The sequence below is a fragment of the Tauraco erythrolophus genome, chromosome 18 (assembly GCF_009769465.1).
Source record: "Tauraco erythrolophus isolate bTauEry1 chromosome 18, bTauEry1.pri, whole genome shotgun sequence".
Taxonomy (NCBI): Eukaryota; Metazoa; Chordata; class Aves; order Musophagiformes; family Musophagidae; genus Tauraco; species Tauraco erythrolophus.
Window position 1 is genome coordinate 7,181,961 of NC_141482.1, and position 68,744 is coordinate 7,250,704.

Here is a 68,744-nt window from a genome sequence, read left to right on the forward strand (position 1 = left end):
ATGGGAACACCTTCCCAGGCTGTTGACCTTGATGCTGGGCTGCTGATGTTGGTCTTATTTGTACCTGGGGTGGAAAACTTGGAAAAAATCCCCCTGGGAGAACAAGGTTGCTCTTCACTCCTGTCATTGCCCTTCCCCTCCTCGCTGTTGGTTGCCTTCTCCCCCTGATTTTCTCTTCTTCTCACTCCCTCCATCCTTCCCACACCTTTTCTTTTTTCTCCCTCCCTGTCAGAGAAGGTCAGCGCCTGCCTGGCAATTTACACGTCGCTATGCAAAGTAACAATGTATGACTCCTTTTACTTCCCTATAAACTGACTTTTACAGGGACTGGATGCCCTATAAACAGGTCCCGTTCTGTAGCCATGCCCAAACGGCAAGCGGAGCTGGGGGGTAGCACAGGCACCCTGAGCATCGCTGGGGCTGCCCCTGTCCCACTGCTGGAGCCACCCTGTGCCAGGTACCCCCTCGCCTGGGGTTTTGACTGCTGCGTCTTAAAATTTTCATTAGACGTTTTACAACACAGCAGAACTTTACTCTGCAGCAGGACTTTTCGTTCTGTGGCTGCACCTGCTGCCAGCTCTCTACCTCTGGCACCAACGGTGGTTCTGCCACCTCACCCAGACCTTGGGTCTGACCCAGCTTGTACTGGGCAGGGGGTACCAGGGCGAGCGGCAGAGCTGCCTGTGCTCCTCCTTGCTAACCTGGGTGCTCTCCTCCCCAGCTGGCCCTGGGCACATCACTCTTCTGCTTTAGACAAGATGGAGATGTTCCAGTGTAATTGAAAGATCAGTGAGTGAGAATTTAATCAATCACTGAACGGCATCGTCTGGATGAAGGAGAAGCAGCAGTTAATGGTTCAGTATCAGCTCGCTCTGCTTTGAAAACATCCCCGTGATTTCGCAACCAGCAATGGGTGACTTGAGTTCACACACTGCTGATTTGGGCTCCCATCTGGCTTGTCTTTGTGCTTCCCAGGCACCCCAACACAGCCCTGGTCCTGCTGGTGCCCTGAGCCACTCTGGGCACAGTGGCATCGCTGGCCCAACGTGACACCACGGTCTCTGGCTCCACAGCAGCACATGCCTTTGGGCCATGATGCTGGAGACGATTTGCTGTTCACATTTTAGGAGCACAAGGGATTGTTTAAGCAGCCCTTACCCGCCAAAACTGTAACCCACTTAGCACTTCCAACCAGCTCTTCTACCCTAAGGCTACAGGTCTGCAGGAGTGAAGCTGAGCACGGGGGTGAGCCTCTGCTTTCTCACTTGGGACTGGTGATAAAGGATCCTTTGCTGCAGGGAAAACAGTCATCCGGTCTGTGCTCCCTAGAGAGGCCAGAGCTCTCTGCAGTCACGTGCTGGTGGCTCTTCCCTTCAGCAGGAGCAGTCATGAGCCAAAACTGTTTTAACGGTGTTCACACTGGGATGAGTAGAGCATAGCCCCCTCTGCGGCCCCGTCCCAGGGACCTCCATCCCAATCCCAGCCAGGCCACAATGATCCCTTTGATTAGATAAATGCGACAGACACTAGGTCAAATATGTGCAGGATTTGCCACAACGTCTAGTAAAATATCGTAAAAGCATGGCCCGTTTTGCTCTGCTCAGCAAAACAAACCTTTTGCTTAAATAGCCTGCTGAGCAAGGAAGGCTGCAAAGGCCGTTTGCTCCGTGGGCAGGAAGGATTAAGAGGGCCAGGAATAGCCATCGGAGAGGCAGCGTGTGCGGGAGAGCAGCAGATAAGGAGCGGGGAAGTTTGGAGAGCATTAGGTGGCTCAGGAGGCCGAGGCTGGGACTGTCAATGGGACGTGGCGCTTTCCGCCCAGGGGTCGTGTTGACTGTCGTTTTCTCACTACCAGTGTCCTCTGTCTATCGAAGGTGCCCTCTCCCAAATGCTTTGTCTTGGCCCGGAGGTCAAGGACCAAACCAGACAAGGACACCCTGTGCTTCCTTTGCCCCGGAGATGGGCTTGTGATGGAAACGCATCAGCTGCTCCCAGGCATGGTCAGCTGCGGGAGATGGATGTCTCCCTGGGAGTGTTCTGCCTGGGGCTTCCTTATCTCCCTCCAACATTTCTGCATGGTGGGTTTGGAGACAGCTTCCCAATGTGGTCATGGCCTGGGCTAGCTAACAGGACCCCTGCAGCTGTTTTAGGTTGGAGATGTTCAAGTCAGCAGCTGGTTGTGGGGTGATTCAAACACTTCTGTCCTACAGTAGATGTTTTGTCAGAGAGAGACAAATCGAAGCTGGCAAGCCCCTACTGGTAGGTGAAGGCTGTTCCCAGACCAGATGCTCAGGGGAAGTTCAGCTTTCAGGCTCTTTCTGCTCTCCTCCTCTCCCTGTTTCCTGTGCCCTTCACCCACCGTTTCCTACACCAGGAGATGGCTGCAAGGGAGACCATGACAGCTCTGGGGCTTGAAGTGTTCTGCACAAAGCAATTATTTAATTTTTATCTCTTGAGCAGTAATTCCTTTCCCACACTGACACAACGTGACACTAATTCTACCTTATCTATATATCCCTGACTGGCAAATTCATCCAACGCAAAAGGGGATTCCCTGAAAATAAGATCCATGCTTCTCAGTAAATGAGGATCAGGAATAGGCTATTTAATAGACCGTTTATGATAAGGATGCCAGCAGCTACTGTGCTTGCTAGCTCTTCATGTCAAATGGATTGAACAGGGTTTTGTAGGATCAAAGGATAACTGAGGTTGGAAGGGGTCTCAGGGTCTCTACTCCAACCCCAGCTGTGAGACCAGCATGGGTCGCTCGGGGCTTTATCTTGTCAGATCTTCAACACCTCCAAGGATGGAGACTGCACAGCCTCTCTGCACCTCACAGGTAACTGGTGCTTGACTGTCCTTGTGGTAAGTTTCCCCTTAAACACTGAACCCCTCTCCAGTTTTTATGCCCATTCATCTCCTCCCGCCATGTGCCCCGTGAGGAGCCTGGCCCCATCTTCTCGATGCCCTCTGTGTGGATTTTGCTCCTGTGGTTCTGCTGGCCCATTTCTCCAGCCTGCCGTGGGACAGCAGCCCTGCCCTCCAGTGTATCCGCCAAAACCCCTAGTTTGGGGTCACCTGTGGGCTTTCTGGACATGGAGAGTGGTCGGGCTGCAGCCGGGAGCCTGAGGTCCTCCTGCTCTTTGCTTTTCCCTCTTACAGCTCTGCACTTGCAAGAAAACCCTGGCAGGAATGCCAGTACCCAGAGCCAGCAGGACCAACCTCATCTTACACCAGCGATGCCACTGCTGTCCCTTGCAGCCCCGACTCCAGATCACTCCTACCATGTCACTCACAGCTCCAAGGCCACTGCGGGGCTGGAGTAGCTTTTCCTTGGCATGTGAATGAAGCAGAGATAGGCTCAGCTCTGAAACCTCTCCAGAGCAGGAAAGCCCCGAACAAGGTTGAGGCCCCTGCTCAGCCCGTCACCATGCAGCCAAGTGAGCTGTCGGGGAAGCACGAAGCTGAGTTACAAGACAAAGAACAAAAGTCCCAGGGGAACGTCACCAGTGTAGTCATCTCCACGCATGCAAAGGTCCCTTCTGCTTTTTTTTTTTCCCCCCTTTGAAATTTCAAATTCCAGTTTGTGGACAAAGTCCTGCCTATCTGAGAATATAGATCTCCGACCACTGACCAAACTCCACTCCAAGCAGTCCCGAGCTCTTCCTCTTGCCCACGGAAGCCTCTGCTCAGTCCCCGGATCTGCTGGGATTGCACTGAAACTTTTGCACCAGCAGAGCAAAAGTACTTGCAGAGCCCTCGTACTTGCACAAAGCGGATTTTGCACGTTTCAGCCTCAGCGTCAGCAGGTGCCTTTCTACATGTGGAAAATGAAGGACTGTCAGGAATAACCAGGTAGGAGCTTTATCACCTGCAATTCATTTGGGCAGCCATTGCAGATAGAAGATGAGGAGAAACAAGGGCTTCCATTGTGCTTATACCAGCAATTTTAGCTCATCATTTAAATTAGGGAAGGGGGAAAAAAAAAGGTAGCTTCGGAGGAGATGGAAAACAAGAGGGAACATTAGCTCATGGAGGCAGAGCCGCTCCGTATGGTTAACTGATAACTCCAATTTGCGTCTTCCCTCTCATCTCTTCTGATTCTCCCGATTAAGCTCAACTTATTCTCATGCTAATCATTTCTTGACCTGTTTATTCTGCATTAAAAAATTAACAGAGAGCAGTTTACTGCATGACTTGCTCACACAGAACTGCTGCAGATTAGCAGGCAGGCTTTAAGCCTCTGCACAAGACTTTTGGGTCTAGCAGCCAGTCTGCACAGCTCCAGGATGAGCTTTTTTTCCTGTTTTTAAAGAACAGCTTTTTCTAAAGTCAATATAAATCCCCCTCCCTTCATGCTTTAAGTATATTTGCTCTGTGGCTATTTCCAAATGGGAAAGATAAAGCCAAGGGCTCGTGTTTTGTCAGACTTTTTGTAAACAGGGATATTTAGGCCACACTGTCAAACCTCTCTGCCTTCTGCCTCCGTGTGCCATGACTCCGGAGTGGAGTTGTCAGTGCGTTAATAAGCAGCTCCAAGGAATTTGGCAGAGGCTGGGGGGGCTGCAGGTCAGTGCTGAAACAAGCCCCCAGTTCAAGCAGAGGATCTTTGCCTCTGCTCTGGGCAATCATATGACAGACATGCAGACGAGGGTCTGCTGCCGTGTCCGTCCCCACAACGTCCTCAGCAGCAGCGAGAAGTCTCCTGGAAAACCAGTGATCCAGCAGAAGTTGTTTAGGGTCTGTTTGTCCCTTGCCAGCCACACATAGCATGTCCCTGCCCCAACAACACGCTTTGTGGAGATGAACCAGAAAGATCTATCACCTCCATCCGGGAGGTGGATCAGAAAGATCCAGCCCCAAAAGGCAGGAGGTGACCGCAGCCACCTGTCAGACCCATGCCCGGGGGAAGACGCAGTCACTTTATCATCCTGTTCAACAACAAATAGCTCTTGGTGATTTATTATCTATGGCTGGGACAGATGCTCTTTGGAGCTGGGGATGATGCCCAGGATGGGCGATGCCTGAGCAGACCCGGACACACTGTCACTGGTGAGCTTGTGGCACGCGGTGGCACACCAGGCTCCTCAGCATGGCTAAGAGTGACGGAGGAAGCTGCACCACAACCTCAGGATATTTCTCACTGATGCCAAAGTTATCAAAAAGTGACCAAACCAACCAGAACAGTTCAGGCCTCCAGGCCATAAAATCACCATATGGAGCATCAAGGCAATTTTTGGACGTGGGGAAGAGATGCTTCAAAGGAGGTAGCAGACATTGCTTGAACTCCTCTCCAAAAGCAACATGTGCATTCCAGCCAAAGCTGGGATGAATGTTGGAGCTGGAGGCAATTAATGGAGCTAAAATAAATAGTTGATATGCAAAAGTGCTAGGGAAAGAACTGCAAACATGGGGACAGACAGACCATTTCAGCATATAACTGCTCTGGCGATAGCACTGTGCGTGCCTTTCACCCCAGGACCAGAGCAGGGTTTATTATCCTGCCCAGCAAAGGCTCTGAACACTTGAGGAAGTAATTATTAGTACTCCTGGGAGCTGTTGTTTTGCAAGGACAGTAGGTTTGAGCTGTTCTCAGAAGGGCAGCTGTGCTCCAAAATGCCAGTGTGTTTGCTGGTGTGTCTTTGCAATCACTCTGGCTGCACTGCAGCCCTCGAAAACCGCACCTGTCTTCTGGGACCTGCCAGTCAGCACTTGTGACTGGAAATCTGGTTGCTGTGTTTTTACGCAAAATCATGCAAGGAACCCAAGACCAAGTGAGGAAGAGGAACTGTTAGATTCATCTTCTTCTGTTACACTGTAGGCTGCAACTTGGCTCAAGCTACAGCTCCCGCTCCTGGTCCCGCTTGCCCCATCCAAACCCTACACTGCAAGCACTGCACTCCATACAAACCCCAACCTAATGGAGACCCGAATACTTGCCAGCAAAACACTCTCCTGCCTATTTGTGAAGAAATCTAGAAAAGCTCTGACTTTGCCACGTGCTATTGCAGATTCACTGTCTATGTTGGCAGATTCTCAGCTCGAATCCAGCAGTTTAAGCCTCATTTAAATGGGAGAGCAGTAGCGACGGGGAAGCAGCAGCACTGGGGAGAGGGTTTGCTACTAGCAACAAGCACCTGTTGCTTTCCATACCTCGACAGCTCATGTGTTTAGTGTGGCAGAGATCTCAGCAGCCCACATCTGGACCTAGAGAGAACTTGTTTAGCAGGTGGATATGATCCCTTTGGAACTGAAGTAATCTTACAGCTTCCCAGGAAAAAGATCCCTACTGAGCTCACAGTCTGGCAGGCAAGCAAGTCTCTCCCTTGGCCCCTGCTGACTGTTTGTAGTGCTTTCAGGTCTCATCGACTTTATACGTTCACTATATACACATGAAACAGCCCCTAAATCATTCCAGCTGATGGAGCAATAGGTGGAGGAGAACAGCCAAAATCAACAAAGGTTACAAAGCAAGTTTTCCTTTTTTTAAAATTTATTTTATCTTTTTGCAAAGGCGGCTGCATCAGCATGCCATGGCTGCTGGAAGGGACCCCCAAGTCGCTCCTGGGGCTCTCAGGATCGGCCCTTACTAGAAATTAAGGCAAAGACTGCGAAGTTGCTGGGGATGTGGAGGGAGAGCTGCAGTGGAGCAAGAGCGGTGGGGGGACAGTCTGGATCTGTGTTTCCAGAGGGCAAGTCAAGGGTAAAAAGCATCTACCTGAATCGGGCAGCCATGGGCTGCTGTGGCCACCCTCGTGGCCTGGGCCGGCTGGCAAAGTCAGCCCCGGCCAGGGAACTGAACCTGGGGGAAGCGTCTCGGGAAAGGGCTGACGGGAGGCAGTGCCAGGAAGGGTGGAGACTGTTGAAGGCTGGAGCACTGGTCAGGCCTGAACTGGGGAAGGTAGGCTGGGCAAGGGGAAAAAAGTTGAAAAGGGATGGTAAGTTAGAATTTGACAGATTCTGGAGTCAGAAGGAAACAAGTTAGTGCAAAACGCTTTTTCTCCACAGGAGTGTGCAGAGTTCCGGAATAGCCTGTCTTGTCCCCAATGTCTTCGACTGCCAGTGCACAGCAAGTGCCAGGGGGTAAGTGGGAGCATGACAGTCGTCAGGAGCTCCGTGTCCACAGCAGCTTCACACCCCTGCCGCCCCTGGCCACCACAGCGCTCTCCTGTGCAACACGACCATCCTGTCTGCTGCCACAGAAACAAAAAAACGCAGGAGAAGGCGAGGTACAGGCATGTCAGAGCTTTCTACAGGCAAGGTTTGTTGTGTAGGGGTCGGCAAAGGGAGGGGATCACATGCCTCCACTGCCCCATAAACCCATGACCAGGACACTGCAGTGCCAACTGCCTGGCTCCCGGCTAACAAACAACATGGCAAACTGCTAATTAGCCTTTGAGTATTTGACCTATGTCTCCAAGACAGGATAACGTTATTATTTGTCCCTTTACACTCCTGCAAGGCCCGGTGCCGTTGGCCTCTTGTATCATAAAGAAATTAAAATATATTATGACCATAAACTACATCATTTCAGGAAATGAACCATTTCTAGTAAACGTATCATGGGACGCTGAAGCCATGAACTTTTCTAAATCAAACGCCAGCTGATAAAGAGCGCAGGTATGTGCTGGGAGCAGCTTCCCAGCACATGGCTCCCAGTGTGGCACTGGCGTGGGGAGCTCATCCTGCGGGATGGTGGCTCGGGGTGCAGGCTGCCCCAGGAGGCACTGACCCCACCGACAGCACAAGCCCTTCTTGTGGGGAACTGCTCAAGCCAGAGGAGCTCCAGGATTTTTGCTGTGCCCCGGGGTGGAGCGGAGGCTGGTGGGGTGTTTTGTGGGTGAGGGTCTGTGAGATGCAGCAGTCCAGTGCTCAGAGTGCTCAAAACATGTCTGAGTGCCTGCAAACCCCCCGCAGCACCCAGAGCCCAGCCAGCCTCCTCGCTGCCTCACCTCCGTGCCGGGTTCACCTGGGTGCTGTGGCCGAGGGGCTGAGCACAGAGGTGGGGGACCTGCACTGGAGGGGGCCGCGGAGAGGGACCCAAAAAGCTTTTCCAGTAAGACCTCTGTGCAACTGATAAGGTTTGCATTGGAAGTGTTTTTCTCTTAGTTGTTCTTAAGCTCTCGTTAGGTGAGTGCCGCCGCAGACCTCTCTGGCTAAGGACCAGGCAGCAAACGGGGCAGGACCTGAGGTTGCAGCTGGCAGGATCCATCCCCGGGCCTGTCGAGGCTGCAGCTCAGGGCAGGAATGCCAGACACTGCGAGCTGGGCTGAGAACGACCAATTCATTTCCCAAATGGCACGGGCAGCCACTGGGGCATCCGCAGGATGCCAGCCCGGCTCCACCACCACTTCCCCCAGGGAGTCACAGCACCCGCTCCACCATGCCGCCCACATTGGGTTGCCTCTCTTCAGAGCCCCAGGACCGAGCTTGGGGACATCAGCCATCACCACCCACAGACCTGGCATGTTCGCTCTGTGCGAAGTGAAACAGAAACCAGAGACTTGGGGCTCCCGTCAGATGGGGACTGGCAATGCGTATGCGGGGACGAGCTTATTTTGGCTACTCTGAAACCCCACTGGAGAGCCTGGGGGTTACTAATGCCCTTCGTTCACGTAACCTCCGCAGCATTGGCTACACAGCTACTTCTCTTCCTGCCACAAGTGCCAGGGGGAGCGCGGGGGGTACCTGGTGTTTCCTGGAGCAGGTCGTATCTGCTGCCATTCATCTTCCAGGGGCGCTCAGCTCTGTGGGCAGAGCTAGGGGAGTCTTACCCTCGGATGGGGCCGTCCAGCTGGCGAGCCCCGCATGGGCTGCAAGGCACGAGCCATGCCCAGAGCTGGCTGCGGTGTGGCGGCAGGGACAGGCTAATCCCTTAATGCTGGTCACAATGAGATTTGATGGGGAGCAGGAGTTTGTGGCGCAGAGCTACAGGTTTTAAAGGGTTCTGACCACTGCCTGGGGAGGAATTATAAGGTGGCTCCGGATCTATGCCCCGTTGCCGGTGCCCACAGCAATGCCCGCTGCTCCCTGGGCCACCTTTCCGAGGTGCACTCACTCTGGCTTCTGGCCTGCTGCTGTGTTTCTGCGGGGCATGGGGTGCCCAACCACACATGCAGCTCTGAAGGCTGCTCCGGAAAATGTGCCTGGGTGTGTTTGTCTGACTCCGGCTCCGGGGAGAGGCTGGCTGCCTTCGCTTTAAAATGTTTCTATATAAATAACCAGAACACTGTATCCTTGAGAAACAACCTTTGTCTCACCTCCCAGCTGCCATCACGACATGCAGGGACAGGAGGAGCGAGGACAAGGCAGGGTAGTGGGCAGGGAGCTCCCCATCTTTGGGCAGCCCTGAGCTCTGGGTCCTGGAGAGCATCTCCAATGGTTCAGACCAAACCAGGGGCATCACTGCTGGAGCTCTCCCGCAGCTCCCCGGGTGCCCACCTGCTCCATGCCAGTCCCATCCTCTTCCCATCCTCTCTCAAGGAAACTGGGACCTGGTAAACTCTCAGGGCTGAGATTTCTTAATCGATTGTGCATGTTGGTGCTCTCAACAGGGAATCCAGGAGCCTCCATGTCCTGGGCAGCCCCAGAATTCGGCTAGTGCCTTACACTGCGGCCCGGCCAAGGCAAGCCCAGCCCAGCAGGAAGAAGAGGAATTTTCTGACTGCCAGGCTACAAGAAGCTGCTCTCTGCCACGGCAGTGCTGCACCCTGTTTTCTTTTCTGGAGATGAAGCTGCTGTGACACTGTCATGTTGGCACATTTGGCCCCGGTTCAGAGGGGAGCGCGGAGGCTGCTGAGCACCGAGTTTTCTCCCCTGCAGACAGTGTGTGTTGGCATGTGTGGCTCTGCTTAGCCCAGGGGAGGACAACCAGGTAAGGGATTGCTGGGTTTTCATGGGCGCCGAGCGATGAGTTGAATGCTGGTGGGGAGAGCTGGGGACTTTGCGCTGCAGCCCTGTGCTGCACGGCTGCGGCCCCGAGCAGGGCGGAGAGCGGGCATGGTCTTGCTCAGTCTCTGTGCCCGGAGGAACTGTCTGCAGGGCCAAGCCCATCTGAAACACCCGCTTTCCTGCACTTTCCTTCCTCCTCAGATGGCTTTCCTCCTGCCAAACCCGCCTCTGCTTTCGCTGTGCCAAGGAGGAGAGAGCTCGTTCCTGCCCTCCAGAGACGTTGGACCCTGAGCATCATTTTGAAGGTATGAGTCTAATGGAGCAAAACTGTTTCTAAACATTCCTGTCCTGTCTCGGTGAGCCTTTGTTCCCACCCCAGGCTGCCTGGGGTGCATTCGAGTTAATTTGGAGAGCATGTGGCTGCCAGCTGCTTCCAGAAGGCTCCTGATGAGTCAGGGATGGGGAATGACCAGCTGGTCCTTATCTCGGCTCCGTGCCAGGGCAAGGGGTGCACTGGTGATGGGGACTGATGCCCAGTGTGCCCGTGCGGAGCAGGGACCAGCCTGGAGGGCAGAGCCGGGTGTGAACTGTCCGTAACCCCATGACACCTCCCTTCACTCCTGTTTCCATACAGGTTTTAACAGGGAGACACACCCAGGTCAGCAGAGGTTGCTCCCAGAAGGTGGCAGTCCCCAGGCACACACCCATGGATGAGCGCAGGCAGCACCCAGCTCTGCTTCCACCAGGGTGTCCATGCAGTGGCAAAGCCACCACCTCTGTCCCACCATTGTTTAGTCCTTGAAGGCAGCAGACTGCAGACGGGAGCAGCCAGGGCTGTGGATCTGAAGCCCGGCTGTTTGTCCCCTCGCCTCTCCTGCCGCCCTCTCCCACCCTCCATTTCCTGGTGCTGCCTTTGCCCTTCCCTGGGGCAGCTTGATCAGGCTGAGCCTGCCTGTGCCTGGGGCAAGACCCGATCCTGCCATGGTGGCTGCAAGCAAGAGGCCACGCAGCTTGCTGGATGGGGACCTGCAGCTGGGCAGGGCTCTTTTCCATGGGGTGGTTGCTCTTTTATGCCTTCTGCTGAGCTTCCTAGTGTTGCCCTATCCATTAACCTGACACCCTGCCCAGCCTCACAGCCCATGGCCAAATTTCCTTGGGTGATGTTAGCACCCGTGAATCCTCTTCCCAGGCTGAGCTGCTGCTTTTCACCAGAGTGGTGGGGTGGACCCTGCCATCCTGATGACAGGGTAGGGTGCAGGACTTGCCCAGCTGGCTGGAAACTGGGGCAGGCTGGTGCACTGGAGAGGAGCAGCAGCAGCTTCTTATCATGGGGCATCAAGGCTTTGGGGACCGTGTGGCAAAATGATGAGTCTCCCCAGGGTGCAAAGTGGGAGAGAAGTGGCTGAGCAGGGCAGGAGGAGCCAGGCTCTGTAGCCTCCCTGAACGGTGCTGGGCCATAAACGTGTTGTGGTGGCTCTCGTTTATGTGTCAGCAAACACGTCAAGTGGGCTCGACTATTGATTCTGACCGTATAAAAGAGTGTTGTGGCACTTGTTCAGGTTTGTGCAGGTTTTACAGCTCTTGTTCTGAGAAGTGCCTACGTATTTGGTTTTGCTCCTTCCTTCAGGTCTATCTGTTGACATTGGCTCTCCTAACCAGAGCGTTGGGCCATGCCAGGAAGCTGAGTGTGCGGCTCTCCCTGCGTTTCCCACTTTCCCAGGGGTTATCACCTATAAAATCTCACCCACACCCATGACTGGGACAGGCTTCTGGTGCAGAGGCAGGTGAAAGGTGCCCGCTGGTCCCATGTTGCTGGGTTCAGGTGCCCTGTGCTTGGTGGCAGGAGCTGAGTCACCCACCCTGATGGATGAGTTTTAGGGTTGATGGGCAAAGCCGCAGGGAAGGTGCTGCCCTGGGCGGCCTGGGACAGGATGAGCAAGGTCAGAGATCTGTAGGGCTGTGATGAAAATTGGCGAGTCAAACCCGCTTGGGTGTCCAGAGAGGGGGAAGGTGTCAGGGCCCCCAGATCATCACCACAGAGGAGATGTCCCATGCGTGATGAGCCACGGCAGGAGGCACACGGTATCACCCGTTTCCCACCTCCAGTCGTTTTCCCAAAAGGAAATGCTAGCACTGGCTGAGCCCGCAGGCACGCCTTGGTGCTGGGGACTCAGGGCTTGAGGCCATGATGATGGTCCCCATCTGCCCCTCGTCCCCATCTGCCCCTTGGCACCGGGGCTCCTGGTACTATGGGGAAGCAGCCAGAATCCTTCCAGTGGCTGCGGCATTTTGGGATAGAAAGCTTGGTTCAGCCATGCAGAACCCCGGCTTTTTGAAACCAGCGTCCGTCTGCTTCTTGGCTGCTGGTGCCTTTCCGCAACCGCTCACTCTGCATGGAGCTGCTTCTCTTGCACCTTTGGTGCATCATCCAGAGCTCACCGTTATATTTCAAGGGATGTATTTCCTGAAGGGATTTGCTGGGTAAGTTCTGCTGATGCTCAGGCTGATGTTTGGACAGGAGCCATTCCTGGGAGTAATTGCTTCTGGGACCCGGCTTTGCTCCAAGGCCCCGGTGGGAATGTGGTGCCTCTGCCCAGCGCAGGCAAGCAGAGCCATCAGCCCTGGGTTCACGATACAGCCACTACCTTGAAATTTGCCTTCTGTGAAAATTCTGCAACATTTGCCATTTCCACAAACATTGCTGCCAGGAACCTTGTTAGCTTGAATATTTGAGGAAAGCAAACAGAGAATGAGCCTGAACACAAATGGTCATGGACATTTTTTTGCAGTCTTTGCCCCATTCTAACCCCAAGCCTGCCAGCAAAGACACTTGCAGGCATTTCCCCTGCCCAACGTACCCCTATGTGCTGCCCCATCCCCTGCCACTGGCCCTGGTCCTGCTGCAAATGTTGCTCTGTTTAAAAGAAAATCACCCAGACCTTGCTGTCTGCAGGACCTCCACCACTCACCACCCCTTTGCACTCTAAATAAACATCAGTTTATAATGCCACTTGAGAAATATCAGCAGGAAAATAACCGAGCATGTCCCCTTGAAGGGTGACCCACAGACCTACACCTGCCCCTGGAGCTCAAAAGAGCTCAGACACTCCTGAAACCTTCCCCAGCCTCCTGCTGCTTGCCTCCCAGAGCCGGAGCTGATAGCAGCCCTCTGTGCTCACTCCCCCTTATAAAAATACCATCATGTTTTCAAGCGAAGCCGAAGATGAGGGTGTGCTGCCGGCCCGATAAGCGGCCAGGGTGAGGTGGCTGCCCCGGAGTGCTGGAGGTCGCGCTCCCTGCGGCACTGAGCAGCATCCCTGCAGCCCCCTGCAATGCGGGGAGCATCCCCAGCTCTTCCCCAAAGAAACCTCTACCAAGCAGCAGCAAACAGCACTCAGGGTCGGGCCAAGGCAGCTAAAGCAGCGATTGTCCCTTTTGCATCCTGTCTGAGTACCAGTGCTTGTTGCTGGGTGCAGCAAGACCCCGCTCGGCCGTTTCTTGTCCCAGTAAGCACTGACCCTGCCAGCACCAGTGTTGTAGCCACTTCCAGCAGCCGCGGACAGTGGGAGCGGAGACAGGGAAGGGAGCTGTGCCAGATGTCCTAAAGCCACTGGTCTCTGACAGCCTCCAGGCCGTGGACACTGAGCACAAGGAGTAAACAGAGGAATTAAATAGCAGGTGACATGAGGAATCAATGGGGAAATGCTCAGTTTGGGTCATAACAAGGGCAAACCTGTAAAAAATCACATCTACTTGGCAATGAATAATTGCTTCACAGTGAAAAGTAAAAATGCTCAGAAATTCTGCCTCCTCTTATGTTCTTCAGCTGAAACTATTCACCATGTCTGAACAAAGCGCCTGAGCAGCTCTGACATCTCGCATATTTCGGCAAATTTCCAAAGCTGCTTTACTGAGCTGGCCCTGATCATGCACCGGTCCCCGCTCTAACCACTGGCCCCGCGGATCCCCAGCTCCGAGAGCCGCTCCCAGAATATGACAGAGCCATGCTGCCTGCGCTGGGATTGAGGGCAGTTGCCCGGATTGCACCCAGATCTCATCAGGAGGGTAAAGCTGGAGCTGGGGGCTCGTCGCCTCCTCGCTGCCTGGGAGAGGACTATCCCCTCGCCCCTGCTCCATCCCCTACCTTCTTGCACACCCATTTGCAGCCTCCCCCAGGGTTTTAGCACCAGCGTGCCCAGAAGAACCCTTTCCAGCTCACAACCAGTCCTGAGCAGGTGCTGATGAGGATGCAGGACTTGTCTCCAGCTGCGCGGCTCTCTGGGCACTGCAGCATTGCTCCCTTCTTGCCCAGGGACCCATGCAGGGTCCTGGGAACAGGACACATTTGTGACTTCCCAGCAGGGTGTCCTCCAAGTCCTTTACACAAACCACAGGGAAATTCTTGCCCCAAGGTATGGTTTAGGGGGAATGCCAGCGACGGTTTGGGGCAGGGATGGATAGGGAAGGTTGCAGTAACTGCAGCGAGGAGATGTCCCACTCTCTGCTCTTACTGATGCCATCACTGCAAAGAGTGGGCTAGACATGCTTGCTGTCCCGAGTGCGAGTGCCGGTGCCCAGCTTTCGCCTTGAAATACAGTGCTGGCTTCGAAGGGATTCTGAAATACTGAAGCCCCTGAGGTGGATAGGGATGCAGAAAAATCAGAAACTGAAAATAACTGTATGACCCCTCCAAGGCTGATGGCTTATCTGATTGACCCCAGTGTGTGTCCGCCGGCTGAGCCCCGGCAATGCCAGTGCAATGCCAGGGCAATTCCAGGGCAATGCCAGCTGAGGTGGCCCATCCTGCCAAGGGCCAGGAGCCGGCCAGCCATGCGGGCAGCACTGGCGGGCACGGCTGGGGCTCAGCGCTGACATCACTGTGTGGAGCACCCCGGTTGCTTTGCAAGGGAATAAACTTCCCAATAACCTTGGGAAGGGTTCGGCCACCACCTTCCCATCTGCCCCATGGAGGATCCCAGCTGCTGTGCCCAACCTGCTGCCCAGCCCAGCCCCGACCCCACGGCGCCACAGGCTCTGGGGAAGCCAGGTGCTGCCTGGTCCCTCATCCCTGCCAGCCCTTCCTCACCTCTATTTGGATAACTTTTTCACCCGGTTTATTGATGAGAACTCCCCTCCTTCTGCCAACACTCCGAGTTTCCTCTCGCTTTGGTCTGGGAGGCCCATCTCACTTTTTTATTCCTATTATTTTTCTCTCTCTCCCTTCCAAGGCCCCGGGCTCGGCAGCCCAGCCTCCCAAGGGGCTCACAGGCAGCGGGTGCCGCCGGAACGCACCTTTGTTTGGCTACGGGAGCAGATGGGGAGAGTGGCTGCAGGTGGGATGTGCAGGGATTCTTCCCCAGCCGCCCCACAGCACCCACCTCTGCCTTGGCTCTGCCCACGACTTGGCCACTGACCCTCAGGCTGAAAAATTAGGAGAAAATCAGGATTGGAAAAAAAAAAACAAACACAGGAGAAAATTAGCAACAGAAGGATTTGCCTGCCTATGTTTAAGGTCACCAATATGCTGAGCCAGGCAAGTGGCTGCTCATGTTAGAACCAGCTGCGGGCGGGCAGAATAGCTCAGAGGTAAGTGATTGAACAGCTCATCCAGCTCCTCGGGCTCATCTGTCAGGCAAAGCCTGTTGCTCGCTGCAGAAATGAGGCTGGTTTTGCACCCCAGGGCAAAGCAGGACACAGGCACCCTGGGGTTGGGGACACCCCGCGCTGCCGTGTCTCCCAGGCAGACAGGAAAGTCGCCTGAGCCTCCTCTTCTCCTGCGAGTGAGGTGGGAGTCCATCCCTGCGAGCTTGGTGGCTCAGGAGCTGTGTCCCCAGCAGCGGCAGAGAGCGAGGGGTGTCCCTGCACCACGACTCGCTCAGGGCTTGAGCCTGGAGGATGCTCAGCATCTATCAGATGCATCGGCCTCTGCCAGGCCAGCCCACAGAGGTGCCCTCGCTCCAGGATCTGACCCTCTGCACACCTTGGAGGCGTCTAGCCTGGATTACACCCGCTCACAAGTAGCCTTCATTGCACAGCTCCTTGCATGTTGTCCAAGCAGCACCAGCTGGACGCAAAAACACAACCTGCACGGAACAGACCAAAACCTCGGCATTTTTCTGAGTCTAGCTTCATGGGAGGCCCTGTCCCGCTCCTGGCTCCTCCAGCTCAGAGCCGTGGGTGATGGGAGCTGCTCCAGAGCCTCAGCTACTGCAGGCCTGGGACATACAAATGAGCGACCTGGTGAAAACGGGCTAAAACTCAGCATTTCCAAACTGCTCAACCGTAGCTCCTTGCTCCAGCACAGCCCAGTGACACTGTTGCATGCTATTGTGGTTCTTGCACCTTTCCATTGCAACAGGCCATGGATCCACAGAAATGCTGATGCGCTTTGCGTCCGGCTATGGCTCACCATGGAGCTGTGCACGGGAGCCTTTTGAGCCGAAATTAAAGGGATCTGGAGAGTATAGAAGTGCTGGGGCCGGGGCAAGGAGGCACAGGGCCTCACTGCGGCGTGGACACCCAGTTCAGAGGCAGGTCAGGGCTACAGGCGGTACCCGTCAGGAGGCTGCAGACCTGGAGCAAGAGAAGCGACCACTCAAAACAGGGCCATGAGCAAAGTGTGAGCCCCACAAGCCCTCCTGGAGCCTGGCTGCAGCACGCGCATGGAGCATGGGCTGGTGGGGCTTCCATGTTCATGAGTGGGGCGTGGTAAAGGAGAAGAGGAGCAGGACGTGAAAAATACAGCGACGAGAGGCAAGGTAGCATGATGGAGAGCCGTGAGATGTGATGGAGAGCTGTGGGACATGATGGAGAGCCACAGGCAAGTGATGGAGGGCCACGGGCGAGTGATGGAGAGCCACAAGGAAGTGATGGAGAGCCATGGAGAGTGATTGAGAACCATAAGGATGTGATGGAGAGCCATGGAGAGCCATGGCGGTGTGATGGAGAACCTTGTAATTGTGAGACCTCGCCTTCTGGGGCCTCACTCCACACCCTGGCCATGCCCAGGGAACTGGAGTTCCCAGATCACATGGGACCGAACCAGCCCCAGCCCCTCGCTGCTCAGAGGAGCCGCAGCACGGGCACAGTTGGACTCGTCCCGAAGGTAACACTGGGCTGACGACAGCCTGGGCGGGGGGACCCATCACCCAGTGCCCGTGTGCGTTTGTTGCAGCTGGCATCTGGCACAGCCAGGGAGAGCAGCGGCGTGAGGCTGCCCCAGGTTGGTACCCGCTGTGCCCCTGGGAAGCATGGGCACAGGCCTAGCAGGCACCTGCCTGGCTTCACACCGCAGAGACCGGAGGCTGCCGGTCGCCTGGGCATTACCGTCCTGGCTGGGAAACCTGCCCAGCTGTAACACCAGTGCAGCTCCGGCCCTTGGCGAGCAGCAGTGCTGGTGGGCGCCCGCTGTGCCCACTGCCGCCGCCCGGGCATGCGACGGGCCGCCCACAGCCTTTGCACCAGGGCTGGCTGCATGTCCTACGGCAGCACGTCACCTCCTTCCTAAACTGCTTCCACTTGTGCTGCTGAAGCCTGCAGCAGCCCCTCCGCGAGCGGGTCAGACCCTCTGCTCCCTCAGGCATGTGCCTTCTTCTTCAAGCCAAGCAGAGCGAGAGAGAGAAAATACACATATGTGGACATATATTATATAGAAATTAGTTGGGGACCCTTTTTCTGCCTCCACCTCCAGCCTTTGCAGGTACCTGAGCCAGCAGGGGCCGGGCAGCGCGGCGGGGCCAGGACGTGGGGCCGGGGGCTGCTGCCCGCTCGCAGCCCGGCTTCCCGTGAGCGACGGCGGGGCGGCAGCGCGGGCGATGGAAACGCTGTACTCACCATATGGAGCCTCCATCTTAGCGCTTAGCTGGGTGCTTACATTGACCATGTCTCGCCGGCTACTGCTATGGGGACTTGGGGCGAAAACCGGAGGAAGTAGAGGAATAAAAAGAAATCTAAATAAATAAATAAAAATGTCTTTCACTAAGGAACTAGGTGAAGGCAGGAGGGAGCACAGAGAGGCAGGGCGAGGAAACCTGCCTCTCCTGTTATCTTATTGATTCGCTTAATCAGGGCTAATGTGGGTGGAGATGTTAAATAGTAACCAAGCTCTTATGGAAACCAGTCTGCAAGGTGCCGTTGCTGTAGCTATAGTAACTGCTGTCAAGCTAGAAACTCAAACACGGCTTTTGCTGGACTCTTTTGGGGCTCCCGTTTCCACCTGGTGTCAAGGCTGGGGCAGCCGCCGGGCTAGGGTTCACCCCCGGCCGCGGGAGGGACGGGATGGCCGGATCCGGCTCCGCAGCACCTGGATGGCAGTGGGAAAACCACGGCTGAGCCTGCCCAGAGGCAAGGGGCTAACCCTGCCTGTGGGTAAGGGGGCCATGGGACGAGCCATGGGGGCTGGCACACGCTGGCACAGGCAGAGCTGAGCCCAGTCGAGAGACAAGGGGTGAAATGCCCCGGCTCTGGGTTGGGACTTGTTCCCTCAGTGCAAAACCAGAGGAGTCACCTGGGGATGAGGAGCTGTGGGGATGCGTTCATGGGATGCAGGGTGGTACCCTGAGCACAGGGCTGGGGCACAGAGCATTTGCAGCTCCTTGCTGTCTCCCTCTGCTCCCCAAATCCGGGGGACCCACGAGGTGCCGCAGCTGCTCACGGGGAGGAGCCCTGGGGACCTCATGGTCCAGGCTGTGCAGACATGGTCCTCAAATTTGGGGCAGAGTCTGTGCCACTGGTGGCTCCATGGTAGGAGCAGCCCTGCTCCTGGGGGGGGTGCTGGGGCAAGCAGGGCCACGGGCAAGACATGGCGCTGAGATGGCACCAAAAATATGGGGAATACAGAGCTGGAGCTCAAAAAGTGATTGGCCAGCAGTGCAGGGCTTCCCATACACCTCGGGAAGGGGCTGGGCTGGAGGAGGCACCGAGGGGTCCTTGCCAGTCCTGGCACCCCTGGCACGCCAGGTGTTGAAATCCTGCTGTCCTGAGAGGATGAAATGAGGGCCATCTGCTCCTCTGGATGGGAAAGCAGATCCCAAGGAAGGTGCAGTGGGGCAGGGGCTGCCGGGACGCAGTGGGCTGCGGTGCAGGAATCTGCAGCTGGGGACTCAGACCCGAGGCCTGAGAATTTGGGCACCCCTGAGTTTTCTGAGTGCTGAGAGGTCCTGGGGGGCATGTGGATAACGGGGTGCTCAGCAGTGCCAGGGGTGAGGCAGGGCAGTGGGGTGGGACAGGGAACACGTGGCCCTCCAGTGCCCCTGTCACCCCGTGTCCCCATCACCCGGTGTCCCAGCAGTGCTGGCTTCTCCCACACGATGGAGCAAAGCGCCCGGGCATCTCCCGTAGCTGTGGCCCGTGGCCCCACCGAGGGCTCCTGTGCCCCTTCGCTCTGTACCCCAAAAACCAGCACAAAGGCACTGGCTCGGTGTTACCGCAAGGCTCCAGGCTATGAGTGAGGGAGGACGGACATGTGCACGGGGGTCTCCAGGCTGCTTTATTGGGGGCTTGGCCACGGGTCCTGAGGCCAGAGGGGCTGCTGTAGAGCAGGGCCACGCTGAGAGCTCCCCACTTTTCCTCCAGCCACTCTCCCGAGGGGAATGTCTCGGTGTTCGCTTACACTGGCCTCTGCCCTCGCACAGGCAGGGGGCAGTGGGGAAAGCCCCTGGAGCCCGTGGAGCAGGGACCACGCCAGCCAGCCCTGCTCCCTCTGCACATCCCCAGACTGTCCCTGTTTCAGGTAACAGGGATCTGAACCATCCTGATTTCCCCCAAAGTGGGAAGCAGCTGGGAAATGCAAGCGCTGCTGGAGTGTTCAAAAAGCAGTTTCCTACGCGGCACTAGGGATGAAGCAGGTTGGACAGTTGGGCTGCTGGGGGGGTCAGTGTTATAAATAATTCTGGTTCACCCCGTCCCCCTTCCTGGGGGCTTCCTCGCGGGGCTGCAGCCCTAAAACCAGCTGACTTGGTTGGATTTGAGTCCGGTGAAGCACATGTTGTTGGAGCAGCCCCCGCCGTAAATGGGGGGACAGGCTGAGCACGGCCTCCCCACCTTGTACGGCGCTTCTCCCAGCCAGTTGCCCCTAAGAGAAAAGAAGGCATCACCTCTGAGCGCCATCACCTCACCGCCAACACCGGAGCAGCCGGCGAGGCAGGAGGACGGCGCAGGGGAGCTTCCCTCCACGCACTTACTTGATGGCATAGTTGCAGACGAGGAGGACGGCGTGCCGCCACGTGCTGCCCCACACCTGCACGTTGGCGCAGGTGCCGAGGGCACAGCCCAGGCGGCTGGAGGATGCCCACACCATCTGCACCAGGACAGAGAATACATGTCATTGGCGACCGACCGCCCGGACATCCCGCAGCCAGTCACCCCAGGACCCCAGCACAGGGCTCCATCCCACCAAGGAATTGCATCCCACCCGCCCCGATTTCTCAGGCTGGATGCTGTGCCCACTGTGGGCACTGCTTTGTCACCCGAGGGGGGTTCCTCACTGCCCTTTTCTGCCTGCAGCCCATGCTGTCCTGCAAGGCGCCGCCTGGCCAGCCTCACTTACACAAGCAGCAGAGTCTGGGGCGCTTCTCCAATTCACCCAAATTAATTCCCAAACCTCACCCTGAATCATCACTGGCAGCCTACCCTGCACACAGGGAGGTGAAACAGAACCAGAACTCCTCCTAAAGCCTCTCCAGGCTGAACTTCTTCCTTAAAAAATGTATCTCGCCCATTTGCAACCTGGAGCATCCCCAAGCATCCCCATGGACAAGCTGCACAGGGATGCAGATGCCCAGGTAAAGGTTGGAGCCGTGCAGAGGAGGTAATTGGAGTTGTCAAAGCTTTGTCACTGGGCAGGGGAGCAGAGGGGGGTTTTCCACCTTGTGCCAGCCAGGCTGCTGGTGGATGTGCCAGGGGATGAAGGGGCTGCATCCCTGGGGAACCGGACATGGCTGGGCACTATAGAGCTGTCCTATCACAGAGGAGAGGATTCATGTGTGGCAAAAACACAAAGGGGCTTTTCTTTTTTTCTCTTCACCACCTTTGAGGTGCCAGTGGGGTAATAAGGAGAAAAAGACCAAAAGAGGGAAAAAAAAAGCTTAAAATGAAACCTCCCAGCCAGCTGGCCAGAGGGTCCCAGCTGCACTCCAGCAGGCTGCGAGCACCCAGGACCTCCGTGCAAGCGGCCAGATTCCCGCGGGGGCTCAGGGTGGGAAGACATCCCCGCCGGCTGCCTGCACCCCTGCCAGGCACACTGCCTGCTGCTGGCCCCACTGCCTGATCCCGACACAGGCAGCTGCCAGGAGATGATCCCAGATCCCAGCTGCTGCTGGGAGAAGGGCTACTCACTGCATGGGTGCTGCTGCAGCCCAAGGCACTGTGAGCTGCCCCTTGGTTTGCAGCCGGGTCCCGGGGGTTGCAGGGGACTTCCGGGGGCTACAGGGGATTTTGGGGGGTTGCAGGGGGTTTTGAGGGGCCAGGGAGCTGCAGTGCTCACCTGTGTGTAGTGGCTGCAGACAGAGCCGCTGCATTTGGAAGGGCAGCGGGGGTTGCACTCGCGGGGGTGGGGGAAGGAGTAGTGCTGCTTCTCCTGGTGCCATGATTTCACCATGTCCACAACGGAGCGGTACCTGCAAAAGGTGCCGTGTGCGAGGTGGACCTCTTCCACCTCACGGGTGATGGGCGAGGGAGAGGAGGGGGAGGAAGGTTCCACATAGAGGGGATAGGAGAGAGATGCAGGATGGAGCAGGGGCAATGACATCTGTGTGCCAAGTCCACTTGCGCTCGAGGCCAGAAGACCTGGCCCTCGCTGGAGGCGCGTGGTGGAGGTCCAGGAGCCATGTCTCGCTGATCCGTGTGCGGGGCAGAGAGGGGATTAATGCCGTGGTCCCCAAAGTAGGGGGAATACCTCTGGTTTCCCATGTTTACTCTGCTGCGAGAGCTGGATGCTCCTCCTCCTCCCTGGGGGGGCTTGATGTGCCTCTGGTTGATCTCAGTCCTCTGCAACCGCAGCTCAGAACCTCAGCCGAGGGGCTGCTGCTCCTCCAGCATTGTGGGGTGCAGGGGCGCCCTGAGGAGCTCGCTCTGCCCGTGGGGCACTCACCTGCCCGAGTGGATGGAGAGGTTCTGCCCCACGTATTTCATCAGCTGGGGGGGCCCGTGGTCCCAGAGGCAGCGCGCAGCCCATGCCTCCGCCGCCCTGGCCAGCCGCTCATCCCACACCTGGCCGGGAGGAAAGGAAAAGGGCAGGCAGGGATCTGGGCTGCCCGGAGGAAGGGAGAGGAGAAACCCGCTCCCTTGGACTCAGGAGACATTTCTGAGCAGCCCCAGGTGTCCAAAAAATGTGACTCACACATCGGGCTGGGAAAATCCTGCAGGAAGCAGGACAGTGTGTCCAGGAGTGATGGACCACCCCAACCGCCCACCGCGGCTCCTGGGCATGTACAGTACCCGCCGCCCCGGCAGAGCATGGGTGCCCTCAAGCAGTGCAAGCCCTGTGTGTGTGTGATTCCCTCTAGGAATGAGCCCCTTCTGCAGAAGATGGAGCCGAATCCAGGGGTGAAACTTGCAGCTTTCCCCAGCCCTCCACCACAGCCCTGGCTGCAGACTAACCAGTGAGGACAGCTGGTTCCTTCATGCATTATTTAAAGGTTCCTCACCCATCCTGAACCACTTTGGGGAGATGCCTGGGAGAGCTGTTTTGGAAGGCAGGAATTCAGACCAAGCAAGAAGCAGTGCAGGATGCTCCCGGGCACGTCTGATCTGCTCTGGCACCCAGTAAGCCAGGCTGCCTCCTGGCTCTCCCAAACCAGATCCAGGGACCACCCAGCCACTCCATCGATGCCCCGGTCCCCTCCCTGGGAGAAGAGCAGCACGTGGCACCTCCTGCCCCAAGGGTCCCACTCTGTGCCTGCTGGAAGTCCCTCCTCTTGGTGACTCCCCATTTCTCCTCCCTTTAGGAGCTCCAAGCAGGGTCGAGACAACCTGGGGAAAGCTCAGCCCAGGGTGACCCTCAGCCAGAGGAGTTGCCTGACTTGACGAGGCTGCGCAACCCCTCTCTGTCTCCCTCCTGCACATTTCTTCTCCCAGGGGCTGGTGTCCCTGGGCATGATCCCAGGGGACCCTGGAGCTTGAGATAGGGCTGTCCCTCCTGGCTGCGGTCAGGGAAGAGGCTCCCACCTGGGCTTTGGGCTGGGACCTGAGTTTTTCATGCTTGCAGTCACCTCCCTTTCCCAATGCCACCTCTGCAGCTCTGCTGGATGGATCCTGCCATCCCGCAGCCAGCAAGATCCCAGAGGTCCCAGGCATGGGATCAGGGGTCCTAAATCTGGCCCTGGGTGGAAATATCACCCCGCTGGGACTCCATCCCTCCCACACAGAGGCTGCATGGGTCTGCCCTGCACCAGGGACCTGAAATGTCCCCCAGGACAGATGTTTAGCTGTGAATCCAGAGCAACGCCCTGACATCCCCATGTCTGGGTGCCATGTCCCTACCAGGTTGGGTGCCCACGTCACGGGTGAGCCCCTCCACCCCACCACAGCACCCAAGAGCTGTGGCCCCAAAAATCAGAGCACGACTCACCATATATTCCATGTTGGCGGCAGGGGGGGACACCTGCGCCCGCACTTGGTTGTGATAGTCCAAAATCACGCTCATGTCGCGGGGGGAGAGGTATCGCTTCCGACGGCTCCGGGAGACCCCCATGCCCCACAGCAGGCCCACGGCTCTGCCCTCGGTGGGGGACAGGAGCTCGGTGGCGTTGGGCAGCAGGAAGGAGCTGGACTGCTGGGTCAGCCAGAAGCTCAGGGCGGTGAGGTGCAGGTGCAGGTGGAGCACAGTCATGCTAGCCTGGCCAGCAGGATCAGCCGGCAGCTTTCCGCTCCCGCACGAAGTTAAGCAAGGATAAGGCAGATAGCCGGTCCCCGCTGCCAGAGCGTGGATCTAGGAGAGAAAACAACACAGGCACCGCTCAGGTTTGCAGTTCACATGCAAACGCCACTTCCCAAAATAAGATGGAAATAAATCTTCCTTTCTTTCCTTTTCAAAATAAATTTTTAAAATTAATCTCTTTGATAACCTCATTTATCACAGCAAATTCCCCGGGACTGGCAGGGAGATGACTGGGGAATTGGTTTTCTTATTGTTTCTTTAAAAAAAAAACAAACCAAAATCAGTACTACATTGCCCCCGTTTTTTCACTCATTGCACGTACCTGCCAGGCAGGGGCTAATCAGGAGCATGCTGAGATACTTGCTGCAGCCGCCTGCCTTGTAACTTCCCAGGCATTTGGGGAGCTGAATAAACCCCCAGCCCAAACGGCAACCTCATCCAGATAAACGCACGGCAAGTTTGAAAAACATCAGTGAGAAATCCTAACGGCTCTTTAGCTCAGGGAAAGAAAAATACACCACCGCGAAACCAGAATAATCAAAAAAAAAAAAAGAAAAATGCTGGAATATCTCCTTGCCTGTCAGCCGAGGCACCTCCTCACATCCCTGCCAGCCCTTCCCCGGAGCAGCGGGGAGGATGTTCCCCCGACTACGTACCTTGAGGACTGAGCCAAGAGCAGCTGAGCCGGGCGGGCGGCCGGTGGGATTGACCTTTGCGACCAACCTGCCGGGGCAGCTGCCGGGGAGGCTCAGCCTACCCCCGCCGCACTGCCCGCCGCCACGGCTGACGCAGAAGCTGCATCTTAACTCTTCCCCTAGGGAATGTCCTGAAGTTTGGAAAGAGCCCGGCTACGAGATTTATAGGCTGGTGGACGCATTCGCGCGCACAGGCGTGCACGTGGGAACGCTGAGCTGCGCGCGGTGACGGCGGGAGAAGCGAGCAGAGCCTGGCTCGCTCCTGCAGCGGGCAGAGGGGCTGCTCAGAGGCTGCTGGCTGGGGTTTTGTTATGACCTACCTATGGGGAGAGATTCCCAGAATCGTCTCTCCACCAGTCATCCTCCCCAGCTGGGGTCTTGCTGGGAGCTGTGGATAGGGAAGTGAATCCAGATCGGCGAGGGATGCAGAGGGGGCTTTGCCCCAGCAGGGTGGCAGCAGGGCGGCAGCAGGGCTGATGCTCACCGGGAGCCCCGGGGTCACCCTGCTTTGGTGCAAACTGAGCAGATGGCAGAAATGTTCCTTGCCAGGGATGAGTGGGACATTGCATGTTCCTGGGCCAGCAGCTCTCCTCATTGGAAATGGAGCTGCTCGCTGCGTGGGCTCCCCAAGGACCACGGTTTGCTGCAGCCTGCTGGGGCTCTGCCCGCATCTCTGCATCCCAGGGCTGGTGATACCTGGCCAGGGGTATCTCAGGAGAAAAGAGCCCCTCGTCTGCAGGCTGTGGTCCCCCCAGGTGTCTGTCCCCAGGGAGGGGAGATGGCTGCACAGCTGTGAGAGCTGCAGACAATCCTGCAGCATCGAGTGTTTCCCTGTCACATCCCAGCGGTCATAGTGCCTGGGGCCGCCTGAGTTATTGCAGGTCACGCCAAGGTGGGGAGGGCACTGGGGCTGCATTATGGGGAGGGGTTTTTTTAATGACTTATTGTTTCACAAAAGACAGAGCCCTGAGCGATGAATGCTCATCCAGTACCATGAACTGCGAAGATTTGCATTTAAAATTCTTTTCTGAGTTTTTGTTTCCCTGGGGCATGGGGAGAGCAAACCCACCGCGGATCCCGCTGCCATGCAGAGCCAAGTTGCATCGAGCATCTGCGCGGAGGCGAGGCAAGGGTTTTGTCTTGAGTGCAGGTTGAAAGCACTGCTTAATCAGCACTCCGCGAGACAATCCAAATTCCAGGAACTGGAAGGGGTTTGTGTCCCTGCCAGGCGTAATATCCTGCAGCCCAGACTGGCCCGGCTGCCAAAGCACACGGTATCTGCAGTGAGGACCTTGCTGGAAGCCAAGAAGCACACGCATTCAGCTGGATACGGCTGCAGGGCCGGCAAATTCTCATTTTAATGAGCATTGAGGGGAAAAAAAGAAATAAATCACTGGGTTCACGGGACTCTCTTGGCAGAGATGCCCACCGATGCTTTTAAGACTGATACACACAGCAGCTCACTCCAGAATAAGCCATGACGGGACTTGCAGGATTCCTCCGTCATGTTCGTTTCTCCCATCTGTTGGGTTCAGGCATCACCCATCACCCATGCATCAAGGTGGCAGGTGGTGAGATGAGCCCACAAAGGGCTGAGCAGGGCTTTTCCCCTTTCCGAGGGGTGGAATCTGGTGTGATGCCTGAGCACCCTCAGGCATGGAGGAGGTCGATGTGGCTTTCCATTGCAGGAGCCTCCTCTTCACTAGGGTGAAACAAAACCAAACCAAAGCCCTCTTTGAACAAAACTGTTTTCCCAGGTAATGCACAAACTCTGTTACTCTCGTAAAATACTCCTCTTGTGAACTGGCAGAAAGACTTGTTTTCCACCTTTGCTGAAAATTGTTCATTTCGTAGAATCATAGAATGGGTTGGGTTGGGAGGGACCTTCAAGATCGTCTAGTTCCAACCCCCCTGCCATGGGCAGGGACACTTTCCACTAGATCAGGTTGCTCAAAGCCGCATCCAACCTGTCCTTGAACACCTCCGGGGATAAGGCATCCACAACTTCTCTGGGCAACCTGTTCCAGTGCTTCACCAGTACTGCCCCAAACACCACCAGCAGCTCCAGCTACCCTGGTGCCTATCCTGGCAGGGAAGAAAGGTGAGGCTTTTGATGGCTTTTTGCATTTCTAGAGCCCTGTAGAGGTTCAACACATCCAGAACTTGGTTCTTCCACATGCATCATGAAAGGAGATCTTCCTTCTGACTTAGAGGCCAGAAGATTTGCTCTCCGTGTGTTGTGACATGAGAAAACCCAGACTGAACTTCTGAAAGTTTATTTGTGATCTCCCTGGAGTGAAACATGCTGTTGAGCTGTAACCCAACTGAGATCAGTCCTGAAATCTGAGGACTTCCGAGTCATCTTTCTCACTGTTTAGGACTAGCTCCTTGTAAATGTTGAATCCCTTTCTGAATCAAGTTGAGATTTAGAGGAAGGGGTGCAGAAAAATAAAATCTCATGCTGAAGAGGTGACTTCCCAGGCTGCAGGGATGGGGGGATGAATTCCCAGCTGCCAGCAGAACCCACTGTTTCCACTTCCATATTTGCTAGGACATGAGAAAAACTAAAAATAAAGGTGAAAAAAAAAAACTTTCCCATTTTATATATAGCGATGCTGCAGGGAGTCGGCAGTCGGGAGCGCAGGCAGAATCCCGCACGTGTGGGTCTGACCACCCAGGCTGGGCTCGACAGGGTGGCACAGAGCAGCCTTGCCCACAGCCTGGCTACTGACCCACTCTCCGAAGGCCACCTGGGCACAGCCCCAGCTCTGCAAGCTGCAATTTGCTCCTTTTACTGGTGCAACTGGCCAGGTGGGGATAGGAGCTGACCCTGGGAGCCTTTACCAGCAGCAACTGTGGCTGAGAACACAGCAGGACTAATGCCAGCGTGGTGCAGAGTAAAAACAACTTGTTTCAGGTTATTAACTAAGGTGCCCGTCAGGGCTAACGGGATCCTCTGTGATCTCTTTGGTCACTAGTGGGTGTCAGCGCCCCCCCTCTCGCCCTGTCCCCCAGAACGCTGTCGGAGCTGTGGTCCCCACCAGCAGCCCACGACTGTCTGCGAGGAAGCTGCGAAGGCCACTGGCTCCAGCCACCGCCAAGGTATAATTGGAGCCTTTGAAAGGTGAGAAATTTTTCCGCCAGCTCTAGAAATAAATGTCTCTGAAGCTGAGCGCTGCGGATGGTAGCTTCTCGCAAAGGTGTTTTTTACAGTAACTGGGCTAAGTTTAGGAATCCACTTAACAAGTAGCACGGAAGCTCCTCTCAGCACAATTCAGCAGACAGGTAATTTGCTGTTTGCTGACGATTTACCTTTTAGGCCGGTGCTGCGGGTGCGTGACGGCCTCGCTGCACTCCACCAACATGCGGGGAATGTACTGGTCAATGGAAAGAGGGGCCCATCGCACCACGAGCCACCCAAGACCAAGATAGACCCAAACCTAGGACCCGAACATCAGCTGTGACCTCTCCAGCCGCACCCCAGCTGGGTTCTGGGACCCCCTGCCCCAGAGCAGCGCTGTGCCCGCCACCCCCTCCCCACTGCACACCCACCACTTGCCCACACGGGTGCAGCCCACCCCCAGCTCTGCCCATACACATGGACACACACAGGAGCCAACAGCCCTGGGAACGTGAGGATGGTGGGTTTTTTCTTATTGTGCTTATCGCCTGCTCTCCGTATTATCGGCTCTCAGGCTCAGTGGTGGGAAACCCATCAGTTCCACCCCGGAGTCCCGGTGGGAGCTCCCCATCCCATGGGGCAAAACCAGCCTGCACGAAAGGCATCACCTGGGGCTCACTGAGATCATTTCTTTCCTAGGCATCCGACACTGTAAGCATTACCTGCGTCATGGTCGGGAAATGCTGCAGCTCTGGAAAAGGGCTGGATCAGCTGCTGGTCGAGGGCTACCAGGTCACAGCCCCGAGAGCCCAGCCCCCGCCAAGTGAAGTCAGGACACCCTGGCAGCCTCACTGTGTAATTTTCTCGCTTGGACGGGTGTGTGCCACAGCTTGACTGCAGCCCCTGTGTATTCAGTCCGTTTTCCCTTTTTTCCAAGACCAAAATTAAGATAGAAACTGAGCACCTGGCACTGGTTCACAGGCGGGTTTGTCGTGGCCGCACAGGGCGGTCTTGTTCCTGTTGCTCCTCTTATCGGGGGTGGCCCCAATGCTCATGGGCCTAGGTCCCCACCGAGGCACCAGCAAACACCCTCCAACCATCCCCACCGCTGCACGGGTCAGCACTTGTCTCCAGCTGCAAAATGTTTTTTTTCCGCATAAAAACGTTGCTGCAGTTTGTTTGTTGGTTTGTTTGGCTCAGATTAAATAATGGTGGGGCTAAAAGAGATGCTGCTTTTCCTACCCAGCTCTGAAGGAAGAAGGAGTTGTTTGTAGTGGTTTAACCTTCCTTGGGATGTTGGGACGGGGTCTCCTGAAGTTGTTGCTTCACCCCATGGCCTGTCTGGGGCATGTTGGGCAGGGAGGAGGACATGGCTCAGGTGGGTGGTGACCACTCAAAGCATGGCCAGCTTTAAAAGCAGACGCTGGTGAGAGCAGGAAGGTGGTGCAGAAGGAAAGACATAGCACAGGAGCTCCCAGGGGCATCTGGAGGAGATGGGGAGACTTTGGGCGGGAAAGACATGCCCATACGGGCTCTTGGTGTATTAGGATCTCTTTGCAAGGCTGAGCAACGGCAGCGGCTCAGCGCTCCCAGGGGTCCCCAGGGAGGCCAGCAGTGCTGTAGTGGAGCGAGCACCTGAGCGGCAAGATGGAGGTGTAACCCTGAAGCTTTTGGTCTCCTGAGTGACACTGGGCAAACCACCTTCCGTACATACTTCTCCATCCATACATTCATGCCAGTCACATCTACCAGAGGCCTTTGAGGGTTGCCAAGGGCCAGCACCGCTCCAGAGCTGGTCCTGCCCTTCCAGGCAAGCAGGGCAGGACCATGCAGGACTTCTGCCACACCTGCCTGTCTCTGGCATTGAAGCTGAAAGGAGCCTCAAATACTTTTGCTCACTTTTACAAACTCTTTCTGTACCTGCACATCTCGGGGCTTCCTGGCTTCTGCCTTCTGTTCAGCCTGCACACACTTGACCATCCAAAAAGCAACCTCCTGATTCTTGGATTGCTAACCCGAGGCAGAGCCAAGCACGCATGTAAGGTATAAAGGAATGGACATCAAGAGTACTGACTTCAAAACCATTTGCCAGGTGATATAAAGAAAGGAGCTGCCTGAGCCAGATGCTGCAAGAAGGAGCTGCAGTCCTCAAACTCACTTAGACACCTTGTCTGCCGCAAGTGATGAATTTTGCTGTTCCGAAAATGTGAAAGCCTTTGAGGAACCATGCAGCTGGAGGTCCCAGCCAGACATGTCATGTCAGTGTCACAATGGTCCTGTGGAGCTGCGTTGTGCTGCAGAAGCTGGGAGAGGGTCGAGCTAGGAGATGGATATAGCCATGGTTTTGGGATGGAGAAGCTCAGCAAGAAGAGCCAAAGGTGTTGTGACGAGTGCATCAATGCCTCCTTCCCACGCTGGGCCATCGCGCAGGGTTTTGAAATGGAAAACAAGCAGCAAACAACACAATGTCTTTATGGATAATCTGTGCACAAAGAAAAAGAGAAGAGCACTAGCAGTGCACTTCTAGCACTAGCACTAGCTTGTATCGAATTTTCCCTGTCTTTCAAGTGGAAGAGAATGCCCTCTACCATCAGCCCCTTGCCAATGACCCACCTTGCCCGTGACCTGGTGCAAGCGTTGGTGCTGGCCGGTGTGTATGCCTGGGGGGGTCATTACCCCTCTGCTCTGGGCACTGGGCAGAGTTTGTGTTGTTTCGTGCTGGGATGTGTTTCCCTGCCCTCTGAGAGGTGCTGGAGGCTTTGTCACTGGCCACAACAGCTACAGCAACGGTCACTTGCAGATCCTGCCCTGTGTGAGCTTCGTGTCAACACGGAGCACATGGACTTTCTTAAATTGTGGGCTAATCTGCCCGGCAGTGAATTGTTCCTGCCTGAAGAGCTCGAAGCATGGCTGTAAACCCCAAGAGCTTTCCGCTGCCACCAGCCCAGCCATGGCACAGCTGGGACTCGCAGTGCCGGGCAGGATGAATCATGCTGTGCTCCCAGCCACAGGCGCCGGGGCTGCCTCGGCAGTGCCACCGGCTGATCCCCGCTGCCGGTAGTGGGGGAGCCATCCCAGGGGGCTCACACCAGGAAAGGCTCCCGTGTGGGGAGGTTCCCCTTTGCTGGCCCTGGGGAAGGGGTTGGTATGTCAGAGCATGACCTGGTTTCCTCAGCCAGGACACCCGTGGTGGGTGGCACAGGGGTGACCATCCCAGCAGGACCCGGGTCCCTGATGTGCATGTGCTTTGATCTGCCAGGGATAAATTACAGTATTTAAAATACACTGGGGAAAAACACCACATATCTAGGAAGGTGTAGAAGGGAATCAGATTCCAATCAAAGCCTTACAAGGACCAAACTAGTGATCTGAAGTTTAACTGAACATATCCAAATGGGAGCAATTCTCTCCACGTATCTCCCAGCATGGAGATGTGCTTCCCCCGAGGTCTTTTCTCCCCTGACCAGGGAACACGCTGACATGTGAGTCCCTGAAAACCCTGGAACTGGGACACCTCCTCTGAAGACAACTGTCTGCTCTGAGGGTGCTCTGAGTGCCAGCAGCTCCACTGAGCCCACGCTCCCCAGCGTCTGCCCTTTGAGGTACAGAGGGACCCAGATGGGGGATTCCTGCAGCTCATCGGTGGCTCTGTCCATCACATGAGCTGTGTCCGTGAAGTGACACAAAGGTCTGACCACGGGCTGCACTGGCACATCCGTGCTACTGTGACCTTGCCCACGTGTCATGAGCGATGGGGAGCAAATGGCAACAGAGCTGAGCACACACCAGTCCCTGGAGCACATGCCCCACAGGGACGGTGGTGGCCGGTAAGGACCAGGGCTGATAAGGTTCGTGCTGCCTCGTCCTCCCTACTGCTGCTGGCAAGGTTTAACAAGCCCACGCAGGCAAGCGTGGCACAATCCACCCTTCATTTTGCCAGCAGACATGCTGGTGCCAGCTCCCACAGAGGCACCTGGCAGGTTGGAGGGAGGTGCTCAGTGAAGGAAAGGACAGAGCCCATCTGCCCCGCGGCCCGTCTCACAGGACAGCAAACACTGAGCTCACCAAGACAGCTGTTGCCTTTGGCACGTCCCTCTCCCCGCTCCACTTCTCTGGCAGACATGGAGCGCGGTTTTACCCCAGCGTCCCGTCTGCTGCCCAGGTGTTACTGTCAAACCGAGCCCGCCAGGGCAGTCGGGCCCCCTGCGCCCAGCTTTCCCTGCCTCGAAACCAGGGAAAGTGAGGGCCATGAGGCAACTCCGCACCCTAGGCCCCCCCAGAACTTCCCCCAGCGTCTTCCTGGCACATGTCCCACAGCCATGGGGAAAGACACCCTCAAGAACCACACGCTGTGTCCAGCTGGACCCCGTGTTACAGCCCCAGCACTTCCTTTTGGGCTTGTCAACATCCAGCTGTGGGTTCCTGGATGGGAGAAAGGGAGGGTGGCATTGCCCCAGGGGCCATGTCTGAGCCAGGGGGGTTCTGGGTCAGGTTTGGGCTGGAAGGTGAGGAGCAAGCTTAGCCCCATCCTTCTGCATTTTCCTCATTTGTTGCTCAGCTGTTTTCAGCTTTTCCTTTCCCTTTTTTTCATTGAAGCTGGTATTTTCATGCTGTGCTGATAAGAGAGAAAGCCTGGGAGTGCTGGTGGATGGTTTGGTGCCTGGGGCTAACTGCTGGGTGTCCTTGTAACCGCCCCCTCACTGACTGCTGCAGTACAGACACCAGGGATGGAGGGCCCAGCAAAGCCCTCTTTCCAAAACCAATACCTTGGACCCCTGTAAGTGGGTTGAGGGGATGTCAGAAACTGAAACTGGATAAATTCATGGAAACGTTATGTGATGGTATGTCTCCTGGCATGGATGGCACATGATGCCCACCACTAAACCTGTGAGAGCAGGTGGGAGGTACGCTGAGGTCTCAGCCTCTGTGAACAGCTGATGCCCATCTGGAGTAATGGTTGAATAAAGTGGTTATAAAGCTGCTCTAGCAAAGCTGGGAGCAGCACTGGTCTTCTCCCCAGATGTGAAAAGGACCTTCCTCTGCCTGCTCCAGTGATGGAAAGGATGAGATGTCTCTATGGGTTCATGGACTGTGCTAATGGGAAAACCTCCAGGTCTCCTCACCACAGTGTTTTGTGTCTGCCTGCCTCCTGAAGTGGTTCAGCAAACCAACAAGGCTCCCCTCTGTGCCTGCTGAAACCTCTCCAGCTGTCTCGCACAGATGACCGTTGAGGTGATGAGGAGGTTTAATTGACTCTGACAAATATTTGCCTGTTGCTCTGGGTTTACAGAAACCTCGCTCCAGCCCCAGCTTTGAAGTGAAGTTCAAAGCCCCAGCAGTGCTGACGTCTTGGGGGCAGCGAGCTCTCCCCGGTGTGCTGAAGTGCTGCTCTGCCAGGAGGGGAACTGTGTCCCCCGTCCTCCTCTTAGGGCACCTGATGTAGCATTGGCTTCTTCCATCATCTCATGGAGTCCTGCTCATCTCCCCACACCAGGGTAAGAACTGCTTTGTCATTTTTTTTTGAATGTATACTAAATTAACAGCTGAGAAAAGTCTTTTTCCAGCAAAGTGGCAGAACATGATTCTCATGTGGGCTTTTTTCTGACCTCTGAACAGTGCCAACAGAGATTGGGCTGAGTTGCACATCTAGAGTGGGCTCATATTAAAAAAAAAAATAGCTTGTTTGAACTGTACAAATAAACACTGGTGAAAAGAATCTTGTCTCTTTAAGTGAAGCTGGTGAATGCTCTGATTTAGTTAAAACACTAGGATTTGGCTTTAATCTTATTTTTCACCAAACTTAAAGCTGGGGGGGGTGGAGACATTGTTTATTCTCAGAAGAGGTAGAGTCCAGGCAGCAGGAGCACAACCTTCATCACCCACCTCCTCCTCAAGCTGTAGGTGACCCCTGCCTCCCCATGCACTGTTGACCACTCTTTGTACCTTCCTCCCACCATGGTCAGGAGCAGAGCAGACTGCTGTATTTTGAGAGATGCTCTGTTCCTGGCAGACTGGAGTGTGCTTCATTGGTGAGAGTTGAGAGCAGCCAGTCTGGCTCACTTTGTGTTGGGGAAACTGGGACAGACTGTAATAGACCAGTAAGGGCCCTGCCAACCTCCTGTGCCTGATAGTAAAATCTCATGAGATGCCCTAGAAAGCATCTAGATGCAGAAGCTCTCCAACAAGCATTTCAGGCTTAATTTGCCTTTTGGGTGCATTTAATCCTAATAGCAGATCTCCTTCTACACCTGGTGGGACCCCCAAGGCACACACAGCGAAGCAAGTGCGCCCAAACTCCTGCAGAATCGGAAGGGAATAGTCCTGGCTGGAAAAAATGGAGATAAACCAGAGCCCAAAGCCCAGGCACCAATACAGCTCTGGGCTTCTCCTTGAGGCAAACTCATTTCTCCACTGCCCGGCTCCCAGGGATGGCTGACCTGGGCATTGCTCAGAGCTCTTCATGCTCAAACATCTCCCCACCTCACTGTCTTTCTGCTCATCTTGTCTTTCAGATGCCACCTGTGGCTGCTGACCACACTACAGCTCCACGGCCCTGGGCATCTTTGTTTCTTCTGAGGAAGGCTGAGGTGTGGGGCTGTCCTGTGGTGAAAGAGCATGGTGGGGTGAGCAGGAGGTATTCAGCTCGCTGAACACAGCAAACACAGAGGTAAAAACCTGAACAAATCACTTGCAAAGGAAAAAATATATTTTTCTATTAATTTAAGCATCCAAATTAAGACTGTGACAATCTTGAGTGCACTGGCTATTCAGCATACCTTTTGAACATTGCTTGTAATTATTATTTTTTATCTACAGAGCATTTCAGTAGTCATTATGGTCAGAGCTAATTCGAATCATGTTTCCAGCCAACACTTACGTAGTTAACCAAGCCAGTAAAGCATAGATTAAATATTATGTACGTATATTTTTAATTTTACACTTAATATTTGTAATTATATATTTGACTGAAATAGCCACAGCTCATGTTATGCGGCTTCTGTGTCAGTCATCCAGTCAAGAAACCAGAGCTATTAACTGTGGTCCCTGCAGCTAATCAGCACAAAGTCACTTCCAAACTTTACACCTGAATACATGACTCTGATTCTTTCCTGTAAACACACGAGCTAAAAATGCGCCAGTAAAGTTTGAAAAGTTCATATTTCTGAATTTACATAAATAAGTACAGACCATTTCCTTCCCATATTTGATCAGTTCCAATAAACAGTAGTTTCTTTGTCAAAAAAAAATGCAATATTTTTGTACAGTAGCTCAAGGGCCACCCAGCAAAAGGTTTCGTAGAAACTGTCATTGTGAGTTTTGCGTGATGTTTAATCAGTGATCAATAATCCTTATAGAAAAGGAATAAAAGGAAACAAGTAACATTTTTAGCACATGGCTAACAGAAAGGTTAATCAGACTGGGCAGGAGTGCTCAGAGAGCACTACCTGCTCAGCCTGCAGGGAAAAACTGACCCAGCAGCTACCCCTGAAAGACAACAGAGTGAAAATCAAATTAATTCAAATGTGCAGGTGTTGGGGTTGAAGGCTTTCTTTGGCAAACACAGAAGGTGTGCATTATATGCCGTGTGGAGAAAAAGGAAAAAAAAAAGGAGTATTGCAGCAAGGAGCTGCACACGCAGCCACTGCAGCTGCTCAAGGAAGTCAGGTAATTACAGATAAACATGACTAATTAAGACCATTTTATGCCAAAGTGCATGTACACTCAGTCACATGAATTACATATTTTTTCATGTATAGTCTCATTCCACTTCATCTGCTAATGAGTTTTTTAATTTGTATTGTAGGAGGAGTAGCTATTTTACATCTTTGTGAGCTCTGGTTATTTCTAAGCTCTTCAGACCATTATGGTCTCCATGTGCAACCTCACAATTATCTCTAAAAGAAATTTAGGAAGGAGAACAGAACCTCTCTTGTGTCCCACTAAGGGTATGGGGATACAGAGATTAAGGGACTTGCTGTAGCTGGAGAGGGAGTATGTCAGAGCCACAAATTAAACCCAGCTCCTCAGAGTCCATCCTCATCACAAGACCATTGTCTCCTGTAAATTAAAACCTGTCATTAGTCTGCTCTGCTGCAATCTGGCTGTGTGGAACAAGAAATGTAAATATTTTGTAGCAGTAGGTATTAATTTGTAGCATTAAAGTTCGTGCCACTGAAAACTGAATTGGTTCTTTATTGTGCTTTGCCCTGTATCCCAAAATATTTTGATCTTTGGATATAACCACCAAATATGCTGAAAATTCCCTGTGGCTCAGATCATACCCTTCCTATTCATTAGAGGAGAGTTGGAGGGGAAATGCGTGACCTGCAGAGGTTTTCATGCCAGGTCCAGAGACGGTTCAGTCTGTACAAACTCCTTGGGGTTAATTTTCACACCTTTTTCCAAAGTTCTTGGGGTTTCAGGATTGAGAAAGGCCTTTCCCCTTTATTTGGGCAGCCACACAGGTGGTGAGGTACCATCACCTCTCTTCTGTCTCTCGACTCAACCTCTCTGCTGTAAATAATGCAGCACCCGCTCACAGGAGTGAAACTTCACCTTGGTTCTGCTCAAGTTGATGCCAAGATCCCAACAAAGCTTGTTGGAAGAGCATCCCTCCTCAGCAAAGATCTAGGCCAGGGTGAGGGAAAGGCTGCTAAGCCTCTGCCCTGGGCTGCATTTCAAAGGCATCACTGACACAAGGGAACAAAGTAGAATATTTTTTTATAATTTTTCTGAAGCTGACAGTGAATAGAGAAGGCTGTGGAGCTGAAAGCACTGAAGTTGATAGACAGTGTCTCAGCAAAGGGCCAAAACTATCTTAATCTCCAAGCTCCTATTAGGCAAAGAAAATACAGCACAAGTTATGCTTCTGTAGCACCGCTCATGCAAACATCCCAGGACGCTCCACGATCAAACTCAAACACAATCAACCATGGAGATGTGAGCAGCGCTCACCAAGGAAAACAGAGAGCAGGGCAGGCTCGGCAAGGATGAGCGGCACGGCCACCGCGAGCACCTGGCTTCCAAAGGGAAGGGCTGGGGGGCTGGTGAGGGCCCCCACGCAGGCAGTGGTGGGTAAGCAGATGCCAGCAGGGTGTGGGAATCACTGTGAGGCAGGAGGACAAGCTGGGAAGAGAGGTTTCCCAGGTCTGAATGGGCTACTACTGGTGGGGTTAACTCAGCCTCACCGAGTGTGCTGCCACAGGCCGGTGGCTCTGCCAGGCAGCATGCTGGTGGGGGCACCCACCATTTCCTCCTGGTGTCCCTGGAGAGCACCTCCCTGCGGTTTCAATTGGCTTGTGAGAGCCCACCTTTGCTCAAATCCAGGTTACAAAACAATAGCTGCTCATGGTTTTGTAAAACAAATTTGGGTAGATTTTTTCTCCTCCTCCAGGCAGCGGAGAACAGTTCAGTTCAAACTTCTCAGTCCTGCTCCACAGTGAACCTCCAAACCTTTACCAGTTTATTTTCCAGCGTTGGCCATCTCCCTTGCTGGGGCACTCACGATGGCTGAAGTTCCTGCAGGGCTTTATCAAAGGGCTGAAGACTTAAACTTCAGTGACTCATCCTGCAAATGGCTTTAAGGCACAACCAACTTTTCAGTAACTATCTTGTTGCCTTCTAACATGCAATGTTTTTGAGCGCGTTTTGCAGGACGAACTTGTGAATTGGGGTCTCATGATGCTTATGCGTGAGGCTGTGACACCACTGTAGCATATTAGGACACAGCATCACGAAGATGATAAGAGGGCTGGAGCACCTTTCCTATGAGGACAGGCTGAAAGAGTTGGGGTTGTTCAGCCTGGAGAAGAGGAGGCTCCGGGGTGACCTTATAGCGGTCTTCCAGTACCTCAAGGGGGCCTACAAGAAAGATGGGGAGAGTCTGTTCAGGAGGGCCAGTTGTGATAGGACAAGGGGTAACGGTTTTAAAATAGAGGGAGGTAAGTTCAGGTTGGATATTAGGAAAAAATTTTTTACCATGAGAGTGGTAGAACACTGGAACAGGTTGCCCAGAGAGGTGGTGGATGCTCCATCCCTGGAGACGTTCAAGGCCAGGTTGGACGAGGCCCTGAGCAACCTGATCTAGTTGGAGATATCCCTGTTCCTTGCAGGGGGGTTGGACTAGATGACCTTTGAAGGTCCCTTCCAGCCCTAACCATTCTATGATTCTATGATTCTATCATTTTCTCAGCATTGACGTGACAGCAGATCACAGAGGAGCACCATGAGCCTGAGCAAAATGCCACTGTCTTGTAAGAAGGTCTGAATTTCTCCACAACTATTTAAGCACCCAAATTAGGTGTACAGTTGCCCTAGACTCCTGACAAGGGTTCTAAGGTTGTCTCTCCATTGACCATATGCTGAGACTGGAGTGACTCTGTTTCCTGATGATGATGCTCAGTTCTGCAGAAGATACTCATATACTTTGCAATCAAAGAGGTTAACAGATGATTAACAGAATCATTGGAATGAGATAAATTAATTTTCTAAGCAACTCAATTATTTAAAATAATTAACAACTCAGAGTGGCATTGTTCTTGCTCCAATGAATAGTGAAATACCTGGTATAACATGGAACAATATGACCAGGAAAGATTTCCCCCAAACCTGCTGCAGCTCGGGAGTAGGATGATCTTCCCAGAGAGTTGGATCTTACTTCAAATCTCTGCTTGAGCGGCTGAGATCTCCACATCTCTTGTCCAAATAAGTGCTCTAAGCTGTGGGTGACTGGGCCTGCAGGGACAAGGCTCACCAAGCACTCTTCAGCTCTGAAAGTGTCTCTACATCCCCTAATGAATCTATCTCTGCATCCTTTAAAGGCAAAATGTGATTTCTCAATAAAAGAGAAACAATTTGGTTTGGACCTTGGTTCAAATTGAACCAGAAAAAAAAAAAAAACCTCAAATTTTTAATCAAATGATCTGGAAGATTTCAGCTTGAATCAGGCAGTGGTTTGGTGAGGTTAAGGAAAAAGATATGAAGAAAGGGAAGGACAGTCACATGCCCTGTCAGCCACACCTGCTATACCTGACAAATTAATTCAGTTTAGTATGGTTTATACCTGTTGCAGTTCAATCGGGTGTTTGTGAGAGTTCTTTGGGAACCTTCTGCAATCCCCCTAGAGCAAACTCTACTCCCTGCTTACACGTAAAAGCCTTTTCTGCAGTTTCGAAAGGCCTAAATTTTGCTTCTCTGATTCTTTACGGAAAAGCTGCAGTCAGCTCTTCAAAAGGACTGTTGGCCTTAGCTGGTGCACATGGCAGCAAATACATGGCCTGAAAGTAGAGATTTACTCTAAATCTGCAGGACACCTGGACCCAGCTGAGCTTTGCTCACTGCACTTGCAAGAATCCGCAATTTACAGAGATAATCCTCAGACTTTTCAAGCTGGGCTGAAGATAGACACATTTCCAGCCCATGCCATCAACTCCATTCATCAGGAACAGGTGCCAAGGCTTATGAAATCCTCCCGCGGTGTGGTAGACTCCACAGCATGCTTCATTAGCAACCAGCCGAGCAACTCACCACCTCCAGCTCGCAGGCATTGCAAACAGTCTGGAGATCAGAGACCCAAACCTGGGAAGCAAAGGAGGGGAGGTTTCAAAGGCAGAGGGGGATTTAGGCAGACAATGCTGGACTGTGTAAAACCTGCTCCCAGACCCTTATCCTCCCTCGTTTGAGTGAACGCAGCTGTCTGTCTTTTCTAATTCAGGGGTACAATGCTGTGGCTGGAAGTGCTAGACATGGCTGTGGCAGTCTCATTAAAAACAACATCTAATAAATTGCCAAATGCCATTTACCCTAGATAACCTCCTTAGCTGGAACTCTGCGTATCTACTGGAGCTGCTTTGATGTGTCCTTCTGCTCTTTCAGCCCAGATGTTGTCATAGATTTGCTGATGATGACTGCAAACTGGCTTTGAAACGCACTCTGGCAAGAAATACTTTCCCATCCTGTCTCAGATAGGGTCTGCTTTTTTTCCTCCTCTCACATTTTTAGTGCTGAGGCCATTGGGATGAATAAAAGCTCTTTGTTTGTTTAGCTGTTTCTCTGCTTGCTGATGATTTTTATATTTTTTAAAAACTAAGTTGAAATGACAGCTGCAGGAGTTCAATAGATGAAATAGGTCTCAAATACCACAGTGACGGCCATTGCTTGGGCCACTTGGAGCTATAAATATGGGCAGTGAAAATGTGCAGGAGCCTTAAGCACCCCAGAAATAATTTCTCCCTCTCTCTTAAGCTCCAGGAAAAAAGTAAAAAAATTCTACTGAGTAAGGAAATTCTCGAATTTTCTCATGAATATTGCGGTAAGACACTCTCTTTCAGAGGAGCTGTCACCTTACTCTAGAAGCAATGGATGCTTATTTATAAGACAGGAGAAAACTGGCCTCGAGTTGCACCAGAGGAGGTTTAGATTGGATATTAGGAAAAATTTCTTCACTGAAAGGGTCGTCCAGCATTGGCACAGGCTGCCCAGGGAAGCAGTTGAGTCGTCATCCCTGGGGGTACTTAAAAGATGTGTAGATGTGGCGCTTGGGGGACATGGTTAGTGGTGGGCTTGGCAGCGCTAGGCTTATGGTTGGACTCAACCCTGAAGGTCTTTTCCAACCCAAACAATTCCATGATTCTGTGATTCTATGGTATAGATACTACAGCCCATGAGCCCCCCAGAGCATCTCTTCTGATGTGGGCTGGAATCACCCCGCCCACACGGTGATGGGTGTAAGACGTAATATTCGTTCTCATTTGGGCAGGTGGGAGTGGGAGAAGGCAGTTCCGGAGCACACGCGCCATGGCTCTGACACGGACGTACCGCGCGGGCCGTTCCCGGTGCGGGACGCGGCCCCGCGCGGACCCCGTGCCGCACCGGATCGGCGCCCGCTGCAGCTCCGCGCGGGGCCCAGCAGGGGGCGCCTGACCGCCCGCCCGCCGCCGCTGTGCGGCACTGCGCATGCGCAGAGCCCCCGCTCCCAGCCCGGCGGGCGCCGCGGGGGGGCGCCCGAGCGGCGCACGCGAGGGAGGGGCCGGCGCCCGGCGCGTGACGCCGTGCGGCGGCCGGGGCGGCGGGGCGAGATGGAGCGGCTGGAGCGGTGCGGCCGCCGGCTGCGGGCCGGGCTGGCCGGGGGGCGGGCGCGCCGCCGGCTGCCCTGGCTGCTGCTCTCCATCGTCCTCCTCGGCTCCGCCCTCAAGGACGGCGACCTGGTGCCCGAGACGCCCATGCGGAACAAGCGGAACGTGCTCAACGTGTGAGGAGAGCCGGGGGGCGGCGGGGGTCCCGTGGGGCTGGGGGCGCTCGGTCTTCACGGGCGCGGGGGCTGTGCCGCGCTGCCGCGGCCCCGTGTCCTCTCCTGGGGCGGAGGGGCTGCCCCGAGCGGCCGCGGGGGGCGGCGGGGTGTGTGGGAGGGAAGCCTTTGCTATGGCAACGCTGGGGTCACCCGCCGGCCCCGGTTGTGGGGCCGGGGTGGGGGCAGGCCCTGGGCAGGCTCCGAGCTCGGCCGGGGGCCGGTTCGCGGTAGCTCTGTGTGACCCGGGCCGGTCCCAGCGCCGGGAGCGTGCAGGGACAGTTCGCCCGGGGGCTGATGCCGGCGAGCGGGCGGGAAGCGGTGCGTGCGCTGGGCCGCGGCTCGGGGCTGGCGGGGCGGTTCCGCGCGATTTCTTGATCTCAGCGTCGGCCGGAGGCTGCGGGACTGCAAGATTCCGGAACAACAGGAGTTTCTTGCTCAGTTTTTACTGGAAGAGGAAAAGAAGGATTTTTTTTTTCTTCCTTAGTCCCCAGATAATTTGTCAGATTTTGGTAAACTGATAGTTACTGAACTGATCTAAAAGTAAGCCAAAGAAAATAAGTCTTTTAGTGTTTTTTGTAAAAGCAGAGTTACTGCAATCCCTTTCTAGTACTTGGGCAATGATTTAACCGACTTAGTCACTCTTGTAAACTGCCTTTGAACATTTTGAAGGGCATGAGCGATGAGCTGGGCCGGTGCACGTGTGCTTTACCTGCTACAGATCAGAAAATAAAACTGAAATTACTGTTTTCCGCTGTGACTTGGGGAATTTTGTACTTTATTGATTCAAATTTGTCGTTTGGTGGTGTGTGGGAGAGCAGCTGCCTTTAGGGCGATTGAAAGGAAGGATTGGCGGGAACACTTAGTGAAATTGGTCTTACAGTAAAAACGTACTACAGTTTCATCCTGCTTTTTTAAATAGAGGAAGGTTATCTGTACTGACAGTTCCTGAAGCAATTTTTTTCCCTGCAAATTATTTGCCTGCTGGTTTGCTGGCAGCAATGATGTTAGCGGCCTTTTTTGCTTTTAATTTTCCCAATAAAATGAGGATTTTGTTTTCAATTACTATTCTGTGGTAGCAGCTGTAGTTGCCACACAGATGCCCCTTCAGCTGTTAAATTAAGAGTAAAGGAGGTAGTTCTCAAAATCCAGGGCAAGGCCGTGACTGTTTTTGTTAGTCTTAATGAAGACACAAAACTCTGTTGCTACTCGGTTTTGTCTTTGATGCTAAGGTGATGATTAAATGATGACTATGTGTGTCTAGCTATAGCTCAGCCACAGACCAGAATTCTGCTGTCTCTCTTTTTCAAACTGGGATGTGGGTAAAGAGGCTGCATGGTTCTCCTCTCCCACCAGCTGATAGGAAGCAAGCTGCATTGGAAGGTGCTAATGGGAGAAAGAAGGTCATAGACCACAATCTCCTTAATCATTAGTAAATTCACTTGTACATGCTTCACTTTAAGATTTAAAAAGAGGACTAGTTACTTGATACTGTCTCCTGCTAAACAGGATATCACTACATCATCAGATGGCTTTCCAGGTTTCGTAAGCATCTCAGCAAAAGCTTTCGAGACAGAGAGTGAATTTAGAGATGGAAAGATTTGTATATGCCAAAGGAAAGCTCTCATCATTTGCTGCTTCGTTTATTTTATAAGATGGCGATGGAGGAAAAGATTCACTGACTGATTAAGGAAGAGTCAGGCTTTCTTCTGGCTGTCTTACTCAGTATTAAGAGGGTGACACTGTAAAGCAAAGATAATTGAGATGGGGGAGGAGGGTCAGAGAAAGGGTTACTGTGGCCAGGGTGGCAAGCTAAAAATATGTTCCTTACAGCTGCGTTCTGAGTAGGGCAGAGTTGAGCCCGTTTATAGGGTAAAAGTGATTGCAAAACTGAGCTGCAAGTCTGAACAAAGGCTCCAGGGCTGAGGGAGCGCTGCCTGGGAAACGGTCAAAGTACCTGGTCGTGGGAGTATTCAGGTGTTGGGCCTGAGAGAAATAGTGGGGAGAGGGTTAAGGTTTTAGCTATGCTTTACTTTGAGGGGAGGGTGTATGTGTCTAATTTAGATGGTTCTGAACACTGACCTTTAAAATGGGCTTCTTCAAGCACCACCACTTAGCCCAGCTCCTGTGAAGTTTCACACGTGCATGTTTCTCTTTTGGCTTTTCTCTGGCAGGTATTTTGTGAAAGTGGCTTGGGCATGGACGTTCTGGCTTCTGCTGCCCTTCATTGCAGTCACCACCTACCAGTTCGCCAAGAGCAAGTTCTTCTACGGTCCCACGAAGAGCGTTTTGATGGTGCTGCAGCGTCTCAGTGCACTGCTAGTGGGCACTGCCATCTGGTATGTCTGCACCAGACTCTTCATGTACATCGAAAATCTCACCGGCGTGTGCTCTATCTCGGGTAAACTCAGTGAGCCTCACCAGCTGTATGCCACCAAGCAAGAGTGCCACCAGAACAATGGGATCTGGAATGGTTTTGACATCTCAGGACACTGTTTTCTGCTCTCATACTGTGCTCTGATGATTGTGGAGGAAGTGGCTGTGCTGGAAGGCTTGTCCATACACCAGAACTCTAAGCTGCGCGTTGTAGTCAACGGCCTGTTTTTTAGCTTGTGTTTTCTCACCATGATCTGGGTGTTCATGATTCTCTGCACTGCTCTCTATTTCCATGACTTCAGTCAAAAGCTTCTCGGCCTGCTGATAGGTCTGTCAGCTTGGTACGGGACATACAGATTTTGGTACCTGAAACCCTTATCTCCTGGACTACCTCTTCCAAATACACCTTTGAGTTCAAAGAAATACAGTTATAGCAGATAAAATAAGTTTTAAAAGTTTTGATTTTTTTTTTTGGTACTGGAGTAGTTGAATGTAGGAACAATTACTGTATTTTCACTGTAAGGAACAAGGTGATGGGCGGGAGGAGACCAAATCTGTACTAGCTGATGGCTGGCAGGTGGTAATGAGCTTCTTCCTTGAGAGAAAAAAAAAAAAAAGATATTGGAAGAGATGTGCACTTGTTTAGGAGCTGCTGGCTGACGTTCTCAGCAAAGAAATCGGAAGTTGGATCTGTTTCTCTTACTGATAAATGGAGGAGCAGGTCCAAGGCTGACAGGGGCCTTTGCTCTTTAAGAGCTTGACTGATACCATATTAATTCTCCCTCTTTCTTTTTGTATTTATGTCAAAGTATTGTGGATCATCCGAACCTCTTTCTTACTTTTTGTAATACTCCTATTTGTGTTGCCTTACGGGAAGGCTCTGATAATGACAGTGCTGCCAAGTGTTGCAAAAATATCAATACTCGTTAAAGCCATATATAGCTCTGTTATGAAGCTAGAACATCTTGTGTTACCAGGTGTTAAATACACTAACTTGCCACAAATGCTACCTAGCTGTCTACACCTCCTGCAACTAGGAGAGTAAATCTGAGATGTAATGTGTTAAGCAGACTGTGACTTTAAGTTCATGACTGCCTTTGAAAAGGAAACTCTTGGAAAAACAAGCCTTAACTTTCTCCTTAGTGAAGTATCTGTAATAATATTTTGCCATTTTATTCTTGACAGAAAAAAAACCAAACTCCTAATTTTGTTAAAAAGTCTAATATGAGAATTCAAGTTTTAATTTTTTAAAAATTTACGAGTTGCACACTTTGCAACAAGTACTTTGTGGTATGTTTCTTCTAGAAGAACAATGAAATTCTGGTGTTAGGAACGAGTTAGCTTAACACACTATTTCCCAAATAGTCTGCTTGGTAATGAATGAGACGCCTTGTTTACCTTAAGAGCTGCAAAGCAGTGTGCTTGAAGCAATATTTATTCTTGCTTATCCAGCAATGTCAGTAAGCTGCTTAATTTTGATTGCACATAAAGCTGTGGCCGCTTTTGATGTGGCTGGAAACCCACTACTGAATAAAACACTACTACTATGTAGTGAGTAAGTATGAAGTGGGATGGGTTTACTCATCATATCAATCAAACATTTAGCATGGTTTTTATCTCGAAAAGCTTTTTATTATTTCATAAAGGCTTATTCATGACACAATTGCACAGAATTTGTTTGACAGTTGCAGTGATGAGCACGACAGCCAAAAGCATCCATGGGCACAGCCGTAGGTGGTGTCCGCTGACCTGGGAGCAGGCTTGGTCTGTCTGTAGCGTTTGACTCCAAGGTGATTATTTTGCAGAGTACAGAGTGTGATGCACCGTAGTCTAATCTCAGTACATTTCTTTTTGCCATCTCAACAGCTCTCTTGCAGCAAGAGAGCGCTAGCATTTGCAATAAATACAGCAGTGTTAATTCCGTGCCTGTGATCTGCCTCTGAGGAGAGCTGAATTCACCTGAATTTCCACTGAATTCAGTGCCAAGTGGGAGCTGTTGTGCGTCCTTAGAAAGTACAAATCACCTCTTAGAAAGAAGCCTTTCAGGAGGTTGTGTATTTTCTGTCAAGCTCCTCCTTTTGTTTTCACATTACGTTGCCTTTTAAGACAACTCTTTGGAAAATGTGCACTGATTAACTCATATTGGGTTTAACTAAATTTGTTTAAACAAGCAAATTCGTTTGCAGACATTCTTTTGATGTGATGTAAGCCTGCTCCCAATAGAGTTAAGCTAGACCGCAAGCCACTTTCACCATGAAAAAGGATTATATACCCAGAAGGTTTTCTGATTAATTTAATTAAATTTAAATTTCTATTTTAGGTTATCTTTATGTAACTTTGCTATATAGATGAAGCCTTGGAAGAGAAAATGCTATTTATTTATACCAACTGACTTGCTGAAGTTGTGTTCAGTTTTGCAAATGTTTTGTGCAATCACTATATGGTTATTTCTGTCCACTTCTAACCAGTGTCATATAAACTTTTTATTACGGGAATAATGTGGGATATGGTTATTCTCAAAACTTTTATTTAAACAATGAAAGAAAAACACATAAACTTTGTCAGTGTTTGTGTCTCTGAGAATCTGCTTCTGATGTCTGTGAAGATACTGCTGCTGCTCTTCACTTTCCTGAATGATCCAGCCTCCTGGTCTTTTTGTGGCTACTGACATACATGATCAAACTGACTGATAATTCTGCAGTGTTTGAATGGATTAATACAGCACAGGTTCTCAAAAGTACAGAGTATAAAAAGAAACAAAACAAAAGCAAGTTTCCTGATGTGTGGCTGTTACACTAGGCAGTTGATTTTGTAGACATGAACAGTTGCTCACTGTAGCAAAGTGAAAGCCTAATCCATTGAAATATATGTGAAAATTCCCATGGGCTGTAATACTGCTTGGGGGTTTGGACATCTTGGCATACGTGTCCTTATTGGTACCCGGAGATCATGTGCCAGCTGTTGGCTTAGAAGGTTCCCTTGTGCTCCGTACCTTTTCTTTGCATTTTTTGACTTAGTTCCAGAGTAAGTCTTTGCTTTTCATATTTTGTAATGAGTTCCAAAAGACAGCAACTATCATCACAAGAAACACTTGACCATCGTCTTTTTTTTTTTCTTTTCTGCATTAAAGTATTTCTCTTGTTCCTGCAGAGCTGTCTTTATGTGCCTGTAGAATTATCTAGGGAATTTTTGACTCCAACATCTTACTAGCATATTACTTATATCAACATAAGTTTACTAATTTTTCATTGCTTGTGTTTGTCTGGCATGTTTTATGGGCTCTGTATCACAGCAGTTTCACAGAAGCAGCGTTTGGCCTGACTGATGTGGCTGAGGCAGTTCTTGGTCTTGGTGCTTTAAACGTTTTCCTCTGCTGGGGCCAGCAAGGAAAGGAATCTCAGCTGGAACACAGTGGGAAGATTAACTGGATTAGGATTCATTTCACTCTTCACTTACCTGGGACTCTTTCAAATGTTTGCGTCACTGGAGGCAAGATCAGGCAAACAGGAAAGTTTAGATCTTTCGTAAGAGCCATCTGAACAGTTCAGACTGAACCGTATCTGAGCCCGGGGTTTGATTCTTCCTCAGAGCCTTTGCTCAAAGCAAACTTGTTCCATGAATGCTTCTCTGGTGCTAAATGGTGTTCTTGGTTTGCCAGTTTGTGTGTACTGAAACTTGAGTTGTAGAGGGACTGTAGAAAAAAAACTAAAATCCTGTTTTGTGTTTTGATGCATGGCAATTCATGACAGACAAAGTGAGAAACACCCACTTACGCCCTGTGGTGCACTTTAATGGAAAAAAACGATAGGGGCTGCTGTGATATATTAAATGTTTTGGAAAATCAGGCTTTAGTTGTGAACACAAGTCTATGGTTACTTTTCTTAGTGAAATAATACCTGTTTTTTTCCACTGTAGCTTAAAGTAGATCCCTGCAGCTTCTCTGCGATCAGCCTTTTCCAGCTCTTTCCCTTTGATCATCCTGTGTTTATCTTGGTTTGCTCCGAAACCTGTTTCCTGGGATTATTTCTTTTCATAGCTTCATCTTGCCTCCTGGAGCACAGATTAGTAATAAATGCTCTTTATCTCTGCTAGACGTGTGCTTTCTCTCTCTGTATTTCGTCTTCCCTTCTTTTTAGTGTTTTGCTAAAGCTTAAGATGCAAGTAATTAGTAGTAGCAAAAAAGGCTGTTGTGACTCTGAACTCATAATTAACCGTGGTTAAAGGGAGTTGGTCTGTCACCGTAATGGTGTTTACCTGGAAAAAACCCACATGCTTAATTTAGTGAAGCAGAACTACACCTGATGTGCTTGAACTGGTGGAAGGAAAGAGAAAGTAACATGACAGTGGCGCTTGGTGCATCAGTGGAATTAGCTTTGTCTTTTTCTACCGGAGCAGGCACTGAGGTTCTGTAAAGAGTAGTTTCACCCAGGTTTAGTAGGAAATTGTTAATTCATTTGAATATGAGAAGGGTACTTTAGTGCTTAAAGTATACAATGAGAACATAGAGGTTACAAGTCAGGAAAGCAGAAATGGAAATTACTATCAGGATTGAGTGCAATCCCTGAAATTTCAGGCAATTATGTAGCAATACTTAGTCTGAAAGATTATTTGTTTTTTCAACTACCCTCTGTCCATCACAAAACAGAGGCCAATAGCGTGAGCCTTGCAACAAGCTGAATAACTTCTCTGTAAAACTTTGGAGCTATAATATGGCAGAAAATAAGCAGGAGGTGAAGAGCTTTACCAGCCTTTCAGGAGAGCTGAGCATCAAGGGAAAGCTGTAGTCAGAAAAATGCACTTTCTCAATCATGCTTTTCCTAACAGTGTATCCAATGGTAGGAGAGCTGCCCTTGTACTGTGTTTGTCCCTAGTGGAGGAAGGCTGAAGAAAGGAAAGCATGGAACAGAAGTAAATACAAATGATTATTTTTTGTCTCGCATCTCTGAAGCTTTTTTCCATGTCCAGTCTGGGTTCATTTTGCAGTTTTAGGTCATGTATTCCCTCAGTCATATAATTTAATGCATTTAATCTGTGGGAAGCATTGTTGGTGTCAGAGCAATAAATCATAGAATCATAGAATGATTAGGGCTGGAAGGGACCTTCAAAGGTCATCTAGTCCAACCCCCCTGCAAGGAACAGGGATATCTCCAACTAGATCAGGTTGCTCAGGGCCTCATCCAACCGGGCCTTGAACGTCTCCAGGGATGGAGCATCCACCACCTCTCTGGGCAACCTGTTCCAGTGTTCTACAACTCTCATGGTAAAAATTTTTTTCCTAATATCCAACATGAATCTACCTCCCTCTATTTTAAAACCATTACCCCTTGTCCTATCACAACTGGCCCTCCTGAACAGCCTCTCCCCATCTTTCTTGTAGGCCCCCTTGAGGTACTGGAAGACCGCTGTAAGGTCACCCTGGAGCCTCCTCTTCTCCAGGCTGAACAGCCCCAACTCTTTCAGCCTGTCCTCATAGGAAAGGTGCTCCAGCCCTCTTATCATCTTCGTGGCCCTCCTCTGGACCCTCTCCAACCGGTCCATGTCCTTCTTATGTTGGGGGCTCCAGAACTGGACGCAGTACTCCAAGTGAGGTCTCACGAGGGCAGAGTAGAGGGGGAGAATCACCTCTCTTGACCTGCTGGCCACGCTCCTCTTGATGCAGCCCAGGACGCGGTTGGCCTTCTGGGCCGCAAGAGCATATCCTCAATATAGGCATATATAGGCATATCCTCAAAATAGGCATATCCTCAATGTAAATGTTATCTCTCTTCTGAAATCTCTTCCCTGAATCCTGCGCTGCCTCTGTTCAGTGGAACCTTCCCGTCTCATGGGGATTGGGAAGAAGAGCAGTGCCAAGAGGTGCCACACGGTGTGACTGTACCGGTGACAGGCTTAACAGCATGACTCGGTGCTGGGGAAAATTCAGCTGAAAAAGGTGACTCAAATAGTTGACTGTGATGGAGAAAACTCTGCAAAGTTAATCAAAAATAAAGATGATTCTAAGCCCTCAAAGCCTGTTTGCCTTATATCTAACCCAGCAGGGTGGTGCTGATTTGGAATGGTGCTCGGGGTCTGCCCTTTACGTTTTCCAGATGATGAAAGCAAGGATGGATTAATACGTGCTTGAGAGAGTGACGTTCTAGACCACAGCTCTGCCCAGCAATGGGCACTGGTGCTCCAGCTTTGCCATAGCCTGACCTGACTGGTTGAGTTTTTGGAAGAATGGAAGTGATAGGTTTGATTTTTTTATTTTCTTTTTAGACTTTTTTTTTATTGTAATGATTTGGAAGTTAAGAGAAAAAATTATGCCAGGGTGTATTCTTGGTTTATTTTGTTTTCTGAGGATTTTGTTTATTTGTTTTGGCTGGGTTTGGTTATTTTTTTGCTTGTGGCCAAGAATCCTCCCTATTGCTGTTCTGTAGTGGTTGGCTCCAAGGGCATGGAATGGAAAGAAATTGCTTTTGGTAAGCAAAAATAGAAGAGCATTCCAAGAGGCTTGCGCGGAGTGCCATGACCTTGTGATGTAAAGAGCATGTGCAAAACAGCACTGAACTATGCAGAATACTTAGTTCTATGTAAAGAAGTGCCTGCAGCATTATAAAGCACCTCAAACCTGGATACACTCTGTTCTGATTTCAAAGTAGCTTTATTTGGATAACTCTCCTGGAGCTAAAAAGGATTTAGGTCACGGGAGAGATGAGGTGCTGGTAGGAAAGGGCTGAGAACAGGAGGCAATGAAAGTAGAGGGCTGGATGGTGTTATTTTTAAAAAAATGCTTTCTAAGGTGTCACTGATCTGTGCTGTGAGTTAAGGGCTTTTTAGTGTAACTATTTTGCCTTCGTTTCTTAGCAATTCTTTCTGAGAAAGTGGAAATAGGAGGTGCTGTGTCCACTGATGCAGAGCTTCACAACCCGTGGGCTCCTGGCAACAGAAACGTCTCTGAAAATGGTCACGCATCCCCGTCTGTCTGCAGCAGGAGAGTGAAATCAGGGGAGTCCAGGAGAGCGGAGAGGGGTGGGACGTACAGAGAGATAAAGAAAAAAAGAGCTGAAAGTAGGTAACCGTTCAGAGGAGAAAGACAAAAAGGAAGAAGAGCTGCTGTGAGCTCCCGAGTAGTGGGTGGAGGTTGGCACTTTGCTCATTGATGCTCTTCAGCACCAAAGTCACATGGAAATAGAAATAATCTGCTTTGGCAGCAGCATCTGCCGTGGGCAGGTAGAGCCTTGGCCAGCAGCACACAGGTCACTGCAGCCTCTGCTCACCTTCGCCGCAGCTGCAGCGACAGGCATCTGTGTTCTGACAAAGCAATTGTTCATCTAAATTATTTATGGGGTGTGTGCTATTCTTTCTTTCACTGTAAGGCATTTAAAGCAGACTGTTTTCTCTCTGTCTAATCCTTTCTTCTCTCCTGGACTCCCCCAATTTCTCTCTCCTGCCGCAGACAGCTGGGGATGTGTGACCGTTTTCAGAGGAAAGCATGTAGAATGGAAAGTGAAAAACATGGATAGTAAATACGTCGTTTGGGCACATTTGAAATCAGCATGAGGGAAAAAAATAGGAAATTTGTTTGTTGTGAATTCATTTTTATCTGAGAACACAAGTTCCAGTGTGTTTTTGCTACTGCTTAAAATCTTAGAATCAATATTAGAAATGGCGTGCTCTGAAACCTCTCTGATTTATCACTGAGACCATGCTTTAGGAAGTCCCCAAAATCTGTCCCTGTTCACAAAACACTGATGCAGATGTTTTCATTTCCGTTCATACCTGTGGGTTTGAACTTTTGTCTGCATTATGGGTCCAGTCCAAGTGCTTGGCTTTGATATTGATGATGGCAATGAATGCCACCAAATGCAACCTGCTGTTTAATTATTTTCACAAGATTTAATGTTTTCTGTTTGCTGTTCTCAGGTGGGAAAGTCCTTCATTTACTTCCACAGCAGAAAGTAAGTTTCCTCTCGCTTGAAGGAGCGGCTCTTACACCATCTCCCTTTCCTCCCTAGCCAGGATACTGAAATTGCAGTTGGGTGGTAAGGATATTTTTTTCATTCAGAAGCAGAGCAAGACTCAGCAATTAATTTCTGGCAGGGCCATGACATGGTCACTAGGCAGCCCTTGAGCTCAATTTCTTTGAAAACCTGTGACAGACAAGCTCTGTGGTGTGTTCCCTGTCCCTTGGCAAGCTTGGCTTTGAATTCTTTTATTCTGCATGGACCTCTCAATCCCTAGACAAGCAAAAGAGAAGGCTGCCAGCCAGCTGCAAGACTGACATACACATTTTCAATTTACATAATTGAGTCTTTTGAGCAAAACCCGTAGGAGTAAAAAGATTTGAGAAGCTGTGGTCTACAAATCTGACCGTTGGGAGCCTATTAAACAGGAGGTTTCAGAGGGAGGAGGGACTGACTGCTCCTTGCGTACTGGGTACCCACAGCTCTTGAAGCTCCAGGGCTCGTGAAGCTCGGAAGGCTTGGACTTGACATGCAGCCCAATTTTCTCCCCTGAAATGAAGTTCAGCTTTTAAGCACAGATACAGGCCCTGAGGTGCCTAAAACCACCTTTTCCTCTAAAACCCAGAGGTTTTGAAGACTAAAAATTTGCTTGGGTAGATAAGTACATATAGGGTAAAGCCTAAGAAGGACCCTAACTGGGGTCAGATCAGGTGCGCAGAAGTATCTGGCACAAGATACAGCACAAGCCGTTCCCTCTGCTGTCTAGTGCAGCCAAGCCAGAGCTTCAGGGATAGCAGTTTGCTCCAGAACTGCTCAGCAGCAAACTGTAAGGTGTCTCAGAGCAGATGTTTGCTCCAGATAGTATCTCTGAGGTGCCTCACCTTCCAGCCTTACCCTTTGGGTGCTGCAGTTACTCCACACCTTGCTGAGAGCAAAGCATAAACTCCTGAAGTGAGAAAACTGATTTTTTGCTATCATTTTCATATTTCTGTGTTCAGAAAGTGCGTAGGGTGAAGAATATCAGGCTGGTGCCCAGCTTATGGCTGTGCAGTGCACTGGTCTCCCCTTTTAAATGGAACTAGAGCAGAAAAAGTCTGATCAGGCTCAGATCAGCTGGAGTGAAAGCAACTTTTTGTGATGTCAGCCTATAATCACCACAGGGCTGCTTATAGTAACTTGCTAATCTGGATCAATCAGGGCGGTGACATTCATCTCCTGATTTGTTTCAGTGTGGTCTTGAACATCAATCCAGCTCCTGCCTGGCACAGTAATTGTCTTTTATTGCTCTCGCAGATTGCTTTTCCCTGGAGCAAAGTCCCGCTATTTTTTCATTACCACGGCAGGGAAACGAGGCTCAGCGACAGGGAATGGCACTATTTTCACTGATTTTTGCTTTTTTTATTTTAATTTGGTCTGAAACAAAGGCTTGCTAGTGAAGAGTGCTAGTTGAGAACCTCTGCAAAACTCATCACTACAGCATCTGTGGGTTCCCAGCAGCCACAAAGCGACAGGGAAAGCTCCCACGCGTTGGTCCCAACTGCCCCCCTGCCTTGTTCCAGCTGCTGGCTCTGTTGCATTATAACAGCATGCTCCAAACCAAAACAAATGCCTGTTTTCTCCAGTGTTTAGAGTTCTGACTTGCTCCATGATTTTAAATTTATTTTTGTGTTGTTTTTTTTTTTTTTTTTTAAATCAAATCGAGGAGCAAAGTAACAAGCAGCAGTCTGGCTCAGCAGCTTCTTTCTGCCTTTCTTGGGGTGAAATCCTGGGAACTGAGGGTATTTGCTCTTGTTCTGTCTGGGTTTCCTGGCCTTGTACCCCCATTAATGTTCCTTTCTACAGCTGGCATGTGCATTTCATCATCTTTTGGAGATCACCAGTGTGCACAGGGCAACAGGTAAAGGTAAAAGGATGAAATCCTGGTAAGGTTTTCTTGTTGATTTATCTTTATAAGTTCTTTTGGGGAGTTTAGTATTAGCTAATGGGCCAGATGAACTGGTCATCATGTACATTCTTACATCTTTCAGATTCAGCAAAAGGGATGACCTCAGGGAACTCTCTTGCCTTCATCTTCAAAAAAGATAACTATTTCTTCTGAAGTCATTGATATGATGAAGCAAATATGTAACTGTGTTTGGGGGAGCGGGTGTCTGTAATGTTTCACTCATCAGCTGACGAGTGCAGTGGTAGATTTTGGTTCTCACACACCAATTTTAAGTGTGGCCCTAATCACGGGTGGATAACACAGATAATGCAGCACCCGTGCAGCTGCACAGGTCATTGTATTCCAGAAGTATGTCAGACCAGCCTACCCAATTGTGACAAGCACAGCATAAATTTGTGCGTTGTCTAATCTCTGTGTGCTGGTCCCTTGTAATTCCTGCTAAATGCTTGTAATTCCGTGGAGGCCAGGTTGTATCAAGAGCCAAAGCTCCCAGGAAATCCTGCTGCTTTCAAATACATAAAGCTAATTTTTGAGTCACAGGCAAATGCCATTCATATTGCTTCAGCCATGTCTGGCACATTCCCAAGCCTAGAGATGCAGCTGGCTCACTAGGGATCACCGGAGCACTCCAAAAACCAGACAAAGGAGATCCTATCAGGCTGGGCGCTTACAGAAATGAGTGCTTTGGAAAAGGAATACATATTGTTTCCATGCAAGTTTTATACCAACGCAGTACATGAGAAAAAGCACAAACCACCTGCCCATCCCTCTGCCCATGGGCATGCTTTGAAGCACAACTAGAAGGATGTTGAACACGTTTAGAAATGTGAAGCCGTTACTCCTCCCATATGGTTTATTGAGGATCTCAGTTTCCAAAGCATGACTAGCAGTGAGGCCCGTTATTCTCTTCAACATGCAAAAGGCACAAGAAAGTCATCAATGTGATTCTGTGCAAAGTGTCTCTAAGAAAACACACAGCGAGGAAATGACAGAAAAGAGCCCCCGATGGAAGAGAAAGCCAAAGTGCCTTCAGGAAAGTGCTGAAAAGTTCTGAAAATGGTCGTACTTTTTCAGAGTCAGATATGCTCAGTCGGTGAAAGATGCTCTGCAAATCCGTGAAGAAAACTCAAGAGACAGAGCCAAAAGGCTTAAAACAATAATCTCCTTCATATGCCAAAATTCAGGATGGAAGTCAAAATGATTTATTTCAGAAAAAAAGTGCTGCAGTTAAAGACAGACATTAAAATCTTTAAAAAAAAGCTCCACCAAAACCAGACGTAGAAAGTGGATACATTCTAAGAGCAGCTCAATAAAAAATATTCCTTTTAATGAAAATAATTTTAAAAATGGATACTTGAAGAACGCAAATCCACCTTGACTGTGACCAGCTACTGCACCCTGCTCCCAGGAAAGCCTCCAGGCACGACAACACAACACCTTCTAGGAGAAGGAGGTCCCCGCTACCTGCATGTGTGAAATGTGGCCGGTGAACACAAACGCACAGGACCGAGTATCCGAGTCCCATTAGTTAATTTGGGTGTCAAGAATCTTCCCGGGGTTCCTGTCTCTCCCACTGGAGCCGGCCGGTGCTGGAGGCGGCGTTGCTTCCCAGTGGGCACGGCTGAGCCCGCGAACCCCTGAGCCTCGTGCTGGAGTTGAATAGTTACACCTAAAAAAGGCATTTACAAGTCGACGCAAATTTGTTGTTGTTGTTGTCTTATTTCCTTGCAGTACACATTTCTACTTCTAGACTATGGAATGTTACATTAAACAATATAATTATTCATTACCTTGCTTCAAATTTCATTACAGTTACTGAGGCTTCATCATAATTTCACACAGCACAGAGACACCAAACTAAACACCAAGCAGCCAGTACTAGATGTATTTTTTCTTTAAGTACCAATAAGCAAAATATCCCATTCCTCCCAGAGATCCCATCAGGAAGGAGGCTCCGAAGAAGGAGGGAGGTTTCCGCTTGACCAGCCTGAAGGCGTTGGGCACCACTGCGGACAGGAGCGTGGTATGTATATCTCCCAAAACTTTCCTGAAGGCGAAGCGTTTTTGTATCCTGTCGAAGAAGGACTGTAGATTGGGTCTGCTGCCATCCTCCCAGTATTTCTTAGAGAGTCCCAGAAACTTGAGGCGGTGCAGGGTAGCTCCTAACAAGACATCGGCCAAAGTAAAGACGCATCCGCAGAGCCAAAGTTCACACTTCTGTCCTGGAGAGAGAGAAGCGACAGAGCAGGTAGGGTAAGAAGAAGCCCTTGGGTGGGCACCTAAAGGCTTGCTCAGAAGATCCATGAAGGCATGAGCATTTGCATTGGACCTGGGGTGCTTTTTCTAGACTCTCTGATGTCCCAAGAGATCAGACCCCATCTACCAGGCTATATGATGGAGGATATGAAGGGGCACAAAGCTGGGAATATGAGGTGCTCATTTATAGCTCAGTGAAGACACAAATCACTGTCTGCAAAGTGGCTCTGTTGGCCCTCTCCCAAGTCAAGAGCAGCAGGAGATGGCTTTCTCCTGCACTCAGGAGATCCTTGGTAAAGGGCCCTCAGGCCCCCTTGAAGGAAGATGTGGTGCAGTGACCCTTCTGCTGTGTTAGTGCTCAGGGAGAGCAGCAGTGTTCAGTGTTTGTCCTTGGCAGCACTGGGAGCTGTTTCAGGAGTGTCAAGTTAACTTGTCTTATTTTAGGGATGTGAGAAATCCTCAGGAATCAAAACCATTTGCTGGCCTGGCTGCTCTTCCTGTGTGCTGTTGGGGAGGTCCTGCCTCTGGCCCCTCTCCTGCAGCAGGAACACAGCTCTGGGACACCAAAAGTGGCAGCACATCTGTGCCAAGGGCCAGGTTTTTGGGGGAGGCAAAGCTCGATGCGAATGCTGGGCATGAGGAGAGGCCCCAAAGCATTGATGGCCCCTGATAAGGAGTGACCCTGGCAATTACCTCACCAGAGAGATGTCCAGGAATAAACCAAGCTGCTGTTAGGCTGGAAGAAGCAGACCTAGGCCAGGATAGTGTTAACCCTGATGCCCTTTCAGTGCTAAGGAGCAGGGCTGGGATGGAGTTAAGGCAGATGAAGGGAGGTGCAGGGAAAGAAGGACAGCAGAAGGGGCGCAAAACCTGCCTCCATACAGCCTGAGCCCCAGCTTCACACCATATCCTTAATTTTGGGACTGTTCTGCTGTCCTGTGGCTGTTACAGCCGCGAGGGAGAGAAAGGCACCTTTATTGCACCCTGTGCAGGCACTGGTGCTCCCTGCAGGGCCAGGCCAGGGCAATTACCGGTAATTAGCAGCCCTCATTTGTAGCCACTTGGCAGCCTGCCTAATCCTGCTGGAGGCACAGCCCAAGTGGACAGATTGCCTGTGCCTAATTAGTTAATAAATGTTTTCGATGACTAATGAATTGTGGGGAGTGCTGCAGCCGGAGCCTCCTGGGTGCCCTGGGGACCCTGTGGATGCTCTGGCTCAGAGGGAAGGGAAGCGGGACCGAGGTGCCCACCTTGTTCCCCGGCACTGCTGCGGGCAAAAGAGAAAGCACAGGTGAGGATGGTGAATTTGGGCAAGAGCTGTGATCTGGCCCTACCCCTCCTGGCTCCGGGCTTGCACCCGCTGCTGAGGTCTGTGCTGGGCTGTGGGGTGCCCCGGGGCAGCGGCACGGGCACCCTTTGCGTTCGCAGTGGCCCCAGCTGGGACCAGCCTGTCCCAGCTGAGCAGGGTGCCTGTGGCAGGGAGTCACCCCGTGCTCCTGCAGCATCTGCCACCCTCCTCCCGTCTGCCCTGCCCTGCCCGCAGCGCTGCTGTCAGCCTGGGCTGCGTGGGAGGAGAGCTGCTGCACTGCGGCTCCTGGGAAGGTGCCAAAGGGCTGGTGCCTCTGCCCACTGCTGAGATTCCCCACCCGGCCGTGGGTGCCCCAGGGAGAGTTCGGGGGCCCGGAGAAGAGGGCAGGAGCAGCACGTAAGGACCGAAGGCAGTGGAGTGCCCGGGTGCCAGCAGTGGCCACCCCTCTGCTCTGGGCACCTCGTTACGCTGAATTCTGCCGAGCTACCCCAGCTCTCGCATCAGTTAACGAGGGCGTTTGTTGGAGGCAACCAGGGCAGCGCAGGGCCCTGCTGTGAATGCATCAGGGCTCTCTGCAAATCCCCAGCCCGGTGCCTTGCAGGTCCCGACCTTGGCACCTCTGAGGGCCCTTCGGTGCGGCCCCGAGCGTGCGTCACAGCTCCCCGGCCCCGAGGGCGGGTGCAGCTGCGGGGCTGTCCCCTAATTAACTGTGTCTGGGCTCTGCTCCGGAGCTGGCACCATGGTGCTGGCAGCTGCCAGCCCTCCCAGGACTGGGTTTACAAGCCCTGCCGGCAGCGGGGACAGGAGGATGACGGCGTCATCCTGGGGTGATGGCGGGACACACAATGCCCAGCTGTGCCCACGCCTCCCTGTCTGCCAGGGCACCAGGGTGGCTCTCGGCAGGCACCCAGCATCATCTATTTGATGTTGGGGATGGCTGGTGTTGCACTCTCCCACCCGCTGCTGTTTGACGCAGGTTCTATAAAAGCTCCCGCCCTTCCGGGGCCCCTCAAATTCCCATCGGGTTTCCCTGCCCGTGCTGTGCTGGGATGTGCCGCAGCCCCGTGGCCAGGGGGGTTGGCTGCAGGATGTGGCCCCGGCCCCACCAGTGGTTGCCCTGTGGGGCATGTTCATCAGGCGCAAATCATCAGCTGTTCCTGGTGTTGTGTCTTGGCCTTGTGTGGGAAAATGCCCCATAAACGCATACCAGCACCTACCTTGGTACTCCAGTTTCCTCTTCTCCAGCTCTGCCTCGATCTGGTCTAGCACCATCCCCAGTTCACCAAGAATCTTCTTCAAGTAGTTCACGTCGTCATGCTCCAGGATCTTGGCCTGGGTGGGGAGCGGGGTTAGGATGGGGGATGGAGGGATGGACACTCAACCGTGCAGGGACATGAGGCACCAGGTGCCCATGGCAGGTCTGTGGTTCATGTCCCCCCACCGCCAAAGAGATGTGTGTGGCTTTGACCCACTTACCATGAGCTTCTTCTGCTTGGAGAGGTAGGGCTCTGATAGCTGCGGCTCCTCTTCATGGTCCAGCTTCATCAGCTCCGTGCTGGCGTTAGCTAAATGTCCTGGGGGAAACAGAGAGAGAGGCTGGGGGGTGCTGTGCTTGGCAGAGGTAGGGATGACCTTGTGTCTGGTAGGAAAGCACCGTGTCCTGCATGCAAGAAGAAAAACAGCCCAGAGCGCTAAAATGGGGCAAATTCATGGCTTACTCCCACCGTGCCACCATAGAGGTGGGCGGTCAGGGCATCGCGCGCCCTCTCGAGGGCACATGGCTTCTTCAGCACTCCCATCCCATCACGGCAGGGCAGCACTGGCTGTGGGGTACAGCAGGTCCCTTCTTGCCTGTGGCTGGTCCCAGCTCTGCAGGTTTTGGAGGTGGTTTCAGCTCTTAATTTCTTTTGCCGGATCCATAGTAGAGCTGCCAGCAGATCTGTCTCTCTGTCTCTTCTAAGATCATCCCTGAGCTTTCCCATAACCTGGTTCCTGCAGCTTCATCCCTAGCAGGTCAATCCTTTGGGATGGCTGAGCCTCTGCCCGTGTGTGGTGGTGTGTGCGGAGCAGTGCATCAGGGAGCGGCACGGGAGGGGATGCTCCCTCCCAAATGAAGCTGTCCCACCCTGGCTCAGTGACCAGGGATGCAATTCAGTACCATGAAGCCCATCCTGAGTGCAGGAGAGATGCCCATCTTCCTCCCTTCCAGGGCACAGGGGGGATGCAAAGGGCTTTGTGCAAGGGAGTTAACGGAGGGAGAGGAGCAGAGTAAATGGAAGAAGAGAACACAAGATGCAGAGTAACACCTTAGGGACAGCATAAATTACCCGAAGCTGGGCCAATCTCTTCCTGCCAGGGACCATCTGTCCCTCCCTCCTTGTTCCCTCCAACAAGGGCTTGGCTGTGCCGATGTGTGGGTGCGGGAGGTGCCAGGGCTGGCTGGGGTGGAAGCCAGCAGTGGGCTCTGCGCTGCCACAAGATGGTGAAACTCCCTGTTTTCTGCCACGAGCCTCGAAGCTTGTGCTCACCAAGGCTCCCAGCTGGCTCTCCTGGGGCTGTACCTTGGAGGGAAGCCTGGATATCACCCTGCTTTCATTCCCCTCTTCCCCCTGGGAGAGCCTGGCCCTCAGTTCACCCTCTCCCTGAGACACAACTACATGAATTTGCCTCAGCACACACTGCAATGGCGCAGCCGAGCATCGCCTGGGCATAGGGGATGTGCTGGGTAGGAAGGGCACTGCTGGCACTGGGGCATCCCATAGACCTGCCCACAGCCCCTCTGTTGCAATGGCTTGGGAAAAATGCCACCAGTGAGGAGGTTTGGACAGGGAGATATTTTTAAGGACCTTGGTGGGTGCTGGGGAGGTGATGCGAGGCAGATGAGGTCTGAAGCCATCACAGCAGCACCCTTTGGGGAGGGGACAGGCTCTGCACCCTGCATCTGCCCAAGGTCTGGGGGTGGAGGTGACACAGTGACATGGGGAAAGCCAGCTGTGCAGGATCCAGCAGAGGCAGAGCAGCCCGTCAGATATACCGCAGGAACAGCGTATTTCTTTTTGTGTACAAGTGCATCTCATGTTAGAGGGACCATCCATGACCCAGACAGCTGAAGGGACTGAGGGGGGAACAGTGTTTGCTGCGGGCACCATTTGGGTCTGAAGCCTAAAGGAGTGGAGAGACACGGGGCACACTGATGGCCTCCTAACAAGGTCACTTTTCTGGTGAGGGACTCTCTCCAGGAGCGATCCTTGCCATTGAGTTATATTAAGCATCATCAATGTTTCATGAGCACTTGAAGGTCAGGTACACAGTCTTATGCCGATTCATCCACTATCTGCAACTCAGTCTGGCTGTACTCTCCCACCTTTGCCCTTGCAGCTATTGGAGGGAGAAGGGATGCGCGGGAGAGGCAGCAAATCCATGTGCCCTAGAAAGAGCAAGGCAAGAAGCATGGCCCGTGGGAGCCCGGCCACCCCTGGGGTTAGAAAGCTCTACAGGGTGCCTGCAGCTGCCAATGTGCTTTGCCATTTCCCACCTCTGTCCCCACCCATGTTGGCGAAAAGGAGAGATGAGTGGGAGCAGGGTGGCTGGCCGGGCTGCGGAGCCAAACCGAGCCTAGAGGGAGGGCTGGGGGAGCCAGTCTGCAGGCACCAGCCCTGGGCAGCCCCGCCGGAGAGGCGACTTACTGCGGATCTCAGCGGTCGCGTACTTTGGGATCATGGAGTCGGTGGTGAGCTCGGGGTGCAGGATACAGCCGTGCGTGTAGGCGTCCATGGGGAGCGAGTCCAGCAGCTCCCGGTACTGCAGCACGCGGGAGTGCAGCAGGCTGCCCGGCTCCGGGATCAGCTGGGTGATGTTTTCTGCCAGGGCAAAGGGAAAGGCGTTAGCAGGACACTCGTCAGTGGCTCGTTAGCCTGCATGGGACACTGGCGTGCGGTGCTGAGCCAGCCCTGAGCAGGGCTGGCTGCGGCGGTGCGTTAACTCAAACCCGGACCCCGTGCGTGGCTCTGCTCTCTCCCTGCTGCCCGTCCCAGCCAGGAGCGTGTCCAGCCCATGCCGAGACGGGCAAACCCGCGGGACCACAGGGACGTGGCCGTGTGTCGTTACCCAGCCCCGCAGCCCCCACATCCCTTCTCCTCTGCAGCCCCTGCATTTGTACACTGTGGTTTCACATCTCACAGAAGGGGAGCAAAATCTTCCTGTTCTGCAGAAAAGAGCTAAAACACAGGGATTTGGGGATCTCCTGAATTACGCACTCGTTTCACCAGTGGCAATAAGGTACCTAATTCTCTTGGGCTTCCTTGAAAATCGCATTCCAAATGGGTAATCAGGGAGCTGATGACCAAAAGAGGAGCCCAGCACATCTTCCCTCTGCGCTCAGCTGCTGCCCCAGCTGCAGGACCGTCCCTCACCCCGACTGGCTCCACTCCTCCTCGCCTTGTTGGGTTTTATTCATCTTTTGTGGATGGCAGTTTATATCCTGCTCTTTTTATTACACTTTCAGCTCAAAATACACAGCAGTTGACACCACAAGGAGCAAAATGTTGCTCTTGTCTCCCCCAAGAACATCAGGTCTATGTTTTTATGGGATCGTAAATGTTTACGGCATTTGCAGATCGCAGTTAATAGGTAGTGAGTAAATTTACCACCGGGACTCGGTACACCCGGTTGCCCACATGCCATCCGCAGTGCAGGGCTCGCCGCGTGCTGGCGTCTCGGGCTGAGTTAAGGCACACGGGCAGAAGGACTTTGGCAGATATGGCCAACGTGGCTCCTCAATTCAGAGCCTGAAGTGACAGTCGTGCCCGGCCGCGCTGCCAGCAGCAGGATGGAGGCTGCGGGCACAGCCTGATGATGCCAGCCCAGCAGAGACGTGCAGCTCGCCCTGCCCCGGGCCAGGCAGCTTCACGCCGGCCGGCACCGGCAGCTGGAGAGGAGCCAGGGAAATTTTGGCAGCTCCTGCATTGCAAACCTCCTAGCAGCTCCGATTGGGGGCTGTCTCTGTTAGTAGGTTCCGTAAAGTTGTTCTGTCTGATGGGCATCAGCGTTCCTGTCCCCTGAGCGAGGGGAGGTGTCGGTATCTCCTCCCTGCTTGCCGCCTGCGCTGCCAGCACTCCAGCTCTCCAAGCAGGGACTTTCCATCCGAGAAAAAGCAAACAGCTGAATTAAATACTAATAACTGACCCATAGCCTGTGTGCTCCTTCCACAGGGTCCCCAGCCAGCACCTGACAGGCTGGTGCTGAGGCTGGAAACCAGCACATCCAGAGCAACTGCCCTGTCCTTCAGCGAGATGGAGCGACAACGATAAAACAGCGGCATGCTGGCTGCAGGCCCACGTCCTTCAGCATGTCCCAGGGAGGTTTTTTGGTGGGATGACGCTCACTCTGCATGCCACAGCATACCTGCCCACATGGGCTGGTTGGGTGTAGTCAGCAAGTGATGGGCCGTGCGAAGGTGGGAGTGGCGGGAGGCTCAGAGGATGAGCTGAGGGCTGCAGCCCTTGAAGGGGTCCCTTGCCCAGGCTCTGAGACGCATTGCCACCAATCAGCCCATCAGTGGTTTCTTCTGGGCCGTGCCCTAGTGAGAAGCACCCTCAAAGGTGGCTTATTGGCACTAGTCACTGCTTTTTTGGAGAAAGAACACCATTGCTCATCACACCACCCTTTACTGACAGCTGACCCTCGTGGGGGTGTAAGCAGCTGAAACAGGCCATGCTGCCAGCCTGGGGGAAATAAAACTTCGTGAATATACCTTCTGATCCAGGTATTCTCAAGTTCTGCATATCTCTGCCAAAGGAGTGATTCCCCCTCGGACCAACACCGCGGCATCCTGGTAAGGCTTTTGCCAGCTCGCACCAGGGATGGCTCGGGCAGAGCAGCAGGGACCAATGCTCTGTGCCCTCCTCCCCCTGCCCCAGAGCTTCCCTCTCCATTTCTCAGCGAGAAGGTAAAAAATGACACCTGGCTGGAAAATCTCAACGACAGGAGTTTCCCAGCGCACGGGCAGTGCTGTGTCACCCTCCTGCCGTGGACAGCCGGTTCTCACATATGCTGGACCACCTGCCCTTCACAGAGACTGGGCGAAGCAGTGCGGGGACCGTGGCCCCACAGAGCGATGATTCCCACTGTCCCTTGGCCCCGGGGCTGCCACTGGACAGGAAAGCAGCTGCCATTCCTCGGGAGCTGCTGCCGGTGCGGGCTCTTTCCGACCGACTGCGTCCTGCCGCCCCGCCAGCGAGCGAGCATCGTGCCTCTGCTGAGCAGCACCAGGGCCGGGAGAGGACAGCAGCTGAGCTGGCAAGACAGCCTTGCTTCGGGAGCTATTTTGAGATGTTTTTGATGTCTCTGTTGCAAGGGGGATGGATGCGGGAGTGAACGTCATGATGGCACAGCTTGGGCTCCCTGCTAAGCTCCGAAGCCCCCCTGGTGAAGCAACCCAGTCTGACAGCCTGCAGGTTTGGGAAAATGAGAGTGAAGGGACATGAGATGCTGGGGAAAGGCTGCTTCCAGCAGCAGCCATGCAAACGGCCACCTTCAAGTGCCATTTCAGCATTTTGGTGAGGCTCAGGGGGAATATGAGCTTCCCTCTCCCGGTTGTCCCTTCCTCTGGGTTTGTGTCACATCATCCTCCCATGGTCCCCAGCACCGCTGGCCTTCTTTGGCTTTAAAGAGGCAATTTTCTCTGAGGCATGGTGACACGGGACGGCAGGGTCCCCTGCCCGTGGCCAGTGGCACAGGGCTCACTGAGGAAGGGGAGAGGGGCACCAGCACCTGGCTCAAACTCCCTTTCTCTCAGCCCGGCCACTTACAGGGAGTTACTGAGATTTTTATACCATTACCCGAGGTCAAAGTACAAAGGTGGCCAAACCCAAAAGTGTTTCCATGGCCGTGCCCCAACTGTGGCTCCGGTGAGATGCCGCCACACACCATAGGGACAGGGGAGAAATGGTCCAGTTTGAGATCGTGGCCTCCAAGGCAGAAAAAGAGAGGACCCAGCTATGCCCTCGCCCCCAAAAAAAAAACCAAAACAGCACTTCCAAGGGATGTTTGGGGATTTCTGCTGGAAATCCTTCATTTTCATGGGAAAACGTAAAAGTTTGGGGAGGGCCGATGGCTTGCTGCTCTTCTGGGCTGAAGCCAAAACTTCAGAGGACAAAATGGGTGCATTTGGCAAACCGAATCTGGATGAGACCTGAGTTTCCCCTAAGACACAGCCCACCCTCCCCTTACCTCCTGTGAAGTTCTTCTCCATGTAGTCAATGATCTGGTTGTAATCGCTGATGATGTTGTCCCTGTGGATGATGACGGGCACCTCCTCCCCCAGGTTGAGCCGCATGAACCAGGGCTCCTTGTGCTCCATCAGGGGCATGCTGACGTCCCGCTCCTCACAGGGTAGCCCCTTCTCCGCGATGACCAGCCGCACCTGGGGCAAGATGTCAGGGAGAAAGGGCTCAGCTCCACTCCCCGAGCTGGCCCTGAGAGCCCTCAAAGCACCCCAAGAGCCCCACCGCCATCCCATGGCACCTCCCTGGCCCTCCCCTACCACTTTAGCACAGCTCTGTGCCAGGACACACCTGGTCCTGCAAGAAGCCAAGAAGCTCTTGGCATGGGGCAGCTGCAAAATCCAGGCAGCCATGTGAGGATTTCCCTTCCCAGCAAGTAGGGGAGACCTAAACCCATCCTAACTTCGTGGGATCATGGACCATCTTCCTTCTGGTCACTGGTGGCCTGTGTGACAGGTGAAGGGGCTGGAAGGGCTAAGAACCCATCCCTTGGCAACAGGTGGAGGAAGGCAGCAGCTCCTCAGCTGGGGGGGATCAGTGATGCTGCTGCAAGTCCCAGCATAACCCAGCACATATCTGAGGAGGAAGAAGCAGAGGCTGCAGCAAGGTTATGCTTTGCACCCAGTGGGTCCTACTGCCTAGATGAAGGAGGCCTGGATGCTAACTCAGGTACGTCCTGCTCTCAGGGGTGGGCTCTGGCTTTACCAAGCCAGAGCAGGAAGAACGTTCTGTTTCGTGGAGGGTTTTGAGCAGCCCCAGCAGCCTGCCTGGCACCCCTCCTTGCCCACAGTGCTGCCGGCACGGGGGCATCACCCACCAGCCTCGCAACTCTGGTGCTAAACCCACTGCTTTCCCCTTCCCTCTGGCTGCCCTCCCTCAGCCCTGGGCCAGCGAGTGGCAGTGCTGGGGTGGCCAACTCATCCTGCGGGTGGGAAAGCCGAGTCCAGTGGTGTGGAGGGGCACAGGGAGGCAGGAGTGGGGCTGGATACGGGGCACCATCGCCCACAGGCAGCCCTTAGGGCTGACCCTGCTGCTTTGCTCTGCGCTTGAGATGATGCTGAATATGCACTCAGGGATGGTGTTTTAGGCTTCTGGGTTCTAAAAACCTGACTGTTATGAACTAAGTATGTCAGGCCAGTTTGTAACAGGCCAAAAAAATACCCCTTGGGGGATGTGAGACAACCACGTTTTATAGAACCACTGAATGAGGGAAAAGCACTTATTTCCTTCCAAATAGCAGCAGCTAAAAATACAACTTAACAAATATAAGCATTTCTATGAGTACTTCAGAGTTCCTAGGGAATTAGTCATTAATTATTTACAGGGCTGGCAAATTAATTTTTTCTTTTGAAGTCACATAAGGAAAAGCCCAGCTCCTTCAACTGCAGCTTGGTCTTGGCCTTTTCCTCCCAGCTGATGGATAAACCCTGGCCAGGACCACCCAGGCCAGCTGTCCCAAACTCCCTGTGCTTCCCTGTTGTGCTACCAAGAGCCGAGCTGCAGGCAGCTGCTGGGCACGACACAGTGCGGGCAGGAGGGCTTGGCTCCCGGGGTAACCCTGGTGCCTGGGGGCAAGGGGAACCCCTGCCAGCATTCCAAGGAGGGGTCCCAGCCAGGGGTGATGAGACCCCTCAGCTGGTCCCTTATGCTCAGGCACAGCTGCGATGAGGCATCTTGTAAAAACCCTACACTGGCTGTAAAACTCCAGAAATCCCTTTGCAGGGAGGGCCAGATCCTGGTGGAGACTCAGGATCCTTCCCACAAGCAGCCCCAGCACCGTGGAGGGTGACTCCAAGCAGCTCCTGGGGCAGAGCAGGAAAACAGCCAGCCCTGAGTAAAACTCTGCAGGGGGTTCCCGTGCAGCCCCCACCACTGCCCTGCAATGGCCATCACACCAGCTTGTGCTCATCCACCTTCCAGCAAATGCTCTTTCCTTGCAAGTGACCCCAAAAGCGAAGCTTGAAGTGGTGCCAGCAGGTGCTGGGGCTCCAGGTGTGCCCTGCCCTGTCCCCAGCATCCCCAGCCCCGCAGAGAAGAGGCCGGTTGTAGGAAACCCCGTACCAGAAGTGCCTTAACTGCTGCCTCTCTGCTGCTGGCGGCCAAACGAGCAAGACAAAAAAATAGCAGCAAGCCCAGGGCGAGGCAGGAGACCGGGCACGAGCCTCCCTCGCCGGTGCGGACCAGAAGCCCATAGCCACCCGCTGCTGGTGGCAGCAAAGCCGACCATGTGCAGCCCCCTGCTGCAGTGGGCACCCTGCCCTCTCTTTGTGCCTGTGGGCAGGAACACCCATCTCTGCCCACAGCCTCTCCCCGGGGCTGTGGGGCTCGAGGGGACCCTCACACCGGGGGAACTCTGTATTCCCATCACCCCTCCGAATATCCCGTTCCCCGTGTAATATTAATGGCGTGGGGATGACGGGGAGGGGTTGGGGCCGGGAGGAGAAGGTCGGGTCTGCTACAGAGCTGCTGTGCTGGAAAACGAGCATTTACTATCGCCTGGAAAATGTGATTTCTCACTGTTTAGCCCCGTGAGCCTTCACGGAGCCGGGGCACCCCGGGAATAGGACTTCCAGGGCGCTGCTGCAATGTCAGGGGTCAATGATGGTCGCTGCGTGCCGGGGTCGGGTCCGCTCCGCGGCAGGAGCCCGGCCGGGGGCTGCCTCCCCCTCCCCGCAGCGGGTGGCCCGGGGCCCGGCCCAGCCTTTGTCTGCGCTCCCGGCCGCGCCGGAGCGGGGCTGGGAGCGAGCACAAAGCCCAGGTGGCTCCCGGGGCGAGCCGCGACCCCAAAGCAAAAGCAGGATTTGGCTGTGCCCCCCCCCCATCCCCATCCCGATGCTGTTAAAATGCAGAACCGCAGGTACAAAAGACCTGCCCGGCCCCACGCTGCCGCCCTCGCCAGCCCCGGGGACGACCCCCCACTCTCCCCACCAGTGCATCCGTGGTCCCCTGGCAAGGGGATGCGCTGGGCACCGGAGGTGATTCTTCCCCAGGAACCCAGCCGAGCAATGATCTTTATTTTTTTACCTTTTGCGAGCTGAAGGACTGGGTCCAGTGGTACAAAACCAGTCTGTCCTGGGATTTGAGAGCAGGGTCTGTCGGGTCCTGGTTTTCTTCCCCTTCCGTGGATTTCCCTGCGTCGTTCTCCAGCGCCGAGATGGGCCACCAGCTGCAGTTGGTGGGAGTAACATTATTGGGAGTCGCCATGACAGCCTGCGAGCGAGCGGGGAGAGGGACGAGGGAGCGAGCGCGCTAGCCCAGCATCACATGGGCTCCCGCCAGCAGCATCACTCCCAGGGCAGCTCCAGCTCCCCAGCTGGGGTGGGCAACGCGGGGCGGTGGGTGCCGGGAGTCACACGAGACGAAGGTGGCAGCGGCGTGGGTGAAATCGCAGCCCGGCCCTGCTCGTGGCGGGGCTCCCACAGAAACGTGGAGGCATCGCTTGGATAGGCGAGTCAGCAGCGGAGGCTCCTGCTGCCTGCTTGCCTGCCGGCTCGGCAATCCGGGGCACCTCCGAACCCTGAGGCTCTTTAGGAATGTTTTGCAGCAGAGATTAAGAGATTAAGATTTTCTGGACTGGTTTAGATATGGCAGGTATGTAATAAATAGCTACGTTGATGGATACTGGCTTTAAAACGTCTAGCAGGTGTCTTGCAACCTTCATGGAAAGAAGTAGCAATTGCTCTTTAAAGGTATTCAGTGATTTTTGGAGGGCACAGGTTAATTACTGCCTAATGGGTGTTATGTAGCCTGTACCGAGGTAGAGCCCAGGAGCCTTCACTGTGTAGCGGAGTCCCAGGGTGCACAGCCAAATTGGATGAGCCCTCCCGCACCACAGTGGGCACGGTTAGGGTTCATTTCCAGAATTAGCAAGGTGTGCCACAATTACAAACTGGCCAGGTTTCCACTGCTCGGAGAGCACTGGGGTTTCTGGAGCTGCTGCTCACCAGGCACTACAAACATCACCAGAGGTTTGCAGGCAAACACATATGGGCACCTGACACCTTTCTGGGCATGGTGACCTGGACTTCTGGGCCTGCGCTTTGTGACACTTAGCTTTGTTACGCTCCATCTCCAGCAATCTGGCAGCCTGGAGATAGTTCTCATACACAGGACTAGCTGCCAGTGCTGGGGGGGGTAAAACCAGTCCGGTTCTGGAGGTCGTAGGGGCAGGTTCTGGAGGATTTGGAGGCAAGGGTGCCAGAAGCCAGCCTGTGCCTTGGGGTTGTGAGAGGGTTCTGGGTGCAAACGTGACTCCTCCATGTGTAGCTCCAATCTCCACCCATGCTGGAGCTGGTGGGGTTGCGGCAGCTGTGGAGGGAAACAGGGGAGCATTTGGGAGAGCTGGTTCAAATGGGGAAACTGAGGCACGCTTCTCCTGAGAGCACTGTGAAAGAGCAAGTTCCAAACCAATAGCGGGTCCCATGAGCAGAGTGAAAGAAGCAATTTTCTGGGAACTGAGAGGTGAAAATAAATCCTTTGGTGTCGTGATGTTCTGCTCCTGGGGGTGTGTGGGAACACAATGGCAGAGGGATGAGGCTGGGAAGCGCCATGTCCTGCCCTGCCTTCTCCTCTGTAGGCAGCAGCCCCTAAAACCATCCTCCCTGGCAAGACCAGGGCTTCCCAAGTGCTGTTGGAGAACCCGTGCTGGCCTGGGGGACACTCACAGGGAAAGACTCTTGCTTGGCCTCTACTTTGGGGCTGCAAAGTCAGGGCAGTGGCCTGGGCTGCTGCAAACTCAGAGCAAATGGGGCTTTGAACAAA

The 68,744-nt window shown here is 52.9% G+C and overlaps 3 protein-coding genes across 7 annotated transcripts; 1 reads left to right on the plus strand and 2 right to left on the minus strand.

Moving 5' to 3' along the window:
• Positions 1 to 19,830: 19,830 nt before the first annotated feature.
• R3HDML (R3H domain containing like) lies at positions 19,831 to 23,719 on the minus strand. Its single transcript, XM_086623017.1, has 5 exons — positions 23,459 to 23,719; positions 21,980 to 22,098; positions 21,374 to 21,506; positions 20,073 to 20,188; positions 19,831 to 19,963 (listed from the first exon to the last, which is right to left on the minus strand). Exons 1-5 carry the CDS (start codon positions 23,717 to 23,719, stop codon positions 19,831 to 19,833), a joined length of 762 nt encoding a protein of 253 aa, XP_086479143.1.
• A 16,940-nt stretch (positions 23,720 to 40,659) lies between these two features.
• On the plus strand, positions 40,660 to 45,311 carry FITM2 (fat storage inducing transmembrane protein 2). Its single transcript, XM_086622888.1, has 2 exons — positions 40,660 to 40,832; positions 43,043 to 45,311. Exons 1-2 carry the CDS (start codon positions 40,660 to 40,662, stop codon positions 43,683 to 43,685), a joined length of 816 nt encoding a protein of 271 aa, XP_086479014.1. The 3' UTR covers positions 43,686 to 45,311.
• Positions 45,312 to 55,013: 9,702 nt separating this feature from the next.
• GDAP1L1 (ganglioside induced differentiation associated protein 1 like 1) lies at positions 55,014 to 67,187 on the minus strand. 5 transcript variants are annotated; one of them, XM_086622909.1, is made up of 6 exons: positions 67,008 to 67,187; positions 63,931 to 64,123; positions 60,387 to 60,560; positions 58,177 to 58,274; positions 57,918 to 58,032; positions 55,014 to 55,357 (listed from the first exon to the last, which is right to left on the minus strand). In XM_086622909.1, exons 1-6 carry the CDS (start codon positions 67,185 to 67,187, stop codon positions 55,014 to 55,016), a joined length of 1,104 nt encoding a protein of 367 aa, XP_086479035.1. The 5 variants fall into 5 exon arrangements, with proteins under 5 accessions (XP_086479035.1, XP_086479032.1, XP_086479034.1 ...); XM_086622906.1 differs by having other exon boundaries at positions 60,387 to 60,594; positions 63,920 to 64,123; XM_086622908.1 differs by having other exon boundaries at positions 63,931 to 64,150.
• Positions 67,188 to 68,744: the final 1,557 nt, after the last annotated feature.

Excerpts from the sequence above, each read along its gene's own strand:
- GDAP1L1 (XM_086622906.1), bottom strand. The coding sequence starts at position 67,187 with ATGGCGACTCCCAATAATGTTACTCCCACCAACTGCAGCTGGTGGCCC. Across the intron at positions 64,124-67,007 it reads AGTCCTTCAGCTCGCAAAAG|GTGCGGCTGGTCATCGCGGA; the intron begins GTAAAAAAATAA and ends ATCTTGCCCCAG. Across the intron at positions 58,033-58,176 it reads CCAAGCAGAAGAAGCTCATG|GCCAAGATCCTGGAGCATGA; the intron begins GTAAGTGGGTCA and ends CTCCCCACCCAG.
- FITM2 (XM_086622888.1), top strand. The coding sequence starts at position 40,660 with ATGGAGCGGCTGGAGCGGTGCGGCCGCCGGCTGCGGGCCGGGCTGGCC. Across the intron at positions 40,833-43,042 it reads AAGCGGAACGTGCTCAACGT|GTATTTTGTGAAAGTGGCTT; the intron begins GTGAGGAGAGCC and ends TTTCTCTGGCAG.
- R3HDML (XM_086623017.1), bottom strand. The coding sequence starts at position 23,719 with ATGACTGTGCTCCACCTGCACCTGCACCTCACCGCCCTGAGCTTCTGG. Across the intron at positions 20,189-21,373 it reads TCTGCAGCCACTACACACAG|ATGGTGTGGGCATCCTCCAG; the intron begins GTGAGCACTGCA and ends GTCCTGGTGCAG. Across the intron at positions 19,964-20,072 it reads GTCTGCAACTATGCCATCAA|GGGCAACTGGCTGGGAGAAG; the intron begins GTAAGTGCGTGG and ends CTTTTCTCTTAG.